The sequence below is a fragment of the Papaver somniferum genome, chromosome 4, assembly GCF_003573695.1.
Source record: "Papaver somniferum cultivar HN1 chromosome 4, ASM357369v1, whole genome shotgun sequence".
Lineage (NCBI taxonomy): Eukaryota > Viridiplantae > Streptophyta > Magnoliopsida > Ranunculales > Papaveraceae > Papaver > Papaver somniferum.
Genome location: NC_039361.1, coordinates 120,208,574 through 120,280,662, shown reverse-complemented (window position 1 = coordinate 120,280,662; position 72,089 = coordinate 120,208,574).

Sequence of the window (72,089 nt, the reverse complement as noted above, 5' to 3'; positions counted from 1 at the left end):
TATGTTTCTTTCATATTACCTTGTGAAAAAGCGGGGGTCTAACAACACCACCCAATATTTCACTTAGCAATCTGTATGGACTAACTCCGATATACTTTCTAGAGAATCAACTAGACAGTCAGACTCAATCTAGGTTAAAGTATCTCAAGGAGTTAATATATCTCTCTTGATTTGATTTACTCGAGCTAATAGAAATCAGCGAGTCTATAATCAAATACAAGGAATAACTTGGATGGTACCAAAGACCAATATCCAAGTGTCAATCAATTTAAATCAACAACCAAAAGGTCGGATATTCTAATTGATTGAACTAAAACGCACAACTTGTATTATTTCAATTATATAGATAAACAATATAATGCGGAACTAGAGATAACACAAACACCAGAATTTTGTTAACGAGGAAACCGCAAATGTAGAAAAACCCCGGGACCTTGTCTAGATTGAACACACACTGTATTAAGCCGCCACAGACACTAGCCTACTCGAAGTTAACTTCAGACTGGACTGTAGTTGAACCCCAACCAATCTCACACTGATCCAAGGTACAATTGCTCTCCCTACATCTATGATCCCAGCAGGATACTACGCACTTGATTCTCTTAGATGATCTCACCCACAACTAAGAGTTTCTACGACCCAAAGTAGAAGATTTGAAATAAAACAATCTGTCTCACGCAGACAAGTCTATTGAAAGGATCAACCTGTCTCCCACAGATAAACCCTAAAGGTTTTTGTTCCGTCTTTTGATAAATCAAGGTGGACAGGAACCAATTGATAATCCGGTCTTATATTCCCGAAGAACAACCTAGAGTTACCAATCACCTCACAACAATCTTAATCGTATGGTAGCGAAACAAGATGCCGCGGAATCACAAACAGTGAGACGAAGATGTTTGTAATTACTTTTTATATCTTGCCTATCGGAGATATCAATCTCAATCTAATCAATATGATTGTACTCGTATGATAGAAGATGCAAGATCAGATCACACAACTACGATAAACATAGTATCGGTCTGGCTTCACAATCCCAATGAAGTCTTTAAGTCGTTAACCTGGTTTTTAATAAGAAACCAAAGGTTAAAGGAGAATCGACTCTAGCAAACAAACTAGTATCACACATAAGGTGTGGGGATTAGTTTTGCACAGATCCTAGAGTTCCCCTTATATAGTCTTTCAAATCAGGGTTTGCAATCAATGTTAGCTTAGTAACAAAGCATTCAATATTCACCGTTAGATGAAAATCTGATTAGATTCAAGCTAATATCTTTCAACCGTTAGATCGAAAACTTAGCTTGTTACACACAAATGAAATGCAAATTTCAAGGTTTGTGTAACCGTACCCAAAAATATGCATTTGTTGGTTCAACAATAGTCAACCAAATGGTTAGCCATATGATTACTTCCATATCAACCATATTCTTCTTCACCATAACTAGTTCAAATGACTCATATGAACTAGTTAGAGAGTTGTTCAATTGCAAGGAAATCTTATGTAACTACACAAGACACAATTGAAGCAAAGATGATTTGATTCACTTGAATCGGTTCATGAACTTTATAGCCACGGTTTGCAAACTGCATTCCTTAGTATTTATAAGTATGAGTTCAAAACAATCATCTTTAGATATAGCCACACTCAAGTTCGCGAACTGGGTTCGCGGGCTTAAGTTCCCGGAAGGAGTTCACAAACTCAGCAGAAATTCTAGGGTCGAGAACTTCCGCCAGTTCGAGGACTTGGCTCACGCCACATTCCGTTTCTCTTGATCAACAAAGTTCGTAAACTTTGGTTCAAGGAATAAGGACTTGTAAATATATGTGTTTCCACAACAATGCTTATGTCCACCATTGGTTATATAATCTAAACTCTCATTTAAATCATTGAAACATTCTTAGAGGACGTTATACAGTTGATACACCATTTCTCGTCAAAGCAATTTTCAAAATGATTGAAACATAACATGACTTTCGTCACTAGGTAAAGATAAACTTGGTTGAAGCGAAAGCTTACCAATACATATTTCGAGATATAGATAGGCGAGATATACTCGCCTCGAAATACCAAATGTGTATAATCAAAGTCTATATAGCAAAATGGCTTTTGTCCCAAGGTATGAGATAGAGTAGATAGACTTTTGAGTGATAGATAAGTTCAAGTCTCCATATACCTTTTTTTGATGAAGTTCAACCGGTTCCTTGAGTAGTTCTTCGTCTTGTATGATGAATCTCCATGGAGTTGTTGAGCTCAACTACACTTTCTATCCTAGTCCGAGACTTAGCTATAGTAGACCAGAAATCAAGACTTATAGTTTTGATCACTAACATTGACAAACATGATTGAGATATCAACGCATGCAATTTCTACCGAGCAATGCTCTAACACCTTGTATTACTCTTGTTTTCTTTTGTTTGTCTTATTTAGGTAGAATCATCTAAAAGGAGCGAAAAGAGTGCTGAAGCGGACATAAACGTGAGCTTGGACTAAGGACCGGAGGAACTCGACCAAATTCAGGATTTTTCAACTCTATTTTGTAGAGGATAAAGAGATGAAAATAAATCAAAAAAGAACGAGGTCATTCCGAGTTTGTATGCAAAAGTTGTGGGCAAAACCGTGGATCAATAAGGCCAAATTCTTACATACGGATGTGACCGATCACACCAATTACCAGGATCGGTTACACCCTCCAAGAAGTGACGAAAATACTTTCCAAAATTGGTTTTCTTAGTTTGGAAGTATTTTCAAACCCAAAGATTCTTAGAGATATTTAAAGATACTTCCAAATACTTTTTAAAGAGTTGAAAGTACCGAATAGATATTTTATCAAAAGATACGAAAGTGGAGACAAGAAGATAAGTAGCGAAAGCTTGGGTTTTGGGTTCTTCCATTACCAAAACTATTTATATTTGATTTTATCATATGTATATGATAGGTTTCACTTAATCCACGAGTAGCTAAACTCTTATCTGATTGACGATGAATTATAAGTTCTAAACATGATTTGATTTAATATATGAATCTATTTTGATTTCTTCATATGATTATCGTTTGTTTCTACTATGACGAATATTTATGATTGATTGATTGATTTAGAAGGCCTACTAAACTGATCCCTTGATTGATCTATTGCTAGTAACTGGTTAGGATATCCGTAATTGTTGAATTACCCTTATACAAGTAGAAAACGTGAGACCTTGCAGAGGGATTCTGTGGAGCAATCGCGTGTAGGAACAATACTAGTAAGTGAACCGATCGTACCGAGTTTAACTGCTAGGACAGAACCTAGATTTATAAACTCTAAAATGTTCGATTGAGTTACATCTTGTAAGCGTACCTCAAGGTGGCTCAGAAAGATAGAATCCGATAGCTAAGCATACATGTTATTCGGTGATATTAGGAGTCTTGGGGGTAGCTAAGCGTACATCTTACCCTATGGTTGGTGATAATATATGATTAATGACAAACACATAATTATATTACTTTGATGAATGTTTAGTAACGAAGATGGATTCCTCGATCATGCTACTCATCCTTGATCACATCTTAATTTACTTGCTTCGGTATTTACTTTGGTTTATTTGCAACCTACAAACAAAACCCCCATTTGTGACACTTGACAACTGAAAACTCCCTGCTCTTCGTGGGAACGATCCTTGCTTCCATTATATTACCAGTTAATTGTGTGGAAATAAGTGATTTAATTTGTTGCACTCACGACACGCATCTTTTATAAAGATACAAGAAAACTCCTACAATATTCCACAGCCGCACTCCCCACAAAGATTTGGAAATTAAACACAAGTTCAATTAAGAACTCTCCCCCATAAAATGTCATTCCCGAAAGAACACCAAGAGCGACCTTACTTTCACAAGAAAATAAGGATTTCTTTGGGCATTAACAAATCACATGAAACATGAATTTGTATCCAAAATACTCAATTAAATTAACCACAAGAGAACACATGATTAATTTAATCGGTAATGCTCGACATAGAGTGGATCGCGGAAAGACCAATACTGCGGAATATTTTAAGAATCATTCTATTTTTCATCATTTGCATAGAGACATGTAATAGACTTAATCTTTGTAAACAAAAGTTTATCCTAACTTCCATCAATATTTGCATAATGACATAATAGGCTTAACTTTTGTAGTCAAAAGTTCATTCTATCTTTTATCAATATTTGCATAAAGACATTTGATAGACTTAACTTTGGTACATATATGGGACAATCATAGTTCACGGACGCAAACACACATATCCCATAACAAGTTGCAATATATGAAACCATAAAAATTAATACTGCAAAATCATCTTCCAAATAAACTTTAGAATTTAAATAAATAAATCTAAAAACATTGTAAGATGAAAATCGTTGGAAATTTCTATGTGTACTCACAATAATTGCTATTCCAAACCCTAGTTACCCTTCTTAAAACGCAAGAATAAATTCTCATAAGAAGTTTTCTAGAAAAAAAAAACTCCTAGTAAGAACGCAACCGAGAGTCATCAGACATGACCAGAGATCGAACATAAACAAGTTCATCAGTTGCTTTCTTCATTTCATTTTTCAGAAATTTAAGATTCTTTGTTGCAATTCCAAGTTGTTCACGTACGACTTCAAAATCTCGAAGAAGATTTCCTGCCAATTGAGATGACATCTGAACTGGAAGTATGTTTTCATGATCAACCGCATGATAGCAAGTTATGAAAACAGGGTTCTCGTGAAACTCAATAACCTTGCCCTTTTCAATTTTGTCTTCCTTTTTGCATCCATCTATTGTGTACACCACAAATATTCAAAGAATTTTTGACGTTACAGAACGTGTATGTATCAGGAAAAAGTAAAACCATAATACATATATATGAGTGCTTCATAGGGACACCCTAGGGTTACTCGTTTACGTTCGGTAAGGCTCGGGTGCACGTACACTCATGGTTGCGAACCAGGTTCAATACAAAGAGAGCAATGAAGCCTAATTTAGAAGTAGTTTTGATAAAATATCAGAAACAAATTCTAAATATGTTGACAGACAATCTTATCTCAAAAGAACATAAGATAATTTTTGATAAACAACAATTCACCTGTCAATGGGAAGAACACAAGAGTTTTCAAGGTAAGAAGAAAGAGAATATTCTCAAGAGTTATTGATCAAATATATTACAAAATGTAATAATATACTGGAGCATGGCTCAACAGTAAGATGATCATTTTAACATAAAAACAGGTAATAACAACAATAAAAATACAACAAAGAACACTTTCTCAAGATAAAAGAACTTCTTGAGAATTACGAGCATCCTCACACAGTTTCAAAGAGGATGCTCTTTTGAGCAGTCAAGTTGTATTTTGATGCACATATTTCCCATCAAGGATATTGACATTTTCCCTTTTACTTTCTTGAAGATCTTCAGAAAAACCAATAGGGTTAGTCAAAAAAGAATTAACAAGAGGAGGGCAAGAGATACCTGAAACTTCCGTCTTCCTTGCCTTCTTAATGATGCGTTTGAGTCTATTTATACTTGTATTGAGATCCGAGACACGATTATTAATGTGAATGTAATCTGGAGAAGTTATTTCATATTCAAGACTTTCTTCAGTGAGAGGCAAAGAATTTGAACATTTCTTCTTCCTTCGATGACTTTTCTTCTTCACAGAGTAATTTGTATAGTCAGTTGTCCATATGACATTCTTCCCTTCACCATTGTAAACCAGTTTTGTGTCATATTTACAATCACGAAATGGCTCATCACAGCACTTTTCTTGATTGCAGACAAGACACTTTACTCCAGCAAAATGAGAAGCATGTTTGATTACTTCTTTAGACATTCATACAAGAATGTTATGAAGTTTTTCATTCCGCAGTCGAAAACGACATCTCCTTTCAAGGTGACCCTTGTTCCCGCAATAATAACAGTTGTAGGGAATGTTTTTGACTGTTCTCATATGAGCTATTTTCGAAGGTGGGCAATCTTTGTTCATAGGAACATCAGCTGCTGAAGGAAGTTTTTCACTTTTAATGTCAGTGAATTTTTCACTTAGGAACTTGTCATTAGCACAAACAAAATTGATCTTACTAGTATTTGGAGTGTCCATTCCTTTATAGCCCAGACCACGTGTATCACGATGTTCTTTACATGCTTCCATCATAGTGGATAATTTTGTAGAGCAAGCATTGAATTTTTTTTAGATTCTCTTCCAGTGATTTGACCTTCTCAAGAGCAGCAGCTAGATCAGCCTCCAATTTTTTTCTCTGGCAAGAAGGCTGATTTCTTTGTCGTTAAAACATTTCTGTTGAGAGTCATATCTTGCTTCAGTTTCTGCAAGTCTTTATTTCAACACAAAGAGATTTCGACGAACATTATCACATTCAGAATTTTTTGAATGCACATCTTCTTCACAATCTTTAAGAATATATTGTAAGAGTTTGTAACTGCAATCATATCCCTTAAAGAGTTTTCTCAATTTCTTGTTTTCTTGACAGAGAGGTGTCAGATATTCAGCCAAGCAAGCTGTTGACTTCTTTTTCTCTAAGATATTGTCAAAAAGCTTGATATATTGTGAGACTTCCTCACCAACACCTTGTCCCTCTTCTGAATCACTTTCATCAGAAAGATCATCCAACTGTTCATCTAGGCATTTTTCCCAGTTGTACACAGTTTCAGTCAATGGAGAAGATATGAGATATTTCTCAGGATACACAAGACTAAACCAAATCAGAATGCTTCTGAACTGGTGTTGCCTTGTCAGAGATAACATTATTGTCCATAGAGTCGGATCTCTATAAACGCAGACTTATAAAGTCTTAAACGTGTTTGCCTGCTCTGATATCAATTGAAAAAGCGGGGGTATAACAACCATACCCAATATTTCATTTAGGAAATTTGTATGGACAAACTCCAATATACTTTTAAGAGAATCAACTAGACAGTCAGACTCAATCTTAAGAAAAGTATATCAAAGAGTTATTTCTCAATTTCTCAATTCAATCTGCAATCAAACAAATAGAAATTTGCGAGCTTAATTGAATATAAGAAATAACTTGGACGGTATCAAAAACCAATATCCAAGTGTCAATAAATTTAATCAATAACCAAAGGTTGGATTCACAATTGATTGAACTTATGCACAACCTGTGATATTTCAATTATATAAACAAATATAATTGGAAAAGAAATAACACAGACACCAGAAGTATTGTTAACGAGAAAACCGCAAATGCAGGAAAAAACCCCGGGATCTAGTCCAGATTTGAACACCACACTGTATTAAGCCACTAGACACTAATCAAGGTACAGTTGCGCTCCTTACGTCGTTGAATCCCAGCAGGACTCTACGCACTTGATTCCCTTAGCTGATCTCACCCATAACTAAGAGTTGATACGACCCAAAGTCGAAGACTTGATAAAACAATTTGTCTCACACAGAAAAGTCTATTGATTAGATAAATCTGTCTCCCACATATATACCTATCAGTTTTGTTTCGTCTTTTGATAAATCAATGTGAACAGGAACCAACTGATATACCAGACTTATATTCCCGAAGAACAGCCTAAAAATATCAATCACCTCACAAATAATCTTATTCGTATGGTAGCGAAACAAGATATTGTGGAATCACAAACGATGAGACGAAGATGTTTGTGGCTACTTTTTATCTTGCCTATCGAAGATTAAATCTCGAGAAAATATTAGAGAAGAAAGTACTAAATCACGATAAAAAACAACAAGATCACAACATGCAACTACAGAGAAAATAGTTGGGTCCTGCTTCACAATCCCAATGAAGTCTTCAAGTCGTTAACCTACAGGGTTTTCGAAAAACCTAAGGTTAAAGGAGAATCGTCTCTAGTCGCAATTAGTATCACACAGGAGGTGTGGGGATTAGGTTTCCCAGTTGCTAGAGTTCTCCTTTATGTAGTCTTCAAATCAGGGTTTTCAATCAACGTTACCTTGGTAACAAAGCATTCACTATTCACCGTTAGATGAAAACCCAATTAGACTCAAGCTAATATATTTCAACCGTTAGATTGAACATAGCTTGTTACACACAAATGGAAAATGACTTCATGTAGATATGAGTAACCATACCTAAACTTGCGCACCTTTGTTGGCTCAACAATAGTTAACCGAAGTTAGCCATATGAACACTTTCATATCAACCATATTCATATTAACCATAACTAGTTCAAATTACTCAAATGAAACTAGTTCTAGATTTGTTCAATTGTTTATATTCTCATAATAGTATATAAGACACAATTGAAGCAAAATCGATTTTGATTCACTCGAATCAATTCATGAACATTATAGCCACGGTTTGCAAAAAATTGCATTCCTCATTATATAAATGTATTAATTCATGAACAAACCGATTTTAGAACATAACCTACTCAAGTATGCAAACGGGTACGCATACCTAAGTGGCTGGACTAAGTTTGGGTTCGCCAGTACGCGAACGGGTACGCATACCAACAGACTCAGTAAAGTCCCGGAACTTGAACCTAACGCCAGTACGCGTACCGGTATGCGTACATAGTTCCCGGACCTAATTATTTATGACTTAACGAAATAAAAGGTTTATGGGATGAGTTGTTTAGTCCAATTCGATTTCGGATAAGAGAAACTAAGTTAATTATGATCTTAGTTAGACTTATCGAAGTGAGGTTTCGATTATTCAAATCAAATTGAATGCCTTAACAAGAGATGCTAGTTAACTAACCTAGTACTTGTCTTGTTTAAAATTGAAAGGTATAAATTTATGGATAATTAGAACCTGATGAGAAAAATAGAGTTATCTTTATCTTGGTCTCATCGAATAAGCGATTTTTTTGTGCAATCGGTTTAGCAAAGGAACTAAGGTGCTTAATTGATTTTTGGTTTGCTAAACTAAAGTGGAAAAATTGTTTCGGATAATTGTTTCCTTGATAACATATCAAAATAAAACTACTTGTAGCTTCGGTTTTGATATTGGTTATCAGAACATGGTGTGTGGAACCCTCATGCCTAACTCTACAGGTTGCAAGTCTATTTTGAGATTTGTAAGATTCTTTTCGTGTTGTCCTCTATTTTTTTCGTTTCTTTGTCATTTTGTGACAAAAAGGGGGAAATATATGGAGTAAACAAGTGATACTGGCATTGATTTTATATTGATTGGTATCGCTAAGGAAAATAAGATTGGTGATTAAACGTTTATCTAAACGAAAGAGAGAAGGCACAGACTAAGAGGGAGTAACATATCATATTAAGTGGTGTAACAAAGACGTGCGGATTGAATATCTACCTATCTTCCTTAGGGGGAGTATTAGATTTGTTATTATAATGTCAACAATGACATTTTTGAGGATTGAATGTATGCAGTTTACTGTGCTGTTAAATTCGGGAATCAATCATATGTGTAATGAATTCTTGTAATTTGTTTATCCATATGATGTAAGAGTTTTGTCACTAAAAGTGACAAAGGGGGAGATTGTTAGATCATATCTCGGTTGAACCCATCAAGCATTGGTATGTCAAGTTTGGTTGTCATATTTTAGTGAATCAAAACTCATGTTAAGAGTCGCTTGATTATGTATTAGAGTCAACTTCATATAGGTTAGCTTGAAAGTATTAGGACATGAGATATTACAAGTATTGCGAAGATTTGAAGATGTGAAGAAGCAAGGAGCTACAACGACAACAATCATCCTTCCACTTGAGGTTAGTGATATTTGACTTGAACTGTTTCATTCCCTAACGCGTCTTTCAAGTCGTGCATTTTGAAAACAAAACTGCGAAGCATATTTGAACTCTAGATAGACATAGTATTAAGGAACACAATACGAGGTTTATTGCTTAACCATTAAACTTTGTAGATAAGACATCGCCATAATTATTTGAATGATATTGTGATTATGTATGGGTATGAGGTGAGGATTTCATCCTAGGGAACAATGTTTACATGTGTTCTAAGGAAGTAAGTTCATGAACTTGTTTGTGAATCGAAAAGGAAATCGCCAGGCGTTATTGGGATTGTTATTCATTGCATATCTTGTGAACATCTAATATGTGTGATTTAGTAGAACCGTTCATGACTTGTTTGTGTTCTTGGTAAAACTATTCACAAAGGCCTGACTTATGTATTGGTATGACTTTTATTAGTGAAACCGATCTTAAGTAATCACCTGAGATGGTATGATCATGTTTGTGATTTTATGTCTGACCAAAACTGGGAAAAGGAGAACCGATCCTAGTAAGATGTGAAGTACATCACAAAGAGGAACTTATCCTAGTAAGAGGTGCATTACATCAAAAATGGGAACCTATCCTTGTATGAGGAGCAACAGGTTTATAGCATAAAGGGGAACCGATCCTATGGACATGTGCAACACGTTTTTAGGCAGAAAGGGGAACTGATCCTATGGACATGTGCAACACATTCAAGTTAGATACCATATATATGAGGGGAACCGATCCTAGTACCTAGTCAACCGAATTTTGGAAAGCTAGTGTGACTATGCACAGTACTCACATGGAGGTAGAACCGAAACTTGTTTTAGTAGAACCGTTACACCCATGATTTGTGATTGAATGTTATTTGATCAATCGCATAGTTTTTGAAAGCCATATGAACCAATTCTCAACTTGTTTGGAAGTGTGGCAAATCGGTTTCAAGGTTATAAGTATGAAAGAGAACTTACAAAGTTAGGATGTCGACATACTTTGAACATGTGCTTTAAATGTTTATTATTTAATTGTTCAAAGTTATTCCTTAATAGCTAAGTGAAGAGAATCCCATGATCGAAACATAAATAAGTTAAAAATATTTTAATTAAGGTTAATTAATTTCATTTTTAGGAAAATAAGAATTAGTAATGTGCATTTACTAATTAAAGATTTTCTGAGAGATTTCGATTGTTATTTTTGGGCAGAGCATTTCCAGGAATTATGGAAACCGAATTTGTGCTTTAATGAATATCTTGAGAATATTTTCGGTTTTGGAAATTCCTTGGTGTCCAAACTTCCTAGTCTATAAATACTGAAGTTTGCATTTCTAGCAAACTAATCCTTTGTAACATCAAACTACCTCTTGTTGTGCTGCTACTGGTGAAGCCGCCTATTCGGAGAGGAGAGTAACCTAATTAGGCGAAATCTCTTACGACTGCTCAGTTTAAAGTCTTCTTTGGGATTGAGAAGCTCTAGTCAGTACTGTTGGTGGGAAACTAGATAATTGCGGTTTATCTTTTGTTTTCATTGATTTGATTGACTAACGGTGGTTGAACTTTGATTGCACCTAGTTTGTTTATTCTTGATAATCTTCTCTTCTGATATAAGATTCACTCAAACTAGTTCAGAGTTTCGACGGGGATCTTTAGACTGTTGTTAGTTCTAAAGACGATCTTGTGATAATCCACTGTTAACAGACTCCATTCTGTGCGTGATTGATCACAAGAGATTCAAGTGATTGTGTGCAGGTGTTTATTGAAGATCTAAGAATATTTGAAGACGAAGAAGATATTGAAGATTTCTGATTTGTGGTTTCATAATCTTTGGTGTGCACAATACTTATTTCGGTAAAAAGAGGATCCAATTAATAATCGGTTTTATCCTTGTGATAGAATTGGATTGATTAATTGAGTAGATCGGCATCAACATAATTCTTTGGATTAAGAGTGTTGATCGCAAAATCTTAACGATTACTTTGGTAATTGAACATAAGATAGATCTAAGGACCTGACGAAGGAGTTTATGTTAAGATAAACAGAAGAGCCTTTGTCCGACTCATATCACTTGGTTGAAGAGAGTTGATACCAAACAGATTTGTTGTTCCTTTACTGTTTGGAAGACGAACCAAAGGAATTGATCCAAGTACGTCACTTATTTATAAGTTGGAGGCGTGGGAATACAGCCAGAACTAGGTGAACTATAGGTTTAGTTGCTTGGTCTCAACTATACGAAGTTGGTGTAATTTTGTGTAGCGGCTTAATCCTGAGAGTATTCAATTCTGGACTAGGTCCCGGGTTTTTCTGCATTTGCGTTTTTCTCTTTAACAAAATCTTGCTGTGTCATTTACTTTTATTTTCCGCATTATAATTGTTTTATTATAATTAAAGTGAATCACACAAACGTTAATTCATATTTACTTGATAAGTGAATCCTATTGTGTTTGTTAAGTCCGAACCTTTTTATCAAGTAAACATACTTTGTTGTTGTATTGTATCGATCTCGTATCCGTAGACGATTACACGAAGTGTGAACCGATTAGTTGTATTATCTCGAGTCAGTCCATAGACAATCACTTTCGGAGAAAGGACTTATAGGTAGGAAAAGTTTTAGATTGAGGTATATTTGTGTGCCCTCGTCTTTTCAATTGGTATCAGAGCAGGCAAACACGAAAAGATCTAACAATATGTGTTTGGTGCGATCCAACCTATAAAAATGAACTTGAGTTCACATGAATCGACTTCAATTAACATACTGCCAAGATTTAACGGAATAAACTATCTATGGTGGAAATCTGCTATGAAATCTTTTCTTCAATCACGAGACTTTACTACATGGCTATTAGTCATCGATGGTTACAATTACCCAATGGTACAAAATTCGGAATTGAGCCTAAACTCTTAGTGGATTTTCCAAACGAAGAAAAGGCTTTTGATAAGCAGAATTCAGATGGTTTGAATGCGATTATTCATGTTGTAAGTCGGGATTTACAACATCATGTTTCAACATGTCAAACTTCGAAAGAAGCTTGGGATAATCTTCAGATCGTATTCGAAGGAAATACATCAAAGAAAAACTCTAGACTTCAAACTCTTATGTCCGATTGGGAAAATATTCGAATGGATGACAATGATACCTTTGAAGAGTTTCATTTTAGACTCTCTAAGATAATCAATGCCTCTTTCTCTCTTGGAAAGACTATTTCTGAAAAAGATATAGTATGCAAAATTCTAAGATCATTGTCGTCTAGATACGATTCCAAAAAACATGCAATCATTGAAGCAAATGATCTTTCGTCTCTATCTAGAAGTTCACTAGTTGGTAAACTGAATATATTTGATCAAGAAAATTTGTCTAAACAAAAAGACAACCTGGCCTACAAAGCTTTTAAAAAGGTTCCGACTCAATATTCGGAAAACTTTGTAGATCAGGAAGATCAATCCACTGAAGATGAAGCTGAATCAAATCATCATTTGTCTCTTATCACTCAACGATTTAAGAAATTGTTGAGACATAGAAAAAGAGAACCATCTGTGACAAAAGGAAAACATGTTCCTTCACATAAGCGTGAGGACACCTGGGATGATGATGATATTATTCCTCAATGCTAGAACTGTAGAGGTTTTGGCCATATTTCTCCAGATTGTCCAACCAAGGACACACAGTGGAAAAAAAAGCTTACACTGCCACACTTGATTATTGTCCTAATGAAAATGATTAAGTTGATGAGATAGATCATGTTGAAACCATTGCAGAAGTCTATGAATCTGATAATCTTCCATCTATAGACACCCAAGAAGAGTTTTCCCTCTTTTCGAGGAGTTATTTCCATATAAAGATAAAAGAACTCATCTTCTTAAATTTGACATTGTTGAAATAAAATCATCGCTTGATCAACTCAAACAGAGTTTTCTGAATGATAAAGAAAAATTTAACAAGCGACTGAAGAAAATCGAGGTTACTTAATGCTCTGAAAAAGTGCAAGTGTCTAAATTGATCTCTGATATTCAATATTGTCAAGATGAGATCAGGAAGTTAAAAGCAGAAAATCAGAAACTGAGAGATAGACTCTATTGGTTGGAAAAATCATCATGTATGAATGCTTCAAGAGACAAGAAGGTAAGACCAAACAAATTTGTGAGATCTAAATCCAGAGAACATAATTTTTCTGGTGTTTGCTTCTTGTGCAAGCAAAGTGGGCATTTTCAAAGGGAATGTCCGGATATTAAACAAAGAGAGAGACTGTATAAAACCAGAAAATCAAGATCTAAGTTTAGGTCAAAGGTCTCTTCGAAACAAGAGAATAAGATCTTCGAGCATCAAGATGTCACAACGAGATTAAGAGATGAATCTAAATGCTCAAAATCATTGTTAAAATCTTCAAGGGAAGAAAATTCAACAACCAAATGGTGATAGCCTAACCGGTCGTCATGGATCCTTACTTGTTACCCTTGAAAGTATACAGTAAGGATATAGATGTAAATATTTGATAAAATATTTCTAAAAAAAAATTGATTTTTCGGTTATGATTTTAATTAAAATAATATTCTCAAAGATCTTTGAGAAAAAGTTCTAGAGCTTATAAGAGGTAAGATCTCTTACTTCATTTTCATAGACATCTGACAAAATGTCTACCTCTAGTTGCAACTCTCACAAAACCGAAAAGGTTTGGACTATATTGTTTCCTAACAAGAAACTTCATCCCGAGTCTTCTGATGGCGATTCTGATTCATCTCCAGAACTTCAACATGATGTTCCTAATGAAGATATCTCTTCTCTCAATGATAATCTTCTCAAGAATCTCTCACTAAAGTTGGATCTAATTTTATGTGAAGTAAGGAATATGGAAAAGGATTTGCGAAAGGAAGTTGAAGAAGTCAATGACAATGTTGTAAATCTTGAATCAAGACTTGTGATCATAGAAGATGATTGGAATCCGGTATCTGCTGATCCGGCTTCAGTTTTGCATCGATTTTAGAGTTTCAAAAATGAAAAATAGACATCAATTTTTGTTGATTGTATTGGTCTATTATGAATAAAATTATTTGTTTTATAATTTTCTTGTGATAGTTTTCGGTTTACATAGCCTGTGCTTGAATTCTTTTATATTATTTCTATGTATGTTTATGGGATGTTTGATTTCGGTTTTACTACCTTAATATTCGATCTCATATGTTGTGAAACCTTGTGGTTTGGGTGACTTTTTGATTTAGCAGGATTAAGTTCTAGCCCATGTTGGTAGGCTTTATCAAAGAATCATGAGGGGTTCTGGCAGAAAGAATATGTGAAAAAGTCACAATATGTTAAATCGGTTTTGGTTTAGCATAAAAGCATATGTGTTTCGACGGTTTTCGACTTTTGCTTGCAATTATTAAAACCGATTTTCAACCTTTCTCTGGTAAAGGCTGGTTGTTGTTATTCTTTTGTTTTTACATAAGGATGACAACATAAGGATATTTCAATACCAATTCTCCCTGGACGAAGATGCAAACTTATAGGAGAAGTGGATGCGAAATTTGAGGTAACAATCTTGTTAGTTAATTGCTTTCCTATTTAAGAAAAGCATGAATTTATTTCATATATATTTATTGCTTTTGTTTAACAAAATTTCGGTACACTTGATGTTTATTCCATTATGTGATGTATGGATGTATGTGTGATTCAGTTGGTTGCGGTTAAGAAAAACTATTTTTATATTGCTTTATTGTGTGGTATCAATTGTTTAGGCTTACAAAATTTCGGTGCAATTGCGGTGCTTTAATGTTTATGTTGTTTCAATTGCTTCCGGTTGAGGTGAATAATTATGCAAGTTGATTTTTTTTTGGTTTGTATGAATTATTTATGACTTAACGAAATAAAAGGTTTAAGGGATGAGTTGTTTAGTCCAATTCGATTCCGGATAAGAGAAACTAAGATAATTATGATCTTAATTAGACTTATCGAAGTGAGGTTTCGGTTATTCAAGTATAATCGAATGCCTTAACAAGAAATGCTAGTTAACTAACCTAGTACTTGTCTTGTTTAAAATTGAAAGGTCTAAGTTTATGGATAACTAGAACCTGTTGAGAAAAATAGAGTTATCTTTATTTTGGTCTTATCGAATAAGCGATTTTTTTTGTACAATCGGTTTAGCAAAGGAACTAAGGTGCTTAGTTGATTTTTGGTTTGCTAAACTAAAGAGGAAAAATTGTTTCGGAAAATTGTTTCCTTGATAACATATCAAAATAAAACTACTTGTAGTTTAGGTTTTGATATTAGTTATCATAACATGGTGTGTGGAACCCTCGTGCCTAACTCTACAGGTCGCAAGTCTATTTTGAGATTTGTAAGATTATTTTCGTGTTGTCCTTTATTTTTTCGTTTCTTTGTCATTTTGTGAAAAAAAGGGGGAGAAATATATGGAGTAAACAAGTGATACTGGCATTGATTTTATATTGATTAGTATCGCTAAGGAAAATAAGATTGGTGCTTAAACGTTTATCTAAACGAAAGAGTGAAAGCAGATACTAAGGGGGAGTAACATATCATATTAAGTGGTATAACAAAGACGTGCGGATTGAATATCTTCCTATCTTACTTAGGGGGAGTATTAGCTTTGTTATTATAATGTCAACAACGACATTTTTGAGGAATGAATGTATGCAGTTTACCGTGCTATTGAATTCGGGAATCAAGAGTATGTGTAATAAATTCTTGTAATTTGTTTATCCATATGATGTAAGAGTCTTGTCACTAAAATTGACAAAGGGGGAGATTGTTAGAGCATAGCTCGGTTGAACCCACCAAGCGTTGGTATGTCAAGTTTGGTTGTCATATTTTAGTGAATCAAAACTCATGTTAAGAGTCGCTTGATTATGTACTAGAGTCAACTTCGTATAGGTTAGCTTGAAATTATTAGGACATGAGACATTACAAGTATTTCAAAGACTTGAAGATGTTAAGAAGCAAGGAGCTACAACGACAACAATCATCCTTCCACTCGAGGTTATTGATATTTGACTTGAACTGTTTCATTTTCTAACGTATCTTTCAAGTCGTGCATATTGAAAAAAAAACTGCGAAGCATATTTGAACTCTAGATAGACATATTATTAAGGAATACAATACGAGGTTTATTGCTTAACCATTAAACTTTGTAGATAAGACATCGCCATAATCATTTGAATGCTATTGTGATTATGTATGGGTATGAGGTCAGGATTTCATCCTAGGGAACAATGTTTACATATGTTCTAAGGAAGTAAGTTCATAAATTGTTTGTGAATCGAAAAGGAAATCGCCAGGCGTTATTGGGATTGTTATTCATTGCATATCTTGTGAACATCCAATATGTGTGATTTAGTAGAACCGTTCATGACTTGTTTGTGTTCTTGGTAAAACTATTCACAAAGGCATGACTTATGTATTGGTATGACTTTTATTAGTGAAACCGATCTTAAGTAATCACCTGAGATGGTATGATCGGTTTTGTGATTTTATGTCTGACCAAAACTGGGAAAAGGGGAACCGATCCTAGTAAGAGGTACAGTACATGATGAGTGCCAAATAGTGTATATATCTATCCCTTTTTGTTGGCATTTTAACTCATCTTTTGTGCATTAATTCTACATTTTATCCCATATTCTGTATTTTCATTGTTTTCAAGAATAAATATTTTTATTAATTAATTTTGCATTTTTAGGTAATAAATAAAGTTCGGATGAGTCGCGGAGCGAAAAGAGCAGAAAAGTAGTGAAAAGCCGGGAGAAATTACGCAAGGAAGCCGCGAAGAATGGTGCGCACAACCTCATTTTCTACACACAAAAGCGCCTCCGTCCTCAGCCATCAGATCATTTCTCAGAAGCATCCGACGGTCGCTCCTTGCTGAGCATCAAAATCTGATGTCTCTGCCAAGCACCACAGCGCTGAAATTCCAAGCCTTCAGATTAGATGGTAGTTGAATCCAACGGTAGCTCCCTTGCTGCGCATCGAAGTTTGATATACCCGCCTAACACTACAGTACCTAACTCCATCAAGTACCGTTCATTTTGTTGTATCATATAATCCAACGGTCGCTCATCGCTTGCCTCCACATCACCGTCCGATCTACCTACCAGCTTCGCATCCAATGACTCAGCGTTGCAGAACATCAAATTCGATGGACCCATCTAACACCCTAGCGACCGAGCACCTACACCCCAACCAAACGGACCCTTCTCCCATTCTATCGCACCCATCTCCACCACCACCCACCCCTCTGCAGAACCATCACCCTGCTGCAAACCATGTCCGCCACCGTACCACCACCTTCTCCACCTCTGTCACCACCTACTCCCTAACCACCTAACCACCCCTACACAGCTAAACCCATCATCATTATCGAGTTATACTTCTCCATCAACAACCAATTTCTTCTCCTCTCACGCCACTGCCCTAGGTGTGAAGTAGGTGAAATAGGTTGATGAGAATGAGAAATTGAAGGCATGGAAAGGAGCAGGAGAGCCATACAAAGCATGGGTCGACATCAAACGGGAGTTGTTGTGTCAAATTGGGTGAGTAATCTCAAACCCTAGCCTCAACTGTTTTGGGGGAAATTGGGGGAAAATGTGTAAAACTATAAATTGAGCGCTGGGGTGTTGTGGAAAACTTTATGTTTGGGTTAGCCAACATCCAGGACTTTCAAGTCCTGTTAATTTCCATGTTCAGTTCATATTTTGCTCTTGTTTCATCCACTGTTAACTGTTACTGTGAGGTTATTGTTGTTGTTTTCTTTTAATTTCAGTGTTACCATGTTTTAGTTTGTCACCTTGCTTCCAATCCATGTTCATTATGTTCTGTTAATGTTGTTTTCTTTTTTAGTTCAATTAGCTGCTATGCTTGATGTTCATTGTTAATGTTTTTCACTGTTAAATGTTCCTGTCATGTTTGTTTTACTGTCATTTGAAGGAATGCTAGGCTAGATTTCTTAGAAGCTTTGTGCTGATTGTGTAATGGAAGAAATCAGTGCTTAAAGCAAGCTGATTTTCTTGCCATTCCCTGTGTATGCTTAGGTTGCACTATGATTGAGCATTGGGAGAAACTAGTGCTCATAGCAAGCTAGTTTTCTTCCCATTCTATTAGTTTGCCTGTATTCTGCCTAGCCTTGCTTCATTTCAGCTTCATCACATCTCTGCCCTTGGCCTTAGGCCTTGGTTCATTCTTGTTTTGTTTTGCTTTTGTTCACCCTGTTGTTGCTGTTTAGTTCTTCCATTGCTTTGCATTGTTTGTTTCCCCTGCTGCTACTTCTTTTCTTGTTACTGCACTTGGCTTGCTGCAACTCTGTTGCTGCTGCCTTCCTTGGCCTTGCTGTGCACTTGCCTCTGCTGTGCAGTATTGCTGCTGCCTTCACTTGCTGTGCAGCACTTGTGCTGCTGCTGCACTGCCCTCCCTGTTGCTGCCACTCCACTTCTCCTGCTGCTGCCCTGCCACTTCTTCTCCTGCTGCTTCCTCCCCAAAGGCCTAACTAAAGATTCAACCAACTGAGCCCAAAAGCTCAGTTCACTCCCAAGCCTTTGAAGCCCAGTTAAGGCCAAAGCCTAGTTCATTACCAAGCCCAAGTCACACTTCAAACTGAGCCCAATTCAGTCAACTGTGGGCTTAACCAAAGCCCAGTTGTTTAAGGCCAAAGCCCATTTGCATTTCAAAGACCAAACTGAGCCCAAGCTCAGTTCATTTTATTATGAACAAACCCATTAGCACTCAAAGCCCAATTTAAGCCAAAAGGCTTCTAAGCCCAAAGCAAATCTAGGAACCCAATTAGCTAAAACACTTCCGAAACACACCCGATCTCTGTGGATCGACCCGTACTTGCACGAGCTACAACCGACGACCGTGCACTTGCGGTATTACTGTAGGCCCCCGTTTTTATTGCGCTTAATTTCTATACCCTTTCGAGGCCTGCCAAGTTTTTGGCGCCGTTGCCGGGGATTGGTGCTGTGTTTTATCTATGTTTTTCTTTAGCTATTTTGTATTTCATTTCATAGCATTTGCATCTGCATCTGCTTCACTTCATTTGCTGTTGGACCTGTTGTTCTGAACCTGTTTTTCCTCTGCTGGGACGCCACCAAGGAAAAGAACCAAAACCCAACTGGGTTTTTGCAACAATATCAGAGCAGCTGGGCTGTGCTAAAAAGGTAAGCCTAAACCCATTCCATTTGAGAGAACCCAACCTGTGGGCTTCCAAATTTTTAATTGTGGGCTTGTAATAATTAACCCAATTTTTTTGGGCTTTTTATCTTTTTATTTTGGGTTTGTAATAATTTATTTGTGGGCTTGTTGTTTAATTTGTGGGCTTGTATTTATTTTGTGTGGGCTTGTTTAAATTCTTCCATTGGACTTGTATTTTGGACTCTGGGTTTAAACCTAGCTGAGCTTATAACTGATTATGGACTTGTAAGTGGACCTCGAAACCAAAAGTTTTAAAACAAACGTCGGGCCTTAACCAACTGGGCCAAATTAAACTTTCAAAATTAAAACTTAGTGTTTCGTGGGCTGCAGCCTTCCTTCCATTCCATTAGAGGACAACAGTGGGCGTGCTCCCAATTCAAAAACCAAATTTCATTTTCTTTTTCAAAAAAAAAAAAAAAAAAAAAAAAAAAAAAAAAAAAAAAAAAAAAAAAAAAAAAAAAAAAACAAAAATTTCGTTTTGCTCCCATTTCAAAAACCAAATTTCTACTTTGCTCCCATTTTTAAACCAAATTTCTTTGTAGATAATGTGTTAGTTAAATTTCCTTTGTATCTATTTTCTAATCCAATATGATCTCGGCTGAAATATGTTGGATTTTTTGCCTGAATAACGGAGTTTTAATTCTGCTTTCGCCGAAATCGGTGGCTCTCTCCTTTTACTCTACTCAGCATGTCCCTTTCCATATGTTGCATTTTAATTCTTTCCATACTTTGAAACATTGAGGACAATGTTAGTTTAGGTTTGGGGGTATAGTGTAGATACCATGATAATATGCCATAATTGAAAACAAAACTTCTTTTTGAAAAAAAATTGAAAAATTCCAAAAAAAATTAAAAATCAAAATTCAAAAAATTAAAAAATGAAAAATCATAAAAAAATGGAGCTCATTTACCTTGAAATGTTGACTCTTGTGCAAATATGTATTATTATTAGGAGTCTTAGTCTAGATATTTAGGCCCTGATTCTAGCACAATTCACATAGTGATAAGAAATTGCACGCGCAGATCTACATACATGTATGGCCTCGATCTTCAAGGTGTTGGATAGGAAGTTACGATTGCCAATCACTTTAGAATACTGAACGAAACTTGACTAGCTTGTTCTTTGGTTGGTTGGGATAGAAGATGGAGGTTACATTAAGAAAGACAACCATCGAATTTAACTGGGTGCATCAAAAAGGGCTACCTCTTGCAAAGTGTCATGTAATTTTGTTTCCTTTGTATTTGTATCAAAAGTGTGTTATCCAAAAAAAAAAAAAAAAAAAAAAAAAAAAAAAAACGATGTTATATTCAGAAAAACAAAAATATCAGAAAAATACAAAAAAATCAAGTATTCCATCATCTTCTTGTTCCAAAATAAAAAAGGAATAGTCAATGTAAATAAGAGTCATGAAATAGTCATCTTTTGTTGTTTCGTGTAATAAGCAAGGAGGGTGTATGCCATTGATGTACAACGCGAGTAATTGTGAAATACCTCCAACTCATTCACAATTCTCGTAAAGTCCGGACAGCTAGCTAGATTTCGACCTCAGTTCTTAGCCTGAGAAACTATCTCTTGTGATTAGTAGTCATGACTTCAAATCTTTCTTTACACATGTGTAGATACACTTACACTCTTATCACATGTCTTTTTTTGTTATCATTGCTAGGATTGTGCCTTCGATAGCTCGATTGACATCTCCTTTGCTGTTGAGTGAGCTTAACTGTTTTGCACATGTCACATTTGATGGAATATGAGCTTATATTTTGTCCTTAGGTTTTGTAGGCACACCTCTGGTAAACCTTCACGAGACTTCACTCGTCCACTAGGGACACTTAGTGGTTTAAAAGGCTTAGTGCATATGCTAAATGCATTCGAGAGACCAGCGACAGTGGTATAGTTAGGATTTCCTTAGTTTTGTTTTACTTGAGGACAAGTAAAATTCAGGTTTGGGGGTATTTGATGAGTGCCAAATAGTGTATATATCTATCCCTTTTTGTTGGCATTTTAACTCATCTTTTGTGCATTAATTCTACATTTTATCCCATATTCTGTATTTTCATTGTTTTCAAGAATAAATATTTTTATTAATTAATTTTGCATTTTTAGGTAATAAATAAAGTTCGGATGAGTCGCGGAGCGAAAAGAGCAGAAAAGTAGTGAAAAGCCGGGAGAAATTACGCAAGGAAGCCGCGAAGAATGGTGCGCACAACCTCATTTTCTACACACAAAAGCGCCTCCGTCCTCAGCCATCAGATCATTTCTCAGAAGCATCCGACGGTCGCTCCTTGCTGATCATCAAAATCTGATGTCTCTGCCAAGCACCACAGCGCTGAAATTCCAAGCCTTCAGATTAGATGGTAGTTGAATCCAACGGTAGCTCCCTTGCTGCTCATCGAAGTTTGATATACCCGCCTAACACTACAGTACCTAACTCCATCAAGTACCGTTCATTTTGTTGTATCATATAATCCAACGGTCGCTCATCGCTTGCCTCCACATCACCGTCCGATCTACCTACCAGCTTCGCATCCAATGACTCAGCGTTGCAGAACATCAAATTCGATGGACCCATCTAACACCCTAGCGACCGAGCACCTACACCCCAACCAAACGGACCCTTCTCCCATTCTATCGCACCCATCTCCACCACCACCCACCCCTCTGCAGAACCATCACCCTGCTGCAAACCATGTCCGCCACCGTACCACCACCTTCTCCACCTCTGTCACCACCTACTCCCTAACCACCTAACCACCCCTACACAGATAAACCCATCATCATTATCGAGTTATACTTCTCCATCAACAACCAATTTCTTCTCCTCTCACGCCACTGCCCTAGGTGTGAAGTAGGTGAAATAGGTTGATGAGAATGAGAAATTGAAGGCATGGAAAGGAGCAGGAGAGCCATACAAAGCATGGGTCGACATCAAACGGGAGTTGTTGTGTCAAATTGGGTGAGTAATCTCAAACCCTAGCCTCAACTGTTTTGGGGGAAATTGGGGGAAAATGTGTAAAACTATAAATTGAGCGCTGGGGTGTTGTGGAAAACTTTATGTTTGGGTTAGCCAACATCCAGGACTTTCAAGTCCTGTTAATTTCCATGTTCAGTTCATATTTTGCTCTTGTTTCATCCACTGTTAACTGTTACTGTGAGGTTATTGTTGTTGTTTTCTTTTAATTTCAGTGTTACCATGTTTTAGTTTGTCACCTTGCTTCCAATCCATGTTCATTATGTTCTGTTAATGTTGTTTTCTTTTTTAGTTCAATTAGCTGCTATGCTTGATGTTCATTGTTAATGTTTTTCACTGTTAAATGTTCCTGTCATGTTTGTTTTACTGTCATTTGAAGGAATGCTAGGCTAGATTTCTTAGAAGCTTTGTGCTGATTGTGTAATGGAAGAAATCAGTGCTTAAAGCAAGCTGATTTTCTTGCCATTCCCTGTGTATGCTTAGGTTGCACTATGATTGAGCATTGGGAGAAACTAGTGCTCATAGCAAGCTAGTTTTCTTCCCATTCTATTAGTTTGCCTGTATTCTGCCTAGCCTTGCTTCATTTCAGCTTCATCACATCTCTGCCCTTGGCCTTAGGCCTTGGTTCATTCTTGTTTTGTTTTGCTTTTGTTCACCCTGTTGTTGCTGTTTAGTTCTTCCATTGCTTTGCATTGTTTGTTTCCCCTGCTGCTACTTCTTTTCTTGTTACTGCACTTGGCTTGCTGCAACTCTGTTGCTGCTGCCTTCCTTGGCCTTGCTGTGCACTTGCCTCTGCTGTGCAGTATTGCTGCTGCCTTCACTTGCTGTGCAGCACTTGTGCTGCTGCTGCACTGCCCTCCCTGTTGCTGCCACTCCACTTCTCCTGCTGCTGCCCTGCCACTTCTTCTCCTGCTGCTTCCTCCCCAAAGGCCTAACTAAAGATTCAACCAACTGAGCCCAAAAGCTCAGTTCACTCCCAAGAGCCTTTGAAGCCCAGTTAAGGCCAAAGCCTAGTTCATTACCAAGCCCAAGTCACACTTCAAACTGAGCCCAATTCAGTCAACTGTGGGCTTAACCAAAGCCCAGTTGTTTAAGGCCAAAGCCCATTTGCATTTCAAAGACCAAACTGAGCCCAAGCTCAGTTCATTTTATTATGAACAAACCCATTAGCACTCAAAGCCCAATTTAAGCCAAAAGGCTTCTAAGCCCAAAGCAAATCTAGGAACCCAATTAGCTAAAACACTTCCGAAACACACCCGATCTCTGTGGATCGACCCGTACTTGCACGAGCTACAACCGACGACCGTGCACTTGCGGTATTACTGTAGGCCCCCGTTTTTATTGCGCTTAATTTCTATACCCTTTCGAGGCCTGCCAAGTTTTTGGCGCCGTTGCCGGGGATTGGTGCTGTGTTTTATCTATGTTTTTCTTTAGCTATTTTGTATTTCATTTCATAGCATTTGCATCTGCATCTGCTTCACTTCATTTGCTGTTGGACCTGTTGTTCTGAACCTGTTTTTCCTCTGCTGGGACGCCACCAAGGAAAAGAACCAAAACCCAACTGGGTTTTTGCAACAATATCAGAGCAGCTGGGCTGTGCTAAAAAGGTAAGCCTAAACCCATTCCATTTGAGAGAACCCAACCTGTGGGCTTCCAAATTTTTAATTGTGGGCTTGTAATAATTAACCCAATTTTTTTGGGCTTTTTATCTTTTTATTTTGGGTTTGTAATAATTTATTTGTGGGCTTGTTGTTTAATTTGTGGGCTTGTATTTATTTTGTGTGGGCTTGTTTAAATTCTTCCATTGGACTTGTATTTTGGACTCTGGGTTTAAACCTAGCTGAGCTTATAACTGATTATGGACTTGTAAGTGGACCTCGAAACCAAAAGTTTTAAAACAAACGTCGGGCCTTAACCAACTGGGCCAAATTAAACTTTCAAAATTAAAACTTAGTGTTTCGTGGGCTGCAGCCTTCCTTCCATTCCATTAGAGGACAACAGTGGGCGTGCTCCCAATTCAAAAACCAAATTTCATTTTCTTTTTCAAAAAAAAAAAAAAAAAAAAAAAAAAAAAAAAAAAAAAAAAAAAAACCAAAATTTTCGTTTGCTCCCATTTCAAAAACCAAATTTCTACTTTGCTCCCATTTTTAAACCAAATTTTCTTGTAGATAATGTGTTAGTTAAATTTCCTTTTGTATATATTTTGCTAATCCAATATGATCTCGGCTGAAATATGTTGGATTTTTTGCCTTGAATAACGGAGTTTTAATTCTGCTTTCGCCGAAATCGGGTATTCTCTCTCCTTTTACTCTACTCAGCATGTCCCTTTCCATATGTTGCATTTTAATTCTTTCCATACTTTGAAACATTGAGGACAATGTTTAGTTTAGGTTTGGGGGTATAGTGTAGATACCATGATAATATGCCATAATTGAAAACAAAACTCCATCTTTTTGAAAAAAAATTGAAAAATTCCAAAAAAAATTAAAAAATCAAAATTCAAAAAAATTAAAAAAATGAAAAATCATAAAAAAATGGAGCTCATTTACCTTGAAATGTTGACTCTTGTGCAAATATGTATTATTATTAGGAGTCTTAGTCTAGATATTTAGGCACCCTGATTCTAGCACAATTCACATAGTGATAAGAAATTTGCACGCGCACGATCTACCAATACATGTATGGCCTCGATCTTCAAGGTGTTGGATAGGAAGTTACGATTGCCAATCACTTTAGAATACTGAACGAAACTTGACTAGCTTGTTCTTTGGTTGGTTGGGATAGAAGATGGAGGTTACATTAAGAAAGACAACCATCGAATTTAACTGGGTGCATCAAAAAGGGCTACCTCTTGCAAAGTGTCATGTAATTTTTGTTTCCTTTTGTATTTGTATCAAAAGTGTGTTATCCAAAAAAAAAAAAAAAAAAAAAAAAAAAAAAAAAAAAAACGATGTATATATTCAGAAAAAAAAAATATCAGAAAAATACAAAAAAATCAAGTATTCCATCATCTCTTGTTCCAAAAATAAAAGAGAATAGTCAATGTAAATAAGAGTCATGTAAATAGTCATCTTTTGTTGTTTCGTTGTAATAAGCAAGGAGGGTGTATGCCATTGATGTACAACGCGAGTAATTGTGAAATACCTCCAACTCATTCACAATTCTCGTAAAGTCCGGACAGCTAGCTAGATTTCGACCTCAGTTCTTAGCCTGAGAAACTATCTCTTGGTGATTAGTAGTCATGACTTCAAATCTTTCTTTACACATGTGTAGATACACTTTACACTCTTATCACATGTCTTTTTTTGTTATCAGTGCTAGGATTGTGCCTTCGATAGCTAGATTGACATCTCCATTTTGCTGTGAGCTTAACTGTTTTGCACATGTCACATTTGATGGAATATGAGCTTATATTTTGTCCTTAGGTTTTGTAGGCACACCTCTGGTAAACCTTCACGAGACTTCACTCGTCCACTAGGGACACTTAGTGGTTTAAAAGGCTTAGTGCATATGCTAAATGCATTCGAGAGACCAGCGACAGTGGTATAGTTAGGATTTCCTTAGTTTTGTTTTACTTGAGGACAAGTAAAATTCAGGTTTGGGGGTATTTGATGAGTGCCAAATAGTGTATATATCTATCCCTTTTTGTTGGCATTTTAACTCATCTTTTGTGCATTAATTCTACATTTTATCCATATTCTGTATTTTCATTGTTTTCAAGAATAAATATTTTTATTAATTAATTTTGCATTTTTAGGTAATAAATAAAGTTCGGATGAGTCGCGGAGCGAAAAGAGCAGAAAAGTAGTGAAAAGCCGGGAGAAATTACGCAAGGAAGCCGCGAAGAATGGTGCGCACAACCTCATTTTCTACACACAAAAGCGCCTCCGTCCTCAGCCATCAGATCATTTCTCAGAAGCATCCGACGGTCGCTCCTTGCTGATCATCAAAATCTGATGTCTCTGCCAAGCACCACAGCGCTGAAATTCCAAGCCTTCAGATTAGATGGTAGTTGAATCCAACGGTAGCTCCCTTGCTGCTCATCGAAGTTTGATATACCCGCCTAACACTACAGTACCTAACTCCATCAAGTACCGTTCATTTTGTTGTATCATATAATCCAACGGTCGCTCATCGCTTGCCTCCACATCACCGTCCGATCCGATCTACCTACCAGCTTCGCATCCAATGACTCAGCGTTGCAGAACATCAAATTCGATGGACCCATCTAACACCCTAGCGACCGAGCACCTACACCCCAACCAAACGGACCCTTCTCCCATTCTATCGCACCCATCTCCACCACCACCCACCCCTCTGCAGAACCATCACCCTGCTGCAAACCATGTCCGCCACCGTACCACCACCTTCTCCACCTCTGTCACCACCTACTCCCTAACCACCTAACCACCCCTACACAGCTAAACCCATCATCATTATCGAGTTATACTTCTCCATCAACAACCAATTTCTTCTCCTCTCACGCCACTGCCCTAGGTGTGAAGTAGGTGAAATAGGTTGATGAGAATGAGAAATTGAAGGCATGGAAAGGAGCAGGAGAGCCATACAAAGCATGGGTCGACATCAAACGGGAGTTGTTGTGTCAAATTGGGTGAGTAATCTCAAACCCTAGCCTCAACTGTTTTGGGGGAAATTGGGGGAAAATGTGTAAAACTATAAATTGAGCGCTGGGGTGTTGTGGAAAACTTTATGTTTGGGTTAGCCAACATCCAGGACTTTCAAGTCCTGTTAATTTCCATGTTCAGTTCATATTTTGCTCTTGTTTCATCCACTGTTAACTGTTACTGTGAGGTTATTGTTGTTGTTTTCTTTTAATTTCAGTGTTACCATGTTTTAGTTTGTCACCTTGCTTCCAATCCATGTTCATTATGTTCTGTTAATGTTGTTTTCTTTTTTAGTTCAATTAGCTGCTATGCTTGATGTTCATTGTTAATGTTTTTCACTGTTAAATGTTCCTGTCATGTTTGTTTTACTGTCATTTGAAGGAATGCTAGGCTAGATTTCTTAGAAGCTTTGTGCTGATTGTGTAATGGAAGAAATCAGTGCTTAAAGCAAGCTGATTTTCTTGCCATTCCCTGTGTATGCTTAGGTTGCACTATGATTGAGCATTGGGAGAAACTAGTGCTCATAGCAAGCTAGTTTTCTTCCCATTCTATTAGTTTGCCTGTATTCTGCCTAGCCTTGCTTCATTTCAGCTTCATCACATCTCTGCCCTTGGCCTTAGGCCTTGGTTCATTCTTGTTTTGCTTTTGTTCACCCTGTTGTTGCTGTTTAGTTCTTCCATTGCTTTGCATTGTTTGTTTCCCCTGCTGCTACTTCTTTTCTTGTTACTGCACTTGGCTTGCTGCAACTCTGTTGCTGCTGCCTTCCTTGGCCTTGCTGTGCACTTGCCTCTGCTGTGCAGTATTGCTGCTGCCTTCACTTGCTGTGCAGCACTTGTGCTGCTGCTGCACTGCCCTCCCTGTTGCTGCCACTCCACTTCTCCTGCTGCTGCCCTGCCACTTCTTCTCCTGCTGCTTCCTCCCCAAAGGCCTAACTAAAGATTCAACCAACTGAGCCCAAAAGCTCAGTTCACTCCCAAGAGCCTTTGAAGCCCAGTTAAGGCCAAAGCCTAGTTCATTACCAAGCCCAAGTCACACTTCAAACTGAGCCCAATTCAGTCAACTGTGGGCTTAACCAAAGCCCAGTTGTTTAAGGCCAAAGCCCATTTGCATTTCAAAGACCAAACTGAGCCCAAGCTCAGTTCATTTTATTATGAACAAAACCCATTAGCACTCAAAGCCCAATTTAAGCCAAAAGGCTTCTAAGCCCAAAGCAAATCTAGGAACCCAATTAGCTAAAACACTTCCGAAACACACCCGATCTCTGTGGATCGACCCGTACTTGCACGAGCTACAACCGACGACCGTGCACTTGCGGTATTACTGTAGGGCCCCCGTTTTTATTGCGCTTAATTTCTATACCCTTTCGAGGCCTGCCAAGTTTTTGGCGCCGTTGCCGGGGATTGGTGCTGTGTTTTATCTATGTTTTTCTTTAGCTATTTTGTATTTCATTTCATAGCATTTGCATCTGCATCTGCTTCACTTCATTTGCTGTTGGACCTGTTGTTCTGAACCTGTTTTTCCTCTGCTGGGACGCCACCAAGGAAAAGAACCAAAACCCAACTGGGTTTTTGCAACAATATCAGAGCAGCTGGGCTGTGCTAAAAAGGTAAGCCTAAACCCATTCCATTTGAGAGAACCCAACCTGTGGGCTTCCAAATTTTTAATTGTGGGCTTGTAATAATTAACCCAATTTTTTTGGGCTTTTTATCTTTTTATTTTGGGTTTGTAATAATTTATTTGTGGGCTTGTTGTTTAATTTGTGGGCTTGTATTTATTTTGTGTGGGCTTGTTTAAATTCTTCCATTGGACTTGTATTTTGGACTCTGGGTTTAAACCTAGCTGAGCTTATAACTGATTATGGACTTGTAAGTGGACCTCGAAACCAAAAGTTTTAAAACAAACGTCGGGCCTTAACCAACTGGGCCAAATTAAACTTTCAAAATTAAAACTTAGTGTTTCGTGGGCTGCAGCCTTCCTTCCATTCCATTAGAGGACAACAGTGGGCGTGCTCCCAATTCAAAAACCAAATTTCATTTTCTTTTTCAAAAAAAAAAAAAAAAAAAAAAAAAAAAAAAAAAAAAAAAAAAAAAACCAAAATTTTCGTTTGCTCCCATTTCAAAAACCAAATTTCTACTTTGCTCCCATTTTTAAACCAAATTTTCTTGTAGATAATGTGTTAGTTAAATTTCCTTTTGTATATATTTTGCTAATCCAATATGATCTCGGCTGAAATATGTTGGATTTTTTGCCTTGAATAACGGAGTTTTAATTGCTTTCGCTTCGCCGAAATCGGGTATTCTCTCTCCTTTTACTCTACTCAGCATGTCCCTTTCCATATGTTGCATTTTAATTCTTTCCATACTTTGAAACATTGAGGACAATGTTTAGTTTAGGTTTGGGGGTATAGTGTAGATACCATGATAATATGCCATAATTGAAAACAAAACTCCATCTTTTTGAAAAAAAATTGAAAAATTCCAAAAAAAATTAAAAAATCAAAATTCAAAAAAATTAAAAAAATGAAAAATCATAAAAAAATGGAGCTCATTTACCTTGAAATGTTGACTCTTGTGCAAATATGTATTATTATTAGGAGTCTTAGTCTAGATATTTAGGCACCCTGATTCTAGCACAATTCACATAGTGATAAGAAATTTGCACGCGCACGATCTACCAATACATGTATGGCCTCGATCTTCAAGGTGTTGGATAGGAAGTTACGATTGCCAATCACTTTAGAATACTGAACGAAACTTGACTAGCTTGTTCTTTGGTTGGTTGGGATAGAAGATGGAGGTTACATTAAGAAAGACAACCATCGAATTTAACTGGGTGCATCAAAAAGGGCTACCTCTTGCAAAGTGTCATGTAATTTTTGTTTCCTTTTGTATTTGTATCAAAAGTGTGTTATCCAAAAAAAAAAAAAAAAAAAAAAAAAAAAAAAAAACGATGTATATATTCAGAAAAAAAAAAATATCAGAAAAATACAAAAAAATCAAGTATTCCATCATCTCTTGTTCCAAAAATAAAAGAGAATAGTCAATGTAAATAAGAGTCATGTAAATAGTCATCTTTTGTTGTTTCGTTGTAATAAGCAAGGAGGGTGTATGCCATTGATGTACAACGCGAGTAATTGTGAAATACCTCCAACTCATTCACAATTCTCGTAAAGTACGGACAGCTAGCTAGATTTCGACCTCAGTTCTTAGCCTGAGAAACTATCTCTTGGTGATTAGTAGTCATGACTTCAAATCTTTCTTTACACATGTGTAGATACACTTTACACTCTTATCACATGTCTTTTTTTGTTATCAGTGCTAGGATTGTGCCTTCGATAGCTAGATTGACATCTCCATTTTGCTGTGAGCTTAACTGTTTTGCACATGTCACATTTGATGGAATATGAGCTTATATTTGTCCTTAGGTTTTGTAGGCACACCTCTGGTAAACCTTCACGAGACTTCACTCGTCCACTAGGGACACTTAGTGGTTTAAAAGGCTTAGTGCATATGCTAAATGCATTCGAGAGACCAGCGACAGTGGTATAGTTAGGATTTCCTTAGTTTTTTTGTTTACTTGAGGACAAGTAAAATTCAGGTTTGGGGGTATTTGATGAGTGCCAAATAGTGTATATCTATCCCTTTTTTGGCATTTTAACTCATCTTTTGTGCATTAATTCTACATTTTATCCATATTCTGTATTTTCATTTTTTCAAGAATAAATATTTTTATTAATTAATTTTGCATTTTTAGGTAATAATAAAGTTCGGATGAGTCGCGGAGCGAAAAGAGCAGAAAAGTAGTGAAAAGCCGGGAGAAATTACGCAAGGAAGCCGCGAAGAATGGTGCGCACAACCTCATTTTCTACACACAAAAGCGCCTCCGTCCTCAGCCATCAGATCATTTCTCAGAAGCATCCGACGGTCGCTCCTTGCTGATCATCAAAATCTGATGTCTCTGCCAAGCACCACAGCGCTGAAATTCCAAGCCTTCAGATTAGATGGTAGTTGAATCCAACGGTAGCTCCCTTGCTGCTCATCGAAGTTTGATATACCCGCCTAACACTACAGTACCTAACTCCATCAAGTACCGTTCATTTTGTTGTATCATATAATCCAACGGTCGCTCATCGCTTGCCTCCACATCACCGTCCGATCTACCTACCAGCTTCGCATCCAATGACTCAGCGTTGCAGAACATCAAATTCGATGGACCCATCTAACACCCTAGCGACCGAGCACCTACACCCCAACCAAACGGACCCTTCTCCCATTCTATCGCACCCATCTCCACCACCACCCACCCCTCTGCAGAACCATCACCCTGCTGCAAACCATGTCCGCCACCGTACCACCACCTTCTCCACCTCTGTCACCACCTACTCCCTAACCACCTAACCACCCCTACACAGCTAAACCATCATCATTATCGAGTTATACTTCTCCATCAACAACCAATTTCTCTCCTCTCACGCCACTGCCCTAGGTGTGAAGTAGGTGAAATAGGTTGATGAGAATGAGAAATTGAAGGCATGGAAAGGAGCAGGAGAGCCATACAAAGCATGGGTCGACATCAAACGGGAGTTGTTGTGTCAAATTGGGTGAGTAATCTCAAACCCTAGCCTCAACTTTTTTGGGGGAAATTGGGGGAAAATGTGTAAAACTATAAATTGAGCGCTGGGGTGTTGTGGAAAACTTTATGTTTGGGTTAGCCAACATCCAGGACTTTCAAGTCCTGTTAATTTCCATGTTCAGTTCATATTTTGCTCTTGTTTCATCCACTGTTAACTGTTACTGTGAGGTTATTGTTGTTGTTTTCTTTTAATTTCAGTGTTACCATGTTTTAGTTTGTCACCTTGCTTCCAATCCATGTTCATTATGTTCTGTTAATGTTGTTTTCTTTTTTAGTTCAATTAGCTGCTATGCTTGATGTTCATTGTTAATGTTTTTCACTGTTAAATGTTCCTGTCATGTTTGTTTTACTGTCATTTGAAGGAATGCTAGGCTAGATTTCTTAGAAGCTTTGTGCTGATTGTGTAATGGAAGAAATCAGTGCTTAAAGCAAGCTGATTTTCTTGCCATTCCCTGTGTATGCTTAGGTTGCACTATGATTGAGCATTGGGAGAAGCTAGTGCTCATAGCAAGCTAGTTTTCTTCCCATTCTATTAGTTTGCATGTATTCTGCCTAGCCTTGCTTCATTTCAGCTTCATCACATCTCTGCCCTTGGCCTTAGGCCTTGGTTCATTCTTGTTTTGTTTTGCTTTTGTTCACCCTGTTGTTGCTGTTTAGTTCTTCCATTGCTTTGCATTGTTTGTTTCCCCTGCTGCTACTTCTTTTCTTGTTACTGCACTTGGCTTGCTGCAACTCTGTTGCTGCTGCCTTCCTTGGCCTTGCTGTGCACTTGCCTCTGCTGTGCAGTATTGCTGCTGCCTTCACTTGCTGTGCAGCACTTGTGCTGCTGCTGCACTGCCCTCCCTGTTGCTGCCACTCCACTTCTCCTGCTGCTGCCCTGCCACTTCTTCTCCTGCTGCTTCCTCCCCAAAGGCCTAACTAAAGATTCAACCAACTGAGCCCAAAAGCTCAGTTCACTCCCAAGAGCCTTTGAAGCCCAGTTAAGGCCAAAGCCTAGTTCATTACCAAGCCCAAGTCACACTTCAAACTGAGCCCAATTCAGTCAACTGTGGGCTTAACCAAAGCCCAGTTGTTTAAGGCCAAAGCCCATTTGCATTTCAAAGACCAAACTGAGCCCAAGCTCAGTTCATTTTATTATGAACAAACCCATTAGCACTCAAAGCCCAATTTAAGCCAAAAGGCTTCTAAGCCCAAAGCAAATCTAGGAACCCAATTAGCTAAAACACTTCCGAAACACACCCGATCTCTGTGGATCGACCCGTACTTGCACGAGCTACAACCGACGACCGTGCACTTGCGGTATTACTGTAGGCCCCCGTTTTTATTGCGCTTAATTTCTATACCCTTTCGAGGCCTGCCAGTACATCACAAAGGGGAACTGATCCTTGTATGAGGTGCAACAGGTTTATAGCAGAAATGGAAACCGATCCTATGGACATGTGCAACACATTCAAGTTAGATACCATATATATGTGGGGAACCGATCCTAGTACCTAGTCAACCGAATTTTGGAAAGCTAGTGTGACTATGCACCGTACTCACATGGAGGTAGAACCGAAACTTGTTTTGGTAGAACCGTTACACCCATGATTTGTAAGTATGAAAGAGAACTTACAAAGTTAGGATGTCGACATACTTTGAACACGTGCTATGAATGTTTATTATTTAATTGTTCAAAGTTATTCCTTAATAGATAAGGAAAGAGAATCCCAGGATCGAAACATAAATAAGTTAAGAATCTTTTAATTAAGGTTATTAATTTCATTTTCAGGAAAATAAGAATTAGTAATGTGCATTTACTAATTAAAGATTTTCTGAGAGATTTCGATCATTATTTTTGGACGGAGCATTTCCAGGAATTATGGAAACCGAATTTGTGCTTTAATGAATATCTTGAGAATATTTTTGGTTTTGGAAATTCCTTGGTGTCCAAACTTCCTAGTCTATAAATACTGAAGTTTGCATTTCTAGCAAACTAATCCCCCGAAACAGGAAACTACCTCTTGTTGTGCTGCTACTGGTGAAGCCACCTATTCGGAGAGGAGAGTAACCTAATTAGGCGAAATCTCTTACGACCGCTTAGTTTAATGTCTTCTTTGGGATTGAGAAGCTCTAGTCAGTACCGTTGGTGGGAAACTAGATAATTGCGGTTTACCTTTTATTTTCATTGATTTGATTGACTAACGGCGGTTGAACTTTGATTGCACCTAGTTTGTTTATGCTTGAGAATCTTCTCTTCTGATATAAGATTCACTCAAACTAGTTCAGAGTTTCGACAGGGATCTTTAGACTGTTGTTATTTCTAAAGACGATCTTGTGATAATCCATTATTAACAGACTCCGTTCTGTGCGTGATTGATCACAAGAGATTCAAGTGATTGTGTGCAGGTGTTTATTGAAGATCTAAGAAGATTTGAAGACGAAGAAGATATTGAAGATTTCTGATTTATGGGTTCATAATCTTTGGTGTGCACAATACTTGTTTCGGTAAAAAGAGGATCCAATTAATAATCGGTTTTATCCTTGTGATAGAATTAGATTGATTAATTGAGTAGATCGGTATCAACACAATTCTTTGGATTAAGAGTGTTGATTGCAAAATCTTAACGATTACTTTGGTAATTGAACATAAGATAGATCTAAGGACCCGACGAAGGAGTTTATATTAAGATAAACAGAAGAGCCTTTGTCCGACTCATATCACTTGGTTGAAGAGTGTTGATACCAAACATATTTGTTGTTCTTTTACTGTTTGGAATACGAACCTAAGGAATTGATCCAAGTACGTGACTTATTTATAAGTTGGAGGCGTGGGAATACAGACGTAACTAGGTGAACTATAGGTTTAGTTTCTTGGTCTCAACTATACGAAATTTGTGTAATTTTGTGTAGCGTCTTAATCCTGAGAGTATTCAATTCTGGACTAGGTACCGGGGTTTTTCTGCATTTGCGGTTTCCTCGTTAAAAAAAATCTTGATGTGTCATTTACTTTTATTTTCCGCATTATAATTGTTTTATTATAATTAAAGTAAATCACACAAATGTTAATTCCTATTTACTTGATATGTGAATCCTATTGTGTTTGGTTAAGTCCGAACATTTTTATCAAGTAAACATACTTCGTTGTTGTATTGTCTCGATCTCGTATCCATAGACGATCATACGAGTGTGAACCAATTAGTTATATTGTCTCGAGTCAGTCCATAGACAATCACTTTCGGAGAAAAGACTTATAGGTATGAAAAGTTTTAGATTGAGGTATATTTGGGTACCCTCGTCTTTTCAGTTAGTCAATCAAATCAAATCGAAAACTAATAATACTGAAATCATATAGTTTCCCACCAATGGTACTCGTAGAGCTTCTTGATCCCACATAAGTCTTTAAACGAGTGGTCGTAAGATACTTCGCCTAATTAGGGTACTTTCCTCTCCGAATAGACGGCTCCACCAGCAACAACACAATAAGGTAGTTTTGCTGGCTCTTCGGATAGTTTGCTCGAAATGCAAACTTGGGTATTTATAGACCAAGGAAGTTTGGACACCAAGGAATTTCCAAAACCGAATATTCTGAAGATATGCAATATATTTCCAAATTTGGTTTTCATAATTCCTAGAAATGCTCTGTCCAATATTAACCAAAATCCTACTAGAAAATCTCCAATTAGTAAATGCACATTACCAATTTTTATTTTCCAGAGATGTGCATTTTAATTGTTGGTAATTAAAAGCATACAAAATTAACAACCTTAATTAAAAGATTCTCAACTTATTTCGGTTCGGGATCTCCTTGAGTTATTAAGGAATATCTTTGAACAATAAAAGATAAGAGTTACTGAATATGTTCAAAGTATGTCGACATCTTATTTCTTTGTAAATCCTTTTTCATATTTACAATCTTGGAACCGATTATACCACACTTTCAAACAAGTTTAGAACTGGTTCATCTGATTTCCAAGAACTATGTGATTGATCAAATATCAATACACTAATCATGGGTCTACGGTTCTACCAAACACAAGGATCGGTTCTACCTTAATATGATTACTGGGACTGGTTACATCAGTTACCAGGATCGGTTACGTCAATTACCAGGACCGGTTACCATATTCTCATGGTATTACTTGTGATCAGTCATACCAGTTACCAGGATCGGTTACACCAATTACCATGTCCGGTTACACCAATTACAAGGATCAATTACACACTGTTTTGTGATCGGCCACACCAATTACTAGGATCAGTTACACCAATTACTAGGATTGGTCACACCAATTACAAATATCGATCATACCATCTTAGGTGATTAATTAAGATCGGTTACACTAATAAGAGTCATACCAATACAAAAGTCAGGCATTGTGACTAGTTTTACCAAGATACGTAACAATTTATGATCGGCTCTACTAACTCACACATATTAGTAATCCAAATAAATGCAATAAATATCGATACTAATAAGCCTCGCGATTTCCCTTTCGATTCATAAAACAAGTTCATGAATGTCTTCCTTTAAACGAATGTAAACATTGTTTCCTAGGACGATATCTTCACCCATACACATACACATAATCACAATAGCATTCATGCGATTATGTCGATGTCTTATATACGAAGTTCAAAAGATAAACGTTATACTTCGTATTCTAATTCCTTAACACTATATCTACTAGAGTATAATCATTCACAGCTTTGCAATTATGTTTTCAATATAGCATGACTTGAAAGATACGTTGGGAATGAAACAGTTCAAGTCAAAATATTACTAACCTCAAGAGGAAGGATGATGTCGTCGAAGTAGCCTGTTACTTCTTCACATTCTTCAAGTCTTCGAGTAATACTTGTATGTCTCATTATCCTAATCTTTCTAGCCTAACCTATACGAAGTTGTCTCTAGTATATAATCAAGCGACTCTTAAATTGAGTTCTGATTCACTAAAATATGACAACCAAACTTGACATACCAACACTTGGTGGGTTCAACCGAGCTATGCTATAACAATCTCCCCCTTTGTCAATTTTAGTGACAAAACTCTTACAATCATATGGATAAAAAAAAATTACAAAATTCATTATACATACACTTGATTCCAAGTTTCAACAGCACAATACCCTGCATATATTCAATCCATAAATGTTGTTGTTGACATTTAAATAAAAAATCTAATACTCCCCCTAAATGTAAGATAGGTAGATTTTCAGTCCCGACATCTTTGTTATTTCTCTTTTGTAGTCCAAATAACTACAATCATCGTATGATATGTTTCTCCCCCTTTTTGTCACAAAATGACAAAGGTCTGAGCAAATACCAAAACCGAAAGGATCTTACAATCTAAAATAATTGTACTGTTGGAGCATTGCTCGGTCAAACTCGCGTGCGTTGCTATCTCAAGCATGTTTGTTAATGTTAGTAATCAAAACTATAAGTCCTGGTTTCTAGCCTATTTATAGATGTCTCGGACTAGGACATAGTTTGTGTAGTTGAACTTAGACTTCACAGCGTTTATCACTTGAAGACGAAGAACTACTAAGGAGAGCTTTTGGAATTTCATCGACAAAAGGTACGTGGAGACTTAAACTAATCCATCACTTGGAAAGTCTATTTCTACTCTATCTCCTATATTGAGACATAAGTCTTGTCACGATATAGTTTTCTCTATACACATTTGAGATTTCGAGCTGAGTATATCTCACTTATATATTTCTCGAAATATGTGTTGATAAGCTTTCGCTTCGACCAAGTTCATCTTATATCATGAAAAAATTGCCGAGTAACATCTTACATGGTTTGTATGATATAATCATTTGGTGTAAGACTTGGAATATTTCGATAATGATTATTTCAATATCTTGAAAATTTCTTTGATGCTAATAGTGTGTGAAAACGGCTATTGTCATTATAGAATAATGTTTCAATGATTGAAATAAAGAGTTTAGAATCTTGTAACCATCTTTGGATATAAGCATAGTGTGTTCGCACATTAGTGTATAAGTCCAAAACGGGGAGCCTAAAGTATGCATACTTGTGTGTATACAAAAAGGTTGTAGGAGACTGGGTAAGTTTGCGTACCCGTATGCATACTTTCGAACGTTCACGTCCGTGAATTTCTGCTAAGTTTGAAAACCAAAACCAAACTCATCCGGTTACCTAAAGTACGCGTACGCGTACGCATACTGGCGAAAAGTTCACGTCCGTGAATTTCTGCTGAGTTTGAAAACTAAAACAAACTCAAATCTGGTTACTTAAGTACGCATACCCGTACGCGTACTTAAGTAGGTTTCTTTATAAAATCGGTTTTACATGAACCTAAAACATTTATCAATAAGGAATGCAATCTTTGCAAACCGTGGCTATAATGTTCATGTACTGATTCGAGTGAATCAAACAGATTTTGCTTCAATTGTGTTCTTGTGGAAATATATGAGAATATAGCAATTGAACAACTCTTTAACTAGCTTCATTTGAGTCATTTGAACTAGTTTTGGTTAAGATGAATAAGGTTGATATGAGAGTAATCATATGGCTAACCTCGGCTAACCATTTGTGAACCAACATGGTGTACACGTTTGGGTACGGTTACATAAACCTAAATGAGGGTACATTTCATTTGTGTGTAACAAGCTAAGTTCGATCTAACGGTTGAAAGATATTAGCTTGGTTGAATCAGGTTTTTCATCTAACGGTGAATATTGAATGCTTTGTTACCAAGGTAACTTGGATTGCAAACCCTGGTTTGAAAACTATATAAAGGAGAACTCTAGCAACTGGGAAACCTATTTCCCACACCTCCTGTGTGTTACTAGTTGCATAACTAGAGTATATTCTCCTTTAACCTTCAGTTTCTTCTCGAGACCCTGTAGGTTAACGACTTAAAGACTTCATTGGGATTGTGAAGCCGGACCGGACTACTTTTCTTGTAGTTGTGTGATCTGATCTTGTTGTATCTATTATACGAGCACTTAAGATTGGATTTAGATATATATTTCCGATAAGCAAGATAGAAAAGAAGTCACAATATTTTGATTAGCAATCTGTATGGACTAACTCCAATATACTTTCAAGAGAATCAACTAGACTCAATCTTAATAAAGTATATCAAAGAGTTATATCTCTCTTTCTCAATTCAATTCTTACTCAAGCAAATAGAAATCAGTGAGTCTAATAGAATATAAGAGAAATCAATTGAACGGTACCAAAGACCAATGTTCAAGGATCAATCAATTTCAATCAACAACCAAAGGTCGGATTTCCCAATTTATTGATTCAAACATACAACCGGTGATATTTCAATTATATAACAAAATATAATGCGGAAAAGAAATAACACAGATACCAGAAGTTTTGTTAACGAGGAAACCACAAATGCAGAAAAACCCTGGGACCTAGTCCAGATTGAACACACACTGTATTAAGCCGCTACATACACTAGCCTACTACAAACTAACTTCGGTCTGGACTGTGTGGAGGTACAACAACCACACCCAATATTTCACTTAGCAATCTGTATGGACTAACTCCAATATACTTTCTAGAGAATCAACTAGACAGTCAAACTCAATCTAGATAAAAGTATATCAAAGGAGTTAATATCTCAATCTTTCGATTTGATCTATACTCAAGCAAATAGAAATCTGCGAGTCTTATCAAATACTAGAGAGATAACTTGGATGGTACCAAAGACCAATATCCAAGTGCCAATCAATTTAAATCAACAACCAAAGGTTGGATATTCTAATTGATTGAACTAACGCACAACCTGTGATATTTCAATTATAAAGATAAAAAATATAATGCGTAAATAGAAATAACACAGACACCAGAATTTTGTTAACGAGGAAACCGTAATGCAGAAAAACCCCGGGACCTAGTTCAGATTGAACACACACTGTATTAAGCCGCTACAAACACTAGCCTACTACAAACTAACTTCCGTCTGGACTGTGTTGAACCCAAATCAATCTCACAATGATCCAAGGTACAGTTGCGCTCCTTACGTCTCTGATCCCAGCAGGATACTACGTACTTGATTCCCTTAGATGATCTCACCCACAAATAAGAGTTTTTACGACCCAAAGTCGAAGACTTTAATAAAAAAATCTGTATCACACAGAAAAGTCTATGGTAATAGATAAATCTGAAAAAGCGGGGGTATAACAACCACACCCAATATTTCGCCTTAGCAATCTGTATGGACTAAGTCCAATATACTTTCTAGAGAATCAACTAGACAGTCAGACTCATTCTAGATAAAAGTATATCAAAGGAGTTAATATCTCAATCTCTCTATTTGATCTATACTCAAGCAAATAGAAGTCTGCGAGTCTTATCAAATACTAGAGAGATAACTTGGATGGTACCAAAGACCAATATCCAAGTGTCAATCAATTTAAATCAACAACCAAAGGTTGGATATTCTAATTGATTGAACTAACACACAACCTGTGATATTTTAATTATAAAGATAAACAATATAATGCGGAAATAGAAATAACACAGACACCATAATTTTATTAACGAGGAAACCGCAAATGCAGAAAAAACCCCGGACCTAGTCCAGATTGAACACACACTGTATTAAGCCGCTACAGACACTAGCCTACTACAAACTAACTTCGGTTTGGACTGTAGTTGAACCCCAATCAATCTCACACTGATCCAAGGTACAGTTGCGCTCCTTACGTCTCTGATCCCAGAAGGATACTACGCACTTGATTCCCTTAGTTGATCTCACCCACAACTAAGAGTTGCAACGACCCAAAGTCGAAGACTTTAACAAACAAATCAGTATCACAAAGAAAAGTCTACAGTAATAGATAAATTCGTCTCCCACATAAATACCTACAGGTTTTGTTCCATATTTTGATAAATCAAGGTGAACAGGAACCAATTGATAACCCGAACTTATATTCCCGAAGAACAGCCTAGTATTATCAATCACCTCACAATAATATTAATCGACGCGACGAAAGAAGGTATTGTGGAATCACAAACGATGAGACGAAGGTGTTTGTGACTACTTTTATATCTTGCCTATCGGAGATATCAATCTCAAGCCAATCTTTGCGATTGTACTCGTACGATAGAAACCACAAGATTAGATCACACAACTACGAGAAAGTGGTATTGGTCTGGATTCACAATCCCAATGAAGTCTTTAAGTCGTTAACCTGGTTTTAGAGAAGAAACCAAAGGTTAAAGGAGAATCGACTCTAGCTTATACAACTAGTATCACACGTAAGGTGTGGGGATTAGGTTTCCCAGTTGCAAAAGTTCTCCCTTATATAGTCTTTCCAATCATGGTTTGCAATCAATGTTAGCTTGGTAACAGAGCATTCAATATTCACCGTTAGATGAAAAACCTGATTAGATTCAAGCTAATATCTTTCAACCGTTAGATAAAAAAACTAGCTTGTTACACACAAATCAAATGCACGTTTCTAGGATTGTGTAACCGTACCCAAACATGTACATTTGTTGGTTCAACAATAGTTAACCAAATGGTTAGCCATATGAGCACTTTCATATCAACCATATTCTTCTTCACCATAACTAGTTCAAATGACTCAAATGAACTAGTTAGAGAGTTGTTCAATTACAACGAAATCTTATGTAACTACACAAGACCCAATTGAAGCAAAAACGATTTGGTTCCCTCGAATTGGTTCATGAACTGTATAGCCACGGTTTACAATGGCATTCCTTAGTTTTTATATATATATAAGTTCACAAACAATCATCTTTTGATATAACCAACTCAATTTCGCGGACTTAAGTTCGCGGAAGGAGTTCTCAAACTCCAACAGATTTTCTCGGGTCGTGAACTTCCGCCAGTTCGCGGACTGGGTTCGCAGACTGAGTTCGCGGACTGAGTTCACGGCTCTTGTTCCGGTTCTCTTGATCAACAAAGTTCGCAAACTTCGGTTTAAGGAATAAGGACTTATACATATATGTGTTTCCACAAAAATGCTTATATCCATCACTGGTTATATAATCTAAACTCTCATTTCAATCATTGAAACATTCTTAGAGGACGTGATATAGTTGTTAGTCACAAACCATTTTTCGTCAAAGCAATTTTCAAAGTGATTGAAACATAACATGACTTTCATCACTAGTGTTGATGGTGGTTTTTAGCTTAGGGTTAAAATCGTAAAACCGTACATCTGACATGACGTCACTATGACCATTAGCGCATTTATTGAACCAATCAGCATGCCTACATAAGAATTACCAGGGTACCTTTTTTCTACATGTGTCAAGTTCCATGGCGGAACCCTTAGCATTGACCGACATCATCTATACAAAACCCTAATTCTCATGCTACCGTGCCAATGGAAAACCATGCCAGCCACCTCTCTGCGCCAAGGCATGCCAACCATCCCAGTAACATCTCTGTGCCAAGGCATGCCAACCATGCCAGCCGCACCACCGTGCCAATGGCAAACCATGCCAGCCACGTCTCCGCGCCAAGGCATGCCAACCATGCCAGCCGCGTCACAGTGCCAATGGCATACCGTGCCAGCCACATCTCCGCGCCAAGGCATGCCAACCATGCCAGCCGCACTACCATGCCAATGGCATGCCAGCCACTTCTCCGCGCCAAGGTATGCCAACCATGCCATCCACGTCTCCACGCCAAGGCATGCCAGCCGCATCATCGTGCCAATGGAAAACCATGCCAGCCACGTCTCCGCGCCAAGGCATGCCAACCATGCCAGCCGCACCACCATGCCAATGGAAAACCATGCCAGCCACGTCTCCGCGCCAAGGCATTCCAACCATTCCAGCCGCGTTACCGTGCCAATGACAAACCATGCCATCCACGTCTTCGTGCCAAGGCATGCCAACCATGCCAGCCGCGTCACCGTGCCAATGGCAAACCATGCCAGCCGCGTCGCCGTGCAAATGGCAAACCATGCCAGCCACGTCTTCGCGCCAAGGCATGCCAACCATGCGATGTCGCACCACCGTGCCAATGGAAAACCATGCCATCCACGTCCTCGCGCCAAGGCATGCCAACCATGCCATCCGCACCGCCGTGCCTATGGCAAACCATGCGATGCCGGACTTTCTTTCACGGCTGCCAAAACGAAGGGTTGCAACGATCAACGACCACCCTTCCATCTGAGATGCAAATCTTAGCCGTCCAAGGTCGCCAGCCGACGCATGGTAACCTTTGGCCCAACGCCAAAAACCTAATTTTAGTCGCGCCCAAACTATGCCAAAAACATAGTTTTGGCCGCGCCTAACACATGCGAAAGCCATGCACGACGCTAGATGCCAAAACGAAGGCTTGAGATAATCAATGGCCACCCTTCCATCTGAGATGCAGATCTTAGCCGTCCAAGGTCGCCAGTCGACGCATGGTAACCTTTGGCCCAACGCCAAAACCCTAATTTTGGCCGCGCCCAAACTATGCCAAAACCCTAGTTTTGGCCGCGCCTAAACCATGCCAAGCCAGGCCGCGCCTAACACATGCCAATGCCATGCACGACGTTGGCTGCCAAAATGAGGGGTTGCGATAATCAACGACCACCTTTCCATCTGAGTTGCAGATCTTAGCCGTCCAAGGTCACCAACCAACGCATGGTAACCTTTGGCCCAACGCCAAAACCCTAGTTTTGGCCACGCCTAAACCACGCCAAGGCATGCCAACCATACCGCATGTGCCAATGGCATGCCGTGCCAGCCACCTTTCCGCGCCAAGGCATGCCAACCATGCCACATGTGCCAATGGCATGTTGTGCCAGCCACCTTTCCGCGCCAAGGCATGCCTACCATGCCACATGTGCCAATGACATGTCGTGCCAGCCACATCTCCGCGCCAAGGCATGCCAACCATGCCAGCCTATCCTACACGAGCATTGGCTGGCAAAACTAAGGGTGGAAACAATCGACGGCCACCTTTCCATCTAAGATACAGATCTTAGCCGTTCAAAGTCACCAGCTAACACATGGCAACCTTTTTCCCGACGCCAAGCCCTGATTTTGGTCGCGCCCAAACAATGCCAAAATTCTAGTTTTTGGCCGCGCCTAAACTATGCCACAATCCTTGCTTGGCCATGCCTAACCATGTTAAATCCATGTCGGCCACGATTTCATGCCGCTGGATACCAAACGAAGGTTTGCAATAATCAATGGCTATACATCCTCTCAAGATGCAAAATCTCGACCGTCGAAGGTCACCACCGAGCCGGCAAGACTCCCAAGCTCAGCAACATGCTACGTGTTTTCCACAAAAATACTCGACACATCAACACATGTCACAAACTGGGGGATGCTCATTGGGTATTGGTTTGGCGGTTTACAGCGTGCGGCGTACACTACGCCCGTTACAAGACAGTGTCATAAGGATGAGGAGGTTAGTAAATACGGAGAGTAATGGTGAAACGCTTTCCTTCATTATGGAACATCAATTGCAAGCGTTACCGGTTACCACCTCCTCCCATTTACTCATCTGTTTTCCATTTCTTACGAGACCAGAGTACGTTTCACTTCGACTTGTATAAATAGGTCTTACCTATTTCCACCGAACAACAAGTTTTGGTCAGGAACATACAACACTCAGAAAACATTTGTTAGCTTTCCCATCTGTTAGCTTTCCAACTTCTGATACAAGTCGTTGAACAACTACTCTTCCAGAATCAACTATTCCGGTCTCAACACTCTCTTCGCTTACCTCCCCAAAACCAACCCTTCTCCTTCACTTTGTGACCGAAGCAAGTCTGGAACGACCATTTCTTGGATTAGGCCGGATTTGTATAGATTGATCTCTCGAATCTAAAGTACTCCCTTGCAGTATATTGTTTAGGGTTTAGACTCGTTTCTCACCCACAACACATAAAATTACCGAAACCAGTAGAAACTGTTTTCACCCTCAAAAAACTAGGTAAAGATGAACTTGGCTAAAGCGAAATCTTACCAACACATATTTCGAGAAATATATAGGCGAGATAAATCCGGCTCGAAATAGAAAATGTGTATAATCAAAGTCTATATAGCAAAATGACTTTTGTCTCAAGATAGGAGATAAAGTAGATAGACTTTTGAGTGATAGATAAGTTCAAGTCTCCACATACCTTTTAGTCGATGAAGTTCCACCAGTTCCTTGAGTAGTTCTTCGTCTTGTATGATGATCTGCCATGGAGTTCTTGAGCTCAACTACACTTTCTATCCTAGTCCGAGACTTATCTATAGTAGACTAAAAATCAAGACTTATAGTTTTGATCACTAACATTGACAAACATGCTTGAGATAGCAACGCATGCGAGTTCGACCGAGCAATGATCTAACAATCTCCCCCTTTGTCAATTTTAGTGACAAAACTATCAATACATATAGAATACAAAAAAGATAAAGAAACTTATGTAGCTCCTATTCCACATGTTTAATCTTCAACCTTACTCGAAATATTCGTCACTTCCAAATACTCCAATGATCCCAAAGGTTGTAAGTTCCGCATCATCGTTGTTGAAAATCCGTAGCTATAACAATGAGAAAACAGAATTCTCGATCATTGTTATACAGTGTCATAGTATCATTACACAACATCAAAGTTCAATTATATCACAACTTCGACAACAATACTATGGTGATATGTATCACTCCCCCTTAGTCAATACTCTATCTCACATGGAAACCACTCCCCCTTACATAATGATCCGAAAACAATATGTATTTGTAGTGTGAACTACATATTAATTCTCCCCCTTTTTGTCAATAAAATTGGCAAAGGTACGAAAATGGGATCCTAATGAAATTTCCAAAAGAGACATTTCATGACCAAAAGAAATCATATATCAACTTGTTTAGATGCAATCATAAATCCGAAGCTAAATGCATTCATCAAGGAGTTTAAAGATACAATATAACCCCTATAATATTCCACAACCGCACTCCCCACAAAGATTTGGCAATTAAGCACAAGTTCAATTAAGAACTCTCCCTCATGTCATTCCCGAAAGAACAACAAGAGCGACCTTAATTTCAAAAGAAAAGAAGGATTTCTTTGGACATAACAAATCACATACGAATATGAATTTGAATCCAAAAATACTCAATTAGATTAATCACAAGAGAACCCATAATTAATCTAATCGGAAATATACAACCAAATTAACCACAAAAAATGATGAATTTAATTGATCATGCTCGACATAAGAGAGCTTACTGCGCCTCACAGTATAACATAAAAATATGGATCATGGAAGATCAGTATTGCGGAATATACAAGGATTCATTCTATTTTCCATCACTATTCGCACAATGACATACAATAGACATAATCCTCGTAAACAAAATATTTTAACCTATCTTCCATCATTAATTGACATAATAGGCTTAACTTTTGTATTTTTTCAAAAGTCCATTCATTCTTTTATCAATACATGAGTATTGACTTACGAAAGACTTTACTTTTGACAAGGTATGGACAATCATAGTTCACGGATGAAAACACACATATCCCATAACACGTTGCAATATATAAAACCATAAAGATTAATACTGCAAAAATCAATCTTTGTCCTTAGAACATACAAAGTCATTAAAGACCATGCATCATAGTTCATATAAGATGATTGTGAACATTCAAGAGTCCCATAGCAATGCGTACTACTTCCCATTCTTGAATTTCCTTCTTTGTGATTCACCAAAATCATTCTTGTAAAAGCTACAAATGAGCTTAGAATAGAATTACTCCGAGAATCCAAGTGCCCAATTCCAGTAGAACAAGTGCGACGAAACGGAGCAAAACACTCAAAAACAAGATACGGGACAAAGACCAACCTCAAATCATTCACATTTAGGATTTCTCATCACCTTTTCTAATATAATTCAGAGAGGAAGATAATGCAAAAAGAATGAGGTCATTCCGAGTTCGGACGAAGAAGTTACGGCCAAAACAAATTTACCGAATATCGACGTCAAGTATGCATACGGGTTTGCAAACGAAATTTCGTATCCTGGAGCAGTATGCAAACAGGTATGCGTACCTAAACCCCTGGATTTTGATTTTAAATGATTTTATGCATACCTGGTATGTTTACCATGTAGTCCAAACATCCCGAACTATTATTTTCAAACCTAAACATTTAAGAAACTTAAACACAGATCAAGTTAGGTATAAAAGAACGATAAGAAAGGTACGTGAATAATTATAAGTTATCTAAGCAAATAAAAGCACAAATCTTGCTCAAGTTTATATACATACCTTTTTATATGAATCCAATTGAATTCTACAGACTTAACAAACATAATATGTGTGCCCCAATTCTCGTGTTTCCCTCACCGTGTACATAACAGGGCATTCCTTGGTGAGGATGCAATTAAAATGCACTAAAGTTGTGTTGAGGTGAACAATGTCTTGCTCACCACAAGTGACTTTTGGATTATCATGAAAGAGATCACTTTTAGAACCTTTCACATCCAAATCCATCTTTCCAAAAAACTCTTTAAGTTCCAACATCATGAATACTGCCTTCTCCATAGTCATGGAATTTTCTGGGAGATCATTCCTTTTCACACTCAAAGTGTCATTGACTTTCTTTGGAACCCACTTATGAGTGCGTTTAGAAATAACCGGAACCTTCTTCCCGTTACTCTCTTCAAGATTTCTCGAAAGAGGATTGGATTTACTATTCTTTTGCAAGTTCGTCTTTCTCCAACTGGGAACATCGGATCTTGTCTTTGTATTTATGAAGTTATCCTTTTGATAACCATTACGATTGTTAAAAGGATTCGTATGACGTTTATAGGCAAAAATAGGTTTATCACAACACTGATTCCTTTGCCTAAAGGTTGGACAGTTACAACCTGTAGCATTAAGGGGATTATCCTTAACATATGATCTTGGTTTCACAACTTCTTGTGATGCCCAAACAAGAACATCATGAAGTTTCTCATTCCTTATACGGAAACGACATATCCTTTCTAGGTGACCTTTATTTCCGCAATAGTGGCAAACATAAGGAATGTTCTTACCTCGATCCGTATGTGCTGACTTTGGAGGTTGATATACTTTTCTCTTTCGTACCTTAATTGCTGCTGAAGGTATTTCACTTTTTCCATCAGTGGAAACCTTTTGTTGAGAAGAATCACTATCCTTGACAAATTTTACCTCTTTACTAATGCCTGGAGCATCTATTCCCTTATAGCCCAATCCTCGTGTATCACGATGATTTTTACTTGCTCCTAGCATAGTGGTTAATTTGCCTGAACTAGTATTGAACTTTTTCAAGTCATCTTGATTTTATCAAGGCAGCAGCTCAATCAGCCTCGAGGAGTTTTTCTCGAGCGAGACAAGCACTTCCTATGTCATCAAAACTAATTTGTTGAGAGTTAAACCTTGCTTCAGATTCTGCAAGTTTCTCTTCCAACAAAAAGTACTTTTGATAAAGATTATCACATTCAAGTGACTTCATATGTAGGTTTTCCTCAGAATCCTTGAGGATCGATTCGTTAGAACGATTCGAAAAATAAACACATGCGTAACATCTTCTCAATTTCTTGTCTTCTCGACAGAGATGAGTCAGTAGAGGTGAGACATGAGAAGTTTTAATCTTCTTCATATGCCACGAATCCAAAAACTTAACATACTCTGAGACTTCCTCATCAACATCTCTATCAATATCTGAATCACCTTCATCAGAAAGTTCATCCAGCTGTTCTTCTAGGAGAGTTTCCCAATCAACAGGTTTTACATCAAGAGAATGTTTAGATATTGTCTTAGATGTGACAGTTCTCTCAGGTGAATCCAAGCTTTTAGAATCATCTGGTAATTTTTGAACTGTTACGTTATTAGAGATAGACTCGTTCATAATCAGATCGCTACAAACACATATTTATAAGGTCTTTAACGTGTTTGCCTGCTCCGATATCAATTGAAAAAGAGGGGGTACAACAACCACACCCAATATTTCGCTTAGCAATCTGTATGGAATAACTCCAACATACTTTCTAGAGAATCAACTAGACAGTCAGACTCAATCAAGATAAAAGTATATCAAAGGAGTTAATATCTCAATCTCTCGATTTGATCTATACTCAAGCAAATAGAAATCTGCGAGTCTTATCAAATACTAGAGAGATAACTTGGATGGTACCAAAGACCAATATCCAAGTGTCAATCGAATTAAATCAACAACCAAAGGTTGGATATTCTAGTTGATTGAACCAACGAATAACCTGTGATATTTCAATTATAAAGATAAACAATATAATGCAGAAATATAAATAACACAGACACCAGAATTTTGTTAACGAGGAAACCGCAAATGCAGAAAAAACCCCGGGACCTAGTCCAGATTGAACACACACTATATTAAGACGCTACAGACACTAGCCTACTACAAACTAACTTCGGTCTGTACTGTAGTTGAACCCCAATCAATCTCACACTGATCCAAGGTACAGTTGTGCTCCTTACGTCTCTGATCCCAGCAGGATACTACACACTTGATTACCTTAGTTGATCTCACCCACAACTAAGAGTTGCTACGACCCAAAGTCGGAGACTTTAATAAACAAATCAGTATCACACAGAAAAGTCTACATTAATAGATAAATCCGTCTCCCACAGAAATAACTACAAGTTATGTTCCGTCTTTTGATAAATCAAGGTGAACAGGAACCAATTGATAACCCGGATTTATATTCCCGAAGAACAGCTTAGTATTATCAGTCACCTCACAATAATCTTAATCAACACGGCGAAAGAAGATATTGTGGAATCACAAACGATGAGTAGAAGATGTTTGTGACTACTTTTATATCTTGCCTATCGGAGATATCAATCTCAAGCCAATCTTTGCGATTGTACTCGTACGATAGAAACAACAAGATCAGATTACACAATTACGAGAAAGTAGTATCGGTCTGGCTTCACAATCTCAATGAACTCTTTAAGTCGTTAACCTGGTTTTAGAGAAGAAACCAAAGGTTAAAGGAGAATCGACTCTATCTTACACAACTAGCATTACACGTAAGGTATGGGGATTAGGTTTCCCAGTTCCTAGAGTTCTCCCTTATATAGTCTTTCAAATCAAGGTTTGCAATCAATGTTAGATTGGTAACAAAGCATTCAATATTCACCGTTAGATGAAAAACCTGATTAGATTCAAGCTAATATCTTTCAACCGTTAGATCGAAAACCTAGCTTGTTACACACAAATCAAATGCACGTTTCTATGTTTGTGTAACCGTACCCAAACATGTACATTTGTTGGTTCAACAATAGTTAACCAAATGGTTAGCCATATGAGCACTTTCATATCAACCATATTCTTTTTCACCATAACTAGTTCAAATGACTCAAATGAACTAGTTAGAGAGTTCTTCAATTGCAAGGAAATCTTATGTAACTATACAAGACACAATTGAAGCAAAAACGACTTAATTCACTCGAATCGGTTCATGAACTTTATACCACGGTTTGCAATTGCATTACTTAGTTTATATATATATAAGTTCACAAACAATCGTCTTTAGATATAACCAACTCAAGTTCGCGGACTGGGTTCACGGACTTAAGTTCCCGGAAGGAGTTCTCAAACTCCAGCAGATTTTCTCGGGTCGAGAACTTCCGTCGGTTCGCGGACTGAGTTCACGGCTCTTGTTCCGGTTCTCTTGATCAACAAAGTTCGCAAACTTCGGTTCGAGGAATAAGGACTTATACATATATGTGTTTCCACAACAATGCTTATATCCATCATTGGTTATATAATCTAAACTCTCATTTCAATCATTGAAACATTCTTAGAGGACGTTATATAGTTGTTATTCACAAACCATTTTTCGTCAAAGGAATTTTCAAAGTGATTGAAACATAACATGAATTTCATCACTAGGTAAAGATGAACTTGGCTAAAGCGAAAGCTTACTAACACATATTTTGAGAAATAGATAAGCGAGATAAACTCGGATCGAAATAGCAAATGTGCATAATCAAAGTCTATATTGCAAAACGGCTTTTGTCTCAAGATAGGAGACAGTGTAGATAGATTTTTGAGTGATAGATAAGTTCAAGTCTCCACATACCTTTTAGTCGATGAAGTTCCACCAGTTGCTTGAGTAGTTCTTCGTCTTGTATGATGATCCGCCATGGAGTTCTTGAGCTCAACTACACTTTTTATCCTAGTCCGAGACTTAGCTATAGTAGACTAGAAATCAAGACTTATAGTTTTGATCACTAACATTGACAAACATGCTTGAGATACGCGTGCGAGTTCGACCGAGCAATGCTCTAACAAAATCTATCTCCCAGAGAAATACCTACGAGTTTTGTTCCGTCTTTTGATAAATCAAGGTGAACAGGAACCAATTGATAACCCGTACTTATATTCCCGAAGAACAACCTAGTATTATCAATCACCTCACAATAATCTTAATCGACGCGGCGAAAGAAGATATTGTGCAATCACAAACGATCAGAAGAAGATGTTTGTGATTACTTTTATATCTTTCCTATCGGAGATATCAATCTCAAGCCAATCATTACGATTATACTCAATACGATAGAAACAACAAGATCAGATCACACAACTACAAGAAAGTAGTATCGGTCTGGCTTCACAATCCAATGAAGTCTTCAAGTCGTTAATTGGCGGGCCCGGAGATGTGTATAAAAATGAAGCGATGGAAACGGGCCTACAGTAATACCGCAAGTGCACGGTCGTCAGTTGTAGCTCGTGCAAGTACGGGTCGATCCACAGAGATTGGGTGTGTTTCGGAAGTGTTTTAGCTAATTGGGTTCCTAGATTTGCTTTGGGCTTAGAAGCCCTTTGGAAGTGTTGGGCTTAATGTACTATTGGGTTTGAATGCCCTTTGAATGGATTGGGCTTAGTGGGTTTGTTAAACATAAAATGAACTGAGCTTGGGCTCAGTTATCTTTAAAGTGCAAATGGGCTGTGGTTCTAGAAACTGGTCTGAGCTTTGGGCTCAACAGTTCAACTAGGAGTTGGGCTTAACAGTTCACTTGCAAGTTGGGCTTAGTAGTGAACTAGGCTTTTGCCTTAACTGGGCCTTAGTGAACTAGACCTTGGTTTTGGTCTTACAGTTAAGAATCTGGGCCTTTGGGCTTCACTGAGTTGAACTTGGGCTCAAGAATGAAGTGAGATTTGGGCTGTAGGAACTGTGGACTATGGACTTTGGAGCAGCAGCAGCTGCAGAAAGGCAGCAGCAGCACTTTGGCAGAGCAGCAGGCAAAGAAGTGGCAAAACAGCACAAGGCCAAGAAGATGGAAAAAACAGTGCAGCAGCACAAGTGCTGCAGCAGCAGTTGCAGTAATAGAAGAAATGCAGCAGGGAAAGCAAGTAAGCAGTGAAAATGCAAAACAGAAATGCAGGTAAACCAAACAAGTGGAGGGAAACAAGACTAACAGTTGAAGATGGATTTATGGATAGGAACTAGGGGTTGAATTCACTCTAACTTTTACTGTGTATTCTCCTATAGGAAGTTAAACACAACTATGGTATTATTTCCAAAGCACTAATTGTCTTTCTACAGCACAACTAGTCAAGGGATTATGAATTCAGCTTGAGTTGCAGCTTATCAGCAGCTCATGAACCTAACTACAAAGCATACTTGGCATACATTGTGAAAGTGAGGTGATGATGAGCTAAGTTCAAGTTTTTCCTAAACTTGTTTAGCCTTCTAGAGCAGTGTGAACAATATACTACACAACAAGACATTAGAGATTCATCAAGTCCCTAGCAGGGTGATTTAGAACATGACAAGCAGCATAACAGTGAGCTAGGGATGGCACTAACAAGACATTAACAAGACATTGCACATTAACAGGAACAATTACAAATGAACAGGAGCATTAAACTAACAACACAACAGACAATTACACAACATCAAACAATTACATAGTGGTGAATTAGAGCATTAAACTGACAAACATCAAACAGTTACACACTACAACATCATACATAGCACAGTGAAAAAAAAAAATATGCAAATGGTTAACAGTGCAGCAGAAATTAAAATCAAACCTAACCCAATTAGGGGGAAACTTGGCTAGTCCAAGAACAAGTTTTACATCTCATACATCAGTTCTATTTATACCTAAATTAGCAAATTAGGGTTTACACCCATTTTCCCCAAATGTCCTCACTCAACAGTACAATTAGGGTTTAAATTATTACCCAAAATTTAGCTTCCAAACTCCAAAATTTGCTCGACCCATGCCTCCTCTAGTCCTTGATGCTCTTCCTCTGCTCCTATTGTCCCCTAATTTCGAGTTATTTTACTCACCCCAAAACCTAGGGTTTCAGAGGTTGTGAGGAGAAGAAAATAACTAGGCTAGGGATATGGGGGTGTTGTCGGTGAAGAGATAGTAGTGGCAGTGATGGAACTGGTGGTGGTGACGGAAGTGACAGCGGCAGAGAGGGGAGGTGGTGGAGTTGCAGAGCTCTGCAACTGTCGGGTGAAGGAGATGAAGTTTTGGGAAGAAGGAGGTGTTTGGGTGGTAGTATAGGCACGGTCTAGGGTGTGAAGGGGAAACATCTGATTCGATGTTTGGCGGAGCTGATCCGTAGGATGTGACGATGGTAGGTGGATCCAACGATGAGATGGGAGGCTGTGGGTAGCGACCGTCGGATGGAGGAATGCAACGAAAAGGACGGCCCAAGATGGAGATCGGCGTTGCGATGTAAAGCGGGAGCTTCGGAGTTTGATGTGCGATGATGGAGCGACCGTAGGATGCTGAGATGCTTCAATCTGACGGCTGAAATCCGATACGGGCTTGGGTAGTGGAAATGGGTTTGAGAAAGGGTTTTGGGCCTTGGGTATGCCAGGCCCATAACTTCTTTAAGAACAATTCCTCCTTCTTGAGCCCATTTCTACCCTCTTGGTCTTGTGCACAACATTCTTCGCGGCTTCCTTGCGTAATTCCTCCCGGCTTTTCACTACTTTTCTGCTCTTTTTGCTCCGCACTTCATCCAGATTTTATTTGTTACCTAAAAATGCAAAATTAAGTAAGAAAAATATTTATTCTTGAAAACAATGAAAATACAGAATATGGGATAAAATGTAGAATTAATGCACAAAAGATGAGTTAAATGCCAACAAAAATATATATAAATATGCACTATTTAGCACTCATCAAATACCCCCAAACCTGAATTTTACTTGTCCTCAAGTAAAACAAGACTAAGGAAATCCTAACTATACCACTGTCGCTGGTCTCTCGAATGCATTTAGCGTATGCACTAAGCCTTTTAAACCACTAAGTGTCCCTAGTGGACGAGTTGAAGTCTCGTGAAGGTTTACCAGAGGTGTGCCTACAAAACCTAAGGACAAAATATGAGCTCAGATTCCATCAAATGTGACATGTGCAAAACAGTTTAAGCTCACAGCAAAATGGAGATGTCAATCTAGCTATCGAAGGCACAATCCTAGCACTGATAACAAATAAAGACATGTGATAAGAGTGTAAAGTGTATCTACACATGTGTAAAGAAAGATCTGAAGTTATGACTACTAATCACCAAGATAGTTTCTCAGGCTAAGAACTGAGGTCGAAATCTAGCTAGCTGTCCGGACTTTACGAGAATTGTGAATGAGTTGGAGGTATTTCACAATTACTCGCGTTGTACATCAATGGCATACACCCTCCTTGCTTATTACAATGAAACAACAAAAGACTATTTACATGACTCTTATTTACATTGACTATTCTCTTTTATTTTTGGAACAAGAGATGATGGAATTGATAAATACTTGATTTTTTTTTTTTGTTTTTTGATTTTTTTTTTTTTTTTTTTTTTTTTGAATATATTCGTTTTTTTTTTTTTTTTTTTTTTTGAAAGGAAACACTTTTGATATAATACAAAAGGAAACAAAAGATTACATGACACTTTGCAAGAGGTAGCCCTTTTTGATGCACCCAGTTAAATTCGATGGTTGTCTTTCTTAATGTAACCTCCACCTTCTATCCCAACCAACCAAAGAACAAGCTAGTCAAGTTTCGTTCAGTATTCTAAAGTGATTGGCAATCGTAACTTCCTATCCAACACCTTGAAGATCGAGGCCATACATGTATTGGTAGATCGTGCGCGTGCAAATTTCTTATCACTATGTGAATTGTGCTAGAATCAGGGTGCCTAAATATCTAGACTAAGACTCCTAATAAAAATACATATTTGCACAAGAGTCAACATTTCAAGGTAAATGAGCTCCATTTTTTATGATTTTTTTTTTTTAATTTTTTGAATTTTGATTTTTTAATTTTTTTTGGAATTTTTCAATTTTTTCAAAAAGAAGAAGGAGTTCGTTTTCAATTATAGCATATTATCGTGGATCTACTCTATACCCCCAAACCTAAACTAAACATTGTCCTCAATGTTTCAAAATATGGAAAGAATTAAAATGCAACATATGGAAAGGGACATGCTGAGTAGAGTAAAAGGAGAGAGAATACCCGATTTCGGCGAAAGAAAAAACTCCGTTATTCAAGGCAAAAATCCAATATTTCAGCCGAGATCATATTGGATTAGCAAAATATATACAAAAAAAAAAGGGTTTTTAAAATTTTATCTACTGGATTATATACAAAAAATTCACCATACACTAACAATCTAAAGAGTTGAGGATCAACCCAAGAAAAAGTGTAGACATTTCAACAGCTTACAATAATAATAGGAAACGCAAGTGAAACTGTGAAACAAAATGAGCTACCCCCAAACCTGGATTTTACAGAAGATATAATTTTGAAAACAAAATCGCAGTTTTGGGGGTTCATCATGCAAGGTCTAGCTCAAATGAACTGTGCTAGGGACGGGCAAACATGCTAATTCCAACTGTGGTTCCTCAAATGTATTATATTAGAAGCAAAATAGTCCAAGAGGACTTGGGAAGCACACAGTTCCAAACCTAGGTTAGGGACTCTCAGAAAATTGGTTTACAATATGGTACAAACCAAATCTAGGTTGGGTGGAAGGCCATCAGATTGTGACTTATGTAGGAGATAGGCATCATTATTAATCAAATCAAAATCTCCTAATCATCTACACATGTCACATCATGCTCACAATCATCAATCAAATTGGCAAGTTCACACTCAGAATCATCAACATCATCAACAAATTTATTCTCATGCATGGCAAATCAGGAGAAATATCACAATGTGACCTAGGTAGAGAATCAGACACATCAAATATATTTTCATGCATATTAGTGTCTACAGAAGATTCAACTATTCCTATGTCATGCTCATCTTCACAGAATAATTGTACGAATCCCATGTCAATATCAAAATCATATGAATTACAATGAGTATAAAAAACAACATTCATGAAGGTCGAGGGCGAGAAGCCATATGTTATTGAACCAACAGGTTCCACAATATTTTCATGTTCTTCTAAACATCATCATAATCATCATAATCATCATCATGGTAGCATGCATATTGGTCCTCATTAAAGTGGTGGTGTCGTTAGTCGATTCATGTTCCTCTAAATTAGGTTCATATTCAACATCATTTACATGAATGGGACTAGACACTTCATTAGGGACAACATACATTTCCTCATGAATTTCCTCCTTTTGTAGGTGAAGCAAAATCTGATCTAAATATGCCTGAATTCGTGATGTAGATCTATCGAAGTTTTGCTCACTAAGTCTTAAAGCTTCTGTGGTGGAGTCTAAATTCATGGGAGTACAAAATTCTTCATGTTCAAATTGTGGTGAATGGTACATGTATGCATGGTCATTAGGGTCTAAAAATATTGATCGCAACCCTCAAAGGATTGATTATGGTCCCAATGACTACCATTCTCACAATTTATGGGCATTTCATACATTGGATTTTCTCTAGATTGCCTAAAATTATGCAAAATATGACAATGCTCAACAGGGTGGTCTAAACTACCACATGCGGGACATGCATAGATTTCAGGTTGCCTAAGAAAATTAGATGTGACAGATTCCTCATGTGATTGCATTTCTAAAGCTGCGATTCGAGCTTCTAATTGATCCACAAGAGATGATTGTGTGAGTGAGGCACTAGCAAAATGTTCATTTTCACGTTGTGGCGAATGATGCATGTGTGAATAGTCATTAGGGTTCATGTATTGAGGCTCGGGACTTTGAAAATGTCCATAATAATTCCTATGACTATTGACATCATGGTCTATGGGAGGTTCATAACGTGAAGTTTGTCCACACGCAAGTTCTCTAAGGGATTTGTTGTATTCCCCAACTGTAGAAAAAGATCTATACATGATTGGCTCAAAGCTAAGTAAAGATTTACAAAGCTCAGAATTTGGTTTTTAAAGGGTTTGGATTTTTGGGAAAATTTGGTTTTGGTGGGATATATTTGAAAATTTGGTTTAAAATGGGAGTAAAATAAAATTTGGTTTTAAATGGGAGAAAATTTGGTTTTAAATTGGGAGCAAAAATTTTTTTTTTTTTTTTTTTTTTTTTTAAAGAAAATAAAATTAAAAAATAAAATTTGGTTTTTGAATGGGAGCAAGCCCACTGTGCAAGCCTCTAATGAAATGGAAGGAAGGCTGCGGCCCACAATCGGTTATCAGCTGGGTTTAAACCCAGAGTCCAAAATACAAGTCCAATGGAAAAATTTAAACAAGCCCACACAAAATAAATACAAGCCCACAAATTAAACAACAAGCCCAAAAATTATTACAAACCCAAAATAGAAAAATAAAAAGCCCAAAAAATTGGGTTAATTATTACAAGCCCACAAATAAAAAATTGGAAGCCCACAGGTTGGGTTCTCTCAATTGAATGGGTTTAGGCTTACCTTTTTAGCACAGCCCAGCTGCTCTGATATTGTTGCAAAAACCCAGTTGGGTTTTGGTTCTTTTCCTTGGTGGCGTCCCAGCAGAGGAAAAACAGGTTCAGAATCAGCAGGTCCAAAGCAAATGAAATGAAGCAGATGCAGATGCAAATGCTATGAAATGAAATGCAAAATAGCTAAGAAAAACACAGATAAAACACAGCACCAATCCCCGGCAGCGGCGCCAAAAACTTGGGGCCCGGAGAGTGTATAAAATGAGCGATGAAACGGGCCTACAGTAATACCGCAAGTGCACGGTCGTCAGTTGTAGCTCGTGCAAGTACGGGTCGATCCACAGAGATGGGTGTGTTTCGGAAGTGTTTTAGCTAATTGGGTTCCTAGATTTGCTTTGGGCTTAGAAGCCCTTTGGAAGTGTTGGGCTTAATGTACTATTGGGTTTGAATGCCCTTTGAATGGATTGGGCTTAGTGGGTTTGTTAAACATAAAATGAACTGAGCTTGGGCTCAGTTATCTTTAAAGTGCAAATGGGCTGTGGTTCTAGAAACTGGTCTGAGCTTTGGGCTCAACAGTTCAACTAGGAGTTGGGCTTAACAGTTCACTTGCAAGTTGGGCTTAGTAGTGAACTAGGCTTTTGCCTTAACTGGGCCTTAGTGAACTAGACCTTGGTTTTGGTCTTACAGTTAAGAATCTGGGCCTTTGGGCTTCACTGAGTTGAACTTGGGCTCAAGAATGAAGTGAGCTTTGGGCTGTAGGAACTGTGGACTATGGACTTTGGAGCAGCAGCAGCTGCAGAAAGGCAGCAGCAGCACTTTGGCAGAGCAGCAGGCAAAGAAGTGGCAAAACAGCACAAGGCCAAGAAGATGGAAAAAACAGTGCAGCAGCACAAGTGCTGCAGCAGCAGTTGCAGTAATAGAAGAAATGCAGCAGGGAAAGCAAGTAAGCAGTGAAAATGCAAAACAGAAATGCAGGTAAACCAAACAAGTGGAAGGAAACAAGACTAACAGTTGAAGATGGATTTATGGATGGGAACTAGGGGTTGAATTCACTCTAACTTTTACTGTGTATTCTCCTATAGGAAGTTAAACACAACTATGGTATTATTTCCAAAGCACTAATTGTCTTTCTACAGCACAACTAGTCAAGGGATTATGAATTCAGCTTGAGTTGCAGCTTATCAGCAGCTCATGAACCTAACTACAAAGCATACTTGGCATACATTGTGAAAGTGAGGTGATGATGAGCTAAGTTCAAGTTTTTCCTAAACTTGTTTAGCCTTCTAGAGCAGTGTGAACAATATACTACACAACAAGACATTAGAGATTCATCAAGTCCCTAGCAGGGTGATTTAGAACATGACAAGCAGCATAACAGTGAGCTAGGGATGGCACTAACAAGACATTAACAAGACATTGCACATTAACAGGAACAATTACAAATGAACAGGAGCATTAAACTAACAACACAACAGACAATTACACAACATCAAACAATTACATAGTGGTGAATTAGAGCATTAAACTGACAAACATCAAACAGTTACACACTACAACATCATACATAGCACAGTGAAAAAAAAATATGCAAATGGTTAACAGTGCAGCAGAAATTAAAATCAAACCTAACCCAATTAGGGGGAAACTTGGCTAGTCCAAGAACAAGTTTTACATCTCATACATCAGTTCTATTTATACCTAAATTAGCAAATTAGGGTTTACACCCATTTTCCCCAAATGTCCTCACTCAACAGTACAATTAGGGTTTAAATTATTACCCAAAATTTAGCTTCCAAACTCCAAAATTCTCGACCCATGCCTCCTCTAGTCCTTGATGCTCTTCTCTGCTCCTATTGTCCCCTAATTTCGAGTATTTTACTCACCCCAAAACCTAGGGTTTCAGAGGTTGTGAGGAGAAGAAAATAACTAGGCTAGGGATATGGGGTGTTGTCGGTGAAGAGATAGTAGTGGCAGTGATGGAACTGGTGGTGGTGACGGAAGTGACAGCGGCAGAGAGGGGAGGTGGTGGAGTTGCAGAGCTCTGCAACTGTCGGGTGAAGGAGATGAAGTTTTGGGAAGAAGGAGGTGTTTGGGTGGTAGTATAGGCATCGGTGCTAGGGTGTGAAGCGGGAACATCTGATTCGATGTTTGGCGAGCTGATCCGTAGGATGTGACGATGGTAGGTGGATCCAACGATGAGATGGGAGGCTGTGGGTAGCGACCGTCGGATGGAGGAATGCAACGAAAAGGACGGCCCAAGATGGAGATCGGCGTTGCGATGTAAAGCGGGAGCTTCGGAGTTTGATGTGCGATGATGGAGCGACCGTAGGATGCTGAGATGCTTCAATCTGACGGCTGAAATCCGATACGGGCTTGGGTAGTGGAAATGGGTTTGAGAAAGGGTTTTGGGCCTTGGGTATGCCAGGCCCATAACTTCTTTAAGAACAATTCCTCCTTCTTGAGCCCATTTCTACCCTCTTGGTCTTGTGCACAACATTCTTCGCGGCTTCCTTGCGTAATTCCTCCCGGCTTTTCACTACTTTTCTGCTCTTTTTGCTCCGCACTTCATCCAGATTTTATTTGTTACCTAAAAAAGCAAAATTAAGTAAGAAAAATATTTATTCTTGAAAACAATGAAAATACAGAATATGGGATAAAATGTAGAATTAATGCACAAAAGATGAGTTAAATGCCAACAAAAATATATATAAATATGCACTATTTAGCACTCATCATTAATCTACAGGGTCTCGGTAGAAACCTAAGGTTAAGGGAGAACCCACTCTATCTTATACAACTAGTATCATACAAGAGGTGTGGGGATTAGGTTTCCCAATTTCTAGAGTTCTCCCTTATATAGTTTTTCAAATCAGGGTTTGCAATCAATGTTAGCTTAGTAACAAAGCATTCAATATTCACCGTTAGATGAAAACTGTAGATGGGGGAAAACGAGCCGCCGGTTTTTTGGGTAAGTGGAGAGTCGAGCGTGCTGTCGAGACTCCTCAGCCGGGCAAAATGTTAATCCTCACATAGATGCATCGCTGCAAAGAGGGTGCTTAGATTCGGGAAATCAATTTGTATGACTCCGGCCGTTCCAGAATCAATTCGGTCGTAAAGAGGGGGATGGGTTGATCTGTATGAGGGAAGCTGAGAGTTGTGTAGGATCAGTGATGATCAAGGATTGTGGGTGTGTTGAAGGTTTCTGCAATATTGCTGAACTGCTGAAGTTGAGTTCTGTGAATAAGTTTATATCGAGTTGTTGACGGATAATGATGATAATCGATGATTGATTATTTTTCCTCCTTATGTTGTCCTTGATTTAAACTTATTTATATTGCAAGAATGTTGTACCATTGATCCCAATAAGTGTGACGGTTTCTTGAGTGAAAGAGTAGGAAAGTGGGAGATCGTGGTAAAGTCAGATCCATGTCGTGCGGAGACTTGACTGATCGTGCACCCACTACTTTTCTAAATCCTTCAACCGTTTACACGACTTACGCACATTTCTCGTTGTGGATGAATCCACGTGCCGTAGACCGCCAGACCGAAAGCCTAAGTGATATCCCCCCATTTGTGACGTGATTGAAGTTTAACGAATCATGGAGTCCGCAAAGCAGACGTGTATTAGTTGGTCAGTTTTTGACTGATTTAGACTGTGAGTCTAATTTTGTTGAATCGAGCATAAATGGTGATGCTCGGCGATTCATGGATTGAACATGTAGCTCTATGAGATGTCAATGAATTACTGACTAGAGACTGAGCAAGTATTTCTCAACTCGACGAATTGCCGAATATTGAGAGTTTGTCGAGCAACTGAGAAAGTATTGCTCAATTCGGCGAATTTGATAATTTTGGTGTGCAACTAATCAAGTGTTTCTCAATTCACCAAAACACTGAATATTGATAATTTGACGTGCAATTGAGCAAGTGTTGCTCAATTCGACAAACTACTGATGAATTACCGAATATTGATGGTTGGATCAATATTCGAGCAACTGAGCAAGTATTGCTCAATTCAAAGAATTGTTTACTGGTGTCGTGACCCAATAAAATATTAATCAAAAATATTGGTGGATTACCTAATATTTTTAATTTGGATGTTGATTGCTGAATCAACATAATTTTGTGTTTGAATTTGCTCAGAATGGTGATTCGTGGAGCATTTGTTCGAAACCCTAATTTTTTGATCAATCCTTCATCAATTGGTGAATTGCTGAAAATTGGTCATGAATGAAGTGGGAACGACCACATGGGATGATGAGCATCCATGTGATGCCCAGTGCTCGAGTGAGCACGCACCAGGATTCTCAGTTTGAGAGTTGATGAAAGAACGATGATTAAATGCAGGTTTCATCATTTATTGAAATATTGCTGGATTCAGCGTTAGGTGACAAACCTAGGTATGAGAGATGAGGACCGACCAAGAGATCATGATACCGGCTCTTGGTGGTCACGGGACCAGTTGTTGGTCATTTGAAGGGTTCTCTAGTTGGTTGGAGAGAGTTCGGGTCCAGTATGAGCAATTGAACAAATTAGGTCAGAATTATGAAAACATGTGGGACCGGCTTTGTGCAATCCCTAGGAATGACTCTGGTCGTTCATGGAGGCATGCACGTGTTTCCGTGGTGTCCGTGTTTCCATACTGAGAGTTTCAGTATTTTTTGACGCGCGTTCGAGCAACATGGTGAATTTTCAGAAGAGTTTCATCTTGACTGAGAATTCTCGATTTTTGTTGGAATGATCATGTTTGCTCAATTCATTGATATTTTGAAAATATTAAAATAAAAGTGTTTTAATTCTAAAATTGCTGTGAGAGGCTAGCCAGTCGTGTGACTATGTTGGCTTTTGGTTTTTTGTGATTTGAGCAATATTTGAGAAAATATGAAAAAATCATGAATTTTTCTCAAACCCAGGAGTTTCATGAATTGAGGAAAATAATAATTATGCAAGATTAGGGATTGCAAGGTGTGTGACCGACCATGGCTAGGGCATGGGCGGGGCTAGGTAGCCCGGTCCCGCACACCTTTCCTTATTTTATTATTTTTCATGAATCCTTGAAGTTATGGAGAATCCACGAGTTTTTGTTGAAACGGAGGAGTTTCGTGAGATTAGGGAATAATAATTATAAAAGGCTAAGAATTGTGAGGTGTGGGACCGGCCACGGCTTAGACATGGCCGGCCGGTTAGGTTGCCTGGTCCCGCACACCTCTCCTTATTTTATAATAATATTATTTCGTGAATCCACCAAGTTATGGAGAACTCACGAGTTTTGAAAAAACAAGGAAAGTTGCTAAAACCAAGGAGTTTTCGTGAGTTCACGAAATAACAAAAAATAAGGAAAATAATGGGAGAGGCACAGGCCGACCATGGCTAGGGAACGGCCGGCCGGCCGACTGGTGGGCCCGGACTTGGGCGCCTCTTATTATTTTATTAATATTCATTGTTTTCTCTTGTTTTGCGAAGGATTCCTCATTATTTCATATTTTTGGACACTCATTCGTGCATCATGGTGCTCAGTCGTGCATCATTGTCGAGTACACTCGCATCATTTTTGTGGGGCTTACTCAGTGATGGTCCAGATGCCCGGTTGTTGGGTATTTATTACTGATTTATGAAATTCAGTGGAGAATAATTCATGAACCTGAGTAATAAGATGAGTAGTTATTTTATTATCAATCCATAAAATCAACAGCGGATTGGACTATTGATTCAGAATAATAAAATGATAATTTCATCACCATCTCATGGAATCGCAGATTGGACCATAAAATCGGAGTAATGAAATAAGTGGTGATATTACCATTTCATGAGATCAGCCGTGGATTCGACCATGAAATCGGAGTAACATCTATTACCATTTCATGAGATTAGCCGTGGATTCGATCATGAAATCGGAGTAATACATTTATCTATTACCATTTCGATCATGAAATAAGAGTAATGAGGTAAGATAGATTATCTTCTAGGAATTCAGTGGTGAATATGACCTAGAATTTAATCTCTTGCGTATAATCATTAAATTAGCGAGTGTTGCTAATATCCCGAAGACGTTTTGCCCTCTCAACATTTCATGTATGGAGGACCACCTGAGTCTATACACGAGTCTCTTTATGTAGTCAGGTAACAGTGAGTGTCACCCGTATCCCAAAGGTGTTAAACTCTCAATCTTACGGAGAACCGCCCAATTACGTTATTCTACATAGAGTCTATGATGAAATTCCCGGTGTAGAACGCTCCGGAGAGGCCTTTCGAGCGACATATGCATCATACTTCGTAAAACACGAATCGTCACATGGATCTCTGAAGCCGTGTCAGAAACATGCAATATCATGATGTTATGGTTTTGACCTTTTTTGAAAATCCACCATCTACATTAAGTCCCCTGCTTAGTGAGGAACAATCACGTTCCGCAGTAAGCATTAAATGGTGATTTTCAGTCGACGAGATCAGTGGTTGAACTCAGTCTAAAAAGGTAGTTTCAGAATCCTCGATTTACCCCAATGATGTCATGTACGAGCAAATGCATAGATGAGAACCCTGATAGTAAGATAGAGTGTTATCCCGTGAGCGTGGAGAGATGAGGCACTGCTGATTTGAGTGTTGAGAAGCCTAGTTATGGTCGGTTTAGAACATATGGGCCCAAGTCCGAAAAAGGAAACCCATGTTTTTATTAGGTTTTAGAAATAAATTTGATATAAAAGGGGAGAAGCCCTAAAATTCTTTATTTTGGTCGACTAAGCACCTCCCTCTCTTCATCATTCTCACGCGAGTTGCAGCAGGGAAAAAAAATTCTGCCGGATTTTAGTCGTCGCCGATCATCGCCGTTTACCGTCCGACCAAGCTCCGACCGGCACCGACCAGGTAAGTCCGATTTATTTTTTTTGCTGTAGGTTTTATGATTGATGAGTTGTTCACAAAACCAAAAACCCCATGGTTGCATGCATGCGTAGGATTTATGAAGGGTTTTTAGAAAACGTATGTATATGCCCGTTGGTTCGTTAGTTGAAGGAACGAGCAAAAATCCCTAACATGAAAGATATTCATAAACTTTTGAATAGACATGGTCTAGTTGCAGTAGTAAAAGTTTTGTTTATTAGGTTTCATGAAAACCCAAGTTTGTTTTTTGAAGCATGAGCTTTGCAAATACTTTTAGGAACGTAGGTTTGTTCGTAAAAGTAATGAATAACGATCCTTAGGGTTAAAGGAATTTCGAAAAGACCTGGAGTTCATGATGAAAATTTGTTTGAGAACTTTCGAATTTTTTTTTGAAATATGTAGACTTTTGCAAAAATAGAAAAGACTCTCGTTTCATAGACGGATGCTCGAGTGAGCAAAAAGTTTTCTTTATATATTTACGTGAGTTATTAACTCACGATTTTTTTAAGGTACGTGACCTGTTCACGTTTTATTGAATATAAATCAAATTTTGATTTATGAACATTGTTGAAAGAAAATAATTCATGAGTCGATGAATTCGTAGTGTATGTGTGAGTTTAGTGATTTTATAGTGTATGTACACGTAAAAACCAGCGAATGTTCACATAGAAAGTTATGTGAATTATTCATAATTTCTCTAAAAGTCAGTGTTGACTCTTGAATAATATGTTTTATGCTCGACTTTGCAGGTTTGAAGGAACGAGCAAGTTTTGGGGTTTTACGCTGTTATCACTAAGTTCGTGAAATCGTAAATAGGTAAGAGTTGAGGATTACCGTTTTTGTAGACGTCGATATGAGCATATAATTGTCTTGTTGCTTCAATTATGTTGATGAAATTTGTGTATGGACGTCACAACAACTTTGCGAAAATGGCTCAGTCCCGTAGCGCTTCTGAAGATGATGCTTCTTCGAGAGAGGATATTTCCACAGACGCCTCTTCCAGAAGTGATGGTTCCTCCAGAAATGATGATTCTGAGATTTCAAAGGAGAAATAGGGAAGTCCCAAGACTAAGAACATTCCAACTGCTGAGGATAAGTTCTTTACGTATCTATACAGAGCTGAAAAGCGTTCCTTAGGCTCCTCGTTTCGGTTGTTAATAAATCCCAAGAGCACTACTCAACATAAATTGGTATATCCTCAAGTAATAATACAGTTTTGTTTGCAAAGAAAACACTTTTCGACTTCTCATGTGGAGTTCAAGATTTCACGAAAGCCCCTAATGCATTTCTCTGAATGGGAAAGACACATGCTGGGTCATAGCCGTGTTAGGACCATATTGGATAGTACCCAGGTAACACGAGCCATTCAAGCTGCTGGAGATTTAATCATCAACCATGATATACCAGGTATGGTAGCCTTGCTCTCCCGTTGGTGTGTTCCTACTCACACGTTTATATGCAGATGGGGAGAATTCACCATTACTTTAGAAGATGTAGTTGCTTTGTTGCACCTTCCAATTACTGGTAATTTCCCTGAAGAGCTTTCGTCATAGGAGAAGGAGATATCTAACATATTAGAGGCCAAGATGCATGAATTCAATGAGTCACCCGCATCCTGCTATGCTCAATGGTTATCACATTGGTGGCCGAGAGATAGAATTCCTGAAGAACCGGTTGATGACGCTTTAACAATTGCTTTTTTCTTATGCCTGTGGCTTTCCAGGGATATCTTTGAAGATTGTGGACACTTGCTAAATCCGTTTGTGATTCTCTTTGCCATAAAGATGGCAAAAGGTGAGAAAATTCCCATTGGCAGTCTATTCTTGGGTTCGTTGTTCTCCAATTTAGACTCTCTAGTTATAGACTCCAGTATTTCTGATGGATTCATGAAGTCGAGACGTATGCCAATACCATGTTCCTCCAAGCCTTGATGTGGGAGAATCTCGAGAGTTACGCCCCAATTCCCCGTAATATTTTGCAAGGCCCTAAGGTCGACACTCGTCACTCCTTCCTTGAGAAGAATAACGCCAGGATCATGCGCTGGTCTAGAAAGAAACCACAACACAAGATATGCATTACTGACGTTTTGGACATTGAATCCGAGTTCAATTTTCGCCCCTGGGTGTCGGTTCCTTCTCTTTTCTCACAGTTGATCACTTTCAATACTACTGACGAGAACATCACGTTGAGTACTGATGCTGGTCTGAGTGAAGGAGAGAGATCTTTTGTCTTGAGTTGTACTCCTGGTTTCTTGATATCAGTAATGAATGGAGAATTCCGGGTAGAAGAATACAATATTGATAGAGCGGCTCGACAGATGGGTGTTGATCAGTGTATTCCGGGTCACCGAATGAGCAAACCATAAATTGAGTATTTGAAAGCCAATCTGGACTGCACTCATGTGGAGGGAATTGAGTATTTATTCCCATACTCTGATCGTGCTAATTTCGTGACTCCGGGTTACATAGATTTTAGGCGTCAGCAACTTGAGCGTGTGTATGAGTTTACAATGGACGTCAAGCCCCCAGTTCGAAAGTTCCCTTCCTCTGACATGATCTCTGATCGACCCAGGCTGAGATATCTTTCCAGTGGCGACAAAAGGAAGGCGTCTCCAAATGTGACACAGGTGAGTACCTTTTTCATGATTTTAACCAAAGTACGCCAATCACGCTTCTTAATTGTATTGTGGACTCCATGGTAGGACGGCCGTGCTATGAGATTTCGAGTTGATGTAAACTCTCCAAAACTTAAAGAAAATCCTCAAGGAGGAGAAGTCAGGAGCAATACATCTCATAGGATGATCCCGGAAGATATACAGTCTCCTGCCGCTTCTTTGGTGAGTTGTTAATACTTTTCTTCATTGTTGCGACTTTCTCGTCCCCGTGATCAGGATCTTAAAAGAATATTGTTAATTCGTTTCAGAATTTTGCTCCATATGTTATTGATGGTCTTCCTTTTGCTCCTGGTCGAATAATCCAGGGATACAACACTGACGAGGAAGTTGACGTAAGTATTCCCTCCTCAAGCTAATCAGTGTAACACGCCTTTGGATGAATTAATGATGATCGTTGTTGATGTATCCAGGAGGAAATCATTGTAGATGAGCCGCATGTTGATGAAGCACACTCTTCTTTGAGTCATGGAGATATGGAGAGTTCCCGAAATCTCGAACCGAATGAAGATAACGGAGTTGCCAACGGAGATTCCAACACTGTCGAGCCTTCAAATGGTTTAGAGACTGCCCTAGTAAGTATACCTCCTGTGACCTCTTCATAGATATATGATATTGCTGATTTATTAATGAATGAGTGAAATTCCATGCGAGTATACGAGTAATCTTGCCGAAATACGCCACCAGGAAATTTCAGACTTCAGCTTTTAGTAAAAACACCGTAGAGTCCTCATTTGGAGTCGGATTTTCGATGCCTGCATATGTATCTTCAAGCCCAGGAAATTTCCAAGATTTTGATTTTTGAGCATGTTTATGGCCTGAAAAAGGCGAAACCGTAAACTTCCAGGAGATTTTCGGAACTTTTCCAGATTGCATGTCGTCCAATGTTTTGGCCACATCTCCTTGCTCGTTCATCCGATCGTTATGAAACTTTGACATGTTGTAGAGGACTTCCATACGAAGATTATGGTATATGACCCAACCTCAAATGTTTTACCAATTGCTCCCAGTTCGTCGTTTAATACATGGAAGTGTAGAATCTCTTCAGATGAGCTTGTTTGAAAACGCGTTTCATGGATTCTACACCATTTGCTCATGTTTTGGGTGCAAAATAAGGAACTTAGATGATGTTAGTTCACTTAGATTCTGATTTTTATGGTTTCCTTTGATTTTCCTGCTCTAATCTCATGTAATCTTCGTATTAGGTACCAAATACCGAAGTTGAGAATAACGGAACCAATGTTGAAGATTCGAGCAATGTGGTGAATCAAAATAGTAACGTCACCAACTCTCCAAATCCAGGTTATGAGAATATCATTGTTGAAGCCGTAGAGGAAACTGAGACTCCAGTTGCTATTGAAACCGAGCAAAGAACAGAAGAGACTGTCCCAAAAGAAGATATTGTAATGACAATGGAGGATGATCCAGTAGTTGAGAATCGTGTAGTAATACGCGAATATCCCAATGAAGGGATTGTTTGTGAGACTCCATTTGGTGCTCAACTCCCATATCATGTGTATGTTGGTGGATTCAGCGTTCCTACTGGGTATGCCAACATGTATGAGAAGTTATGGAAAATGTATGGTCATATTGTTGTTGCCAGGGATCCTGATCGTAGCTAATTCTTGACAATGCAATTGGGAACATATTGCGTGTTATATATGACATACGAACCAGGGCCAGAAGTACTGTTACTCGAGATGTACTCTTTGATTGGGAGCACAACTTGGAGAATTCTGAGAGACTTGGCTTTAACTTGAAGTGGCTTCATCAGAAGATCAACATTATCAAGGATGCATTAGTGAAGAACATCCCTTTTACTAGTAATGTTGTGATGGAGAAAATGACCAAGATTGCTGGGATGACCAAAAAGCTGGAGTTGGAGAGAGCGGCTTTGAAGGCTTGGAGAATGCTTAGAAGCAGAAATCATACTTCGATGGCTTCCTTTAATTTCCTTTCCATAATATCATGAACATTGAACTTCCGAGAGATGTGAGGCTTCTAGATTTCGTTTTTGGTTTTTGATTGGTTTTGGATAGGTAAATGATTGAGGATTTTCTTTTGGACTTGATAGGGATTTTTTTTTTAAAATAAAAGAACTTTGATAAATTGATGAATTCAAATACTGAATGCAAGTATTCCAAACATTTTAGAGGGATTGAAAATACAATGAAAGAAAATTCTAAATGCCAAATCCAGATGTTTTGGACGTTCACGTCTTGAACTCCAATACCTCAAATGTCCATGTCTTAGGCTTCAAAAGCTTTGAGCCATTTCTCACGAATTACTGGTACAATGGATTTATCATCCATGTCGATCAACTTGTAGTACCCGCCGACCATGGATTTAGTGATCATGAAGGCCCTTCCCAGTTAGGCTTTCCCCTTGAACGCTCTTTGAGTTTGACTGCTTTGAGAACTAAATCTCCTTCATGAAATTTGTTAGGCTTGGTTGTACGTGCTTTGAATATCTTCTGCTGGTTTGGAATTCCTCGTGGATTCCACGTTGGTGGAGCTTTCCAATTTTGCGGCACATGTGGACATTCACGTAGAGGAGAGTATGTTGGATAATACTTGTGGAACCGAGCCAGATCTTCAGAGATGAACCTTCCAATGGGGTCCTCAGTTCGGAGAGATTCCAACCATTTAGTGTAGTAATGCTGAGGCGAGACTACCCACTCATAGCATTTGATGATAGCTTGGTCATGAGTATGATTGAGTCCCCGGATAAAGGTAGCATATTTGAAAGTTTCTAATATGGAATTATGAGGGGGAATAAAACTTGCCTGCGTGTGGAATCTCTTGATAAATTCATGTGCGCTTTCCTCGGGCTTTTGTGTGAGTCCTGTTAAGGTTTGGACCTTCTCCAAATGCTCGAAAGGTTGATCATCTTCTGAGTCAGAACTTTCTTCGACGGAGAATTGTGCAACTGAGGATGAAGATACCGCAGCAATTCTTCCATCATGAATCCATGCTCGCCCAAGAATCATGTCATATCCCGGATCCTCCTTAATTATGAAGAATGTAGTTTCTGTCCAGGTTGAATCGTTTCTTATGTTGAGAATGATGTAACCGTAAGCCTCCCTGGAGATTCCTTCATGGTCTCTGACTGAAATAGGAGCATGAGTCGCTTCTTGTCGAGTGATTCCAGCAGCTTTGAGGGTTTTCAAAGGGATGATGTTAACAGCAGTGCCAATGTCAATTAATGCTTGTTTGAATTCATTTCCCTTGAGATGCACCATGGTGAGAAGTCCCCGGTCGTACATCTCGTTGTCTGTTACTGGAGGTTCAGGGAGTGTCTGCTGGATTGCTAGCCGCTTTCCAGACACAATATGGTTCAGCGCAGCAAACATATCATCTCTCTGGGACTTTGAAAGGTACAACAACTTGCATATGTGCTCAATTAAGGATTGAACCGCTTCCTTGACCGGCTGCTCGGAGGGTGCGAATATTCTGATTGGGAGAGGATTTCTGTGCACTCTTTCAGTCCTCAGTTCTCCTGAGTCAGCCTTCTCTTTGAATATGCGTTTCAAATTTCTACAATCACTTGTTGGATGACTGACGTACCTATGGAAATGGCAGTAACATGCGTTTTCCATTTGTTCCGCAGTTGGTTCCCTCTTGACAGGAGGTAGTTTGATTGCACCATCTTGGACCCAGACTTCTAGTAGTTCGATCACTTCTTCAATGGGAAAAGTGAAATCAGGTACTTCATCCCGTTGATCCGGTGGTCGTGCATTTCTAGTCTGGTTGTCCTTCCTTGGAGCTTTCGGAAGGTGAGACGTTGAAGAAGCATTCTTATGTTGTTGTACCTCGGCTTTTCTCTTGCTCCCTTCAACAACATTCATGGAGGCTTCAACATGGTACTATTTTTTGATCAGACGTCGGGCATTGTTGCTTCGATTGTCTTTCGATTCCTCTACTTTGACAGTTTTCGTTCTTTCTAGCAAGGCGGGAGCATTAGTCGCTGATCGCTTGGCTGCTTCATGAAGTTCTGAAAAGGTCTGAAAGCGAAGATTCTTCAGCAAAGCCCTGTAAACTGGGTCATGTCATTGATGCACAAGTCCACCAGTTGTTGTTCAGTAACGTTTGGATCATGACAGTCCAAAGCTTGAATACTGAACCCCTTCACATAATCATTCGGATTTTCGGTAGCCTTCTGAGCCATCCTTCCCAAGTCAGAAAGAGTAATTTGCTCAAAGACAAAGAAGTACTTCTGGTAGAAAGCATTGACAATTTCTCCCCAATTAGCTATGCTCCCTGGTGCAATATTGTTGTACCAAGTATACGCTCGACCCGTCAGGGATTTTGAAAACTCTTTCAAGCGGACAACATGGTTGTGTTCATGCTCTCCTAATGCTTCCAAGAATCGAGAGACGTGTTCTCGAGCATTTCCCGTTCCGTTGTAGAGTGTGAACATTGAAGAAGTGTAAACTTTTGGGAGAGGAATTTTTTGTGTAGCAGCGGGATATGGAGGTTGGTGATGGTGCATAGACGGTGCATGGCCTTTTCCTCGATTCTCCATAAAACGTTACAGGTCTTCACGGGTGATGAAACTGGCAGGTTCAGGTTCTGCAGATTTGCGGGTTTCATCATTGTCAAGGACTGGAATAACTTCGGGATCCGTGCTTGGAGATGTTTCCTTGTCTTTCCCTTTCTCCTGAGTTTTGTCT